Consider the following 72,089-nt stretch of genomic DNA (forward strand, 5'->3'; position numbering starts at 1 on the left):
TTAGCAAGAAGGTATTGACTACGGTGAGACCTTTGCCCCAGTGGCAAGGCTAGAGGCAATTAGAATTCTATGTGCATATGCATCTTACATGAACTTTAAATTATTCCAAATGGATGTCAAAAGTGCATTTCTTAATGGAGTTATAAACGAGGAGGTTTATGTAAATCAACCTCCAGGTTTTGAGGACCCTAAGTTCCCAAACCATGTTTACAAACTCAAAAAGGCTCTGTACGGCCTCAAGCAAGCACCACGTGCTTGGTATGAGAGGCAGACCAGTTTCCTACTGACTAGAAATTACGTCAGGGGCAAAGCTGATACAACCTTATTCATTAAGAAAAAGGGTAAAGATACCCTGCTGGCCCAAATTTATGTTGATGATATAATATTTGGTGCAACTAACGAATCAATGTGCAAGGAGTTTAGCAAACAAATGCAGACTGAGTTTGAAATGTCCATGATGGGAGAACTCAACTTCTTCCTCGGTCTTCAAATTAAACAAGGAAAGAATGGCATATTCATCAGTCAAGCCAAATATGCCAAGGAGATATTAAAGAAATATGACTTGGAGAATTGCAAGCCAATATCCACTCCTATGGGCACTGACACTGTCCTCTGCACTGAAAAGAATGGTAAGTCAGTAGACAGCAAATTATATCGAGGTATGATAGGCTCTCTACTTTACTTAACAGCCAGTAGACCGGACATTCAGTTTTCAGTATGCTACTGTGCTAGATATCAATCTAACCCTAAGGAATCTCATTACATTGCTGTAAAAAGAATCCTTAGATATTTGCAAAGCTCAGTGAACGCAGGTTTATGGTATCCAAATACTCATGATTTTACACTCATCGGATACACTGACGCTGACTATGGACGGGATAAGCTAGAACGTAAAAGCACCTCTGGAGGATGTCACTTCTTAGGAAGCTGTCTTGTATCCTGGTTCAGCAAAAAGCAGGCGTCAGTAGCCTTGTCTACCACTGAAGCTGAGTACATTGCTGCTGGTCATTGTGTTGCTCAAGTCCTATGGATTAAGCAACAGCTTGAAGACTATGGTGTTCAAACAAAGACAATTGAAGTCAAATGTGACAACAAAAGTGCAATTGATCTTTCAAAGAACCCAATCCAACACAGCAGAATGAAGCATGTCAGCATCAGACATCACTTCATTAGAGACCATGTACTCAAGGGTGAGATCAAGCTGACCTTTGTCCCAACGGACGAACAGCTTGCGGATATCTTCACGAAGCCACTGGCCCGTGGGCAGTTTAGCATACTGAGAGAAGCTATTGGTATGTTTAATCCTCTTGAGTAAATTCTTGAACTAAATGAATATGCATGCTGAGTGAATTATTATGCTGAATGATTAAATGTTTGCTGAGTAACTCATCGAAACTGACTGAACATCAAATACTGAGTAAACTTGCACACTGAGTAAATTAGTGTAAACTTAAACTTAAAAAATCATCTCTTTATGCAATACTGACCACTCAGAATATCAAACGATTAGTATTCTAAACGCTGAGTGTTATATCCGTTAGAATAAATGCAATAGCACGCGTATAGCCCTAGGATGACGTATACGCCGTATGTGTCATAAATGCCAGGATCTTTGTCGGTTCAAAATCCCAAGGCAAAACTGACACATGGATTCGACTAAATCCACACCACACATCACCTCTATAAATAATGGGTATTTCCCCATTTTTTATTCTTTACGCTTATCGAACTCTAAGGCAAAGAAATTCCTTCTCTCTAAAAATCCGTCGAAGCTTTCCCATCCTAAAACTATGACTAAGGTTTCCTACAACACCTCTGGTGCCGGCCACCAAAAGTCCAACTCCGATGAACCTACAAGGAATCCTCCAACACCCAGCAAAGGACAAGCTGGCCAAACCTCTGGTCAGGGAAAACCCGTAAAGGTCAAGACCTACTCCAAGGTCTTTGAGAATGTCCGCGAATGGAAAGTTGAGCCCTCAAGATGGGTCTCTAAAAACTTCGTGCAAAATGAACAACCGTTCTGCGAGTGGATTTCACATAATGGATGGACTGGGCTATTTTCAGTTAGGGATTATACTTACCCTGACCTTGTGAGGGAGTTTTACCACAACCTCAAAGTTGCAAATGACAACACTGACTACATGTGCACTGTGGTGAAAGAGAAAACCATCTTCATCAACCCTCTCTACATAGGAAATCTTCTAAAGCTAAAAACTGAGGGATCAAGGCTGAGAAGATCGGGAGATCAGGATGGCACTGGGTATGAACAAAACTTCTGCAAACCTGAGGGCCACTCAGGAGAAGTCTCAGCCTCATCAATGGGTCAGCACTAGAAGATGGCTCATTATTTGCTGACCTATTTTATCTACCCAAAGATCAACTGCACTACATCAGCAACAAATTTCGAGCAGTGCTTTATATGGCACATGCTGACGTACACTCCCATCAACATGCCGGTCTTTCTCGTTGCTGGTTTCCTTCGAAGCACTGGCACGATGCGGCTTGGATCACTCATCACCAGAATCCTCATCGACCATAAAATTGACCTCGAAGGTGAGGAGATGACTCGAGGAACTGAGATCACAGCTTCCTCGCTGAGAGCATTAAAGTTTGGACAACCTTTGAAGAAAGGTAAAGCTACTGCTGCTGCTGCTGGTGCTGGCCAAGCTGAGGGAACTGCTGAGCCAAAGAAAGGGCGAAGGACTAAGGCCCCAGCTTCCCGCAAAAGGAAAACTGCTGAGACTCCTTCCAAAAATATTGAGTCTCCAGCAAAAAGGCAGAAGTCAGCTGGAAAGTCAGCTGAGAAACGAAGTAGGCAAGGTGAGCCTGGAACTGAGGAAACTGATGAGCAACCTCAGAAGAAACAAAAATCTTCTACACTGACTCCCCTCAATGCCATGCCTACTGACTTCATTGTACCGGGTGACTCTCACTTCACCTAGTGTCAAGGTACTGTAGCTGAGCATGATGAGCACGATGTACAACTGGATGATAATTTTATCTCCCAAGTTGAAGAAGAACTTGATGGTGATAGCTCAGAGGAAGAGGAAGAAGAAGCCAGCGGTCAGGATGACGCTGAGGACTCTGAGGAAACAGCCAGTGAGACTGAGGTTGAGCATGCCGATACTGAGTTGGCTGCTGGAGTTGAGCAAGTACTCGACCAACACACTATTGATCCAGCTGAAGAGCAAGCTGACCAGCCTCATACTGAGCAACAAGAATCTTCCCCTTCTCACTCAGGAGAACCTGATCATACTGTCACTCCACCTAGTAGAAGGCGAAAGTTGGTTAAGGCCAGTGAGAAGCCTGTAAGTGAAGATTTTGTGCCACTACCAACTCTTCCTGACTTTGTCCTCTCAAAGACAACTAAGGACCCTTCTACCGTCAAACTCAAGTTTTTCAAATGCCAATCAACCTCCACTACATCGGCGCCATTAGAAAAGCAAGCCTCTGTTTCTTCTCAGCAGGAACATGCCGACCCCAATGCTTCTGCAACATCAACCAGTCAGGTTGAGCCGACTACTGTTCATACTATTTCCTCTAGCATGGTGCTGACTCCACACACTTCTGTCGTCAGCACAGACAGTATTCGCATTACAACTTCTCCAACTCAACTCTCTACCGATCAATCAACTATCCCACAAACACAATTGCAGATTGGTTCATCACTTCCAGTCACTGACCTGGTAACTCCTTTCACTCCTCTTCCTTTCGGTCACACTGATGTCCCTGAAGGATCATAAAGCTATCTGAATGCCACTGAGTCTGGTAAAAAGATCATTGACTCGGTGCAAGCATTAATCAGAGACTTTCAACACTCCACTCATCCTGCTGCTGGCTTTTCAATTCTTGAGACCACCCAGCTTTCCCAAGTCACTCAGCTTCTCAACGAAGTTAAGGGACTCAAGGATCTGCTGAACGTCGTCATATCCTTCCAAGCACAGCAAGCTAAACAGGATTCAATTGCCAAGCTGGCTGAGATCCAGCTGACAACCGTGTAACACTTGAACTCTCTCCACCAACAAGTTCAGCAATTGTCAGCTGTGAACACTGACTATGCCTCCTCATCTGAAGTAAAGATGCTTTTTGCTCAGCTTCACACCGAGCAACTTAAGACAAATGAGCAAATGGTCTCTTACAATCAGTGCTCAATCGAGCAAATAGGTGAGGCTATACGGTTGCTTAATCTGAATAAGCAAGAGATGGATACTGACGCAATGAAGCAGAATGAGATGCCGACTCTTGCACAACAAACTTTCAACCACATTCGTCATGACAACATTCAACGTCAGTATTACGACACAGCTCTTTTAAAGACTTTTCACCAAATCTTTGCTGGCCTTACTGAAGCTCTTATCTGGCAAGGCAAAGCTCAAGCGTTTAGCGTCAATATGCTCAGTGCGGCTGACCTCAACATACCCGCAGAGGTATCAACTGATGGAGTTGCAATTTTTGACGGCGTAAATGAAAGCGCTGACAAACTTAAGGAGCTGTCTAAAGAACGGACTCGAGCTGTCTTAACTGATGCTTTCAAACTTCCTCCTCCTGATATTGACAAAACGGGGGAGAGAGATAAAACAGCTAGAGCTCAGCATGAGCGAAGTCAGTCGCAACACAAGAAAAAGAAATAGATAGGCTAGCTTAGTATAGACTAAGTTAGATGAAATCCATATGCCTTATCTATAAGTTTTTCTGTGTAAACACCGACTTCCATCAATATATCATATCTGCATCTTTTATTCCTATTCATGAGTTATGATATATGTTAATACATGTTACTGTGTACTGAGTCATTACGTATCTTCAAATTAAATCAGCTTTTATACTTATAAATTTTATTGACTAAATCAAATGCTGATTACATGTTTGACATTGTCCTATGTGCTTATAAAACATTGTCTGTTAAGAATCCATTGAACAACAAATTACTCAGCGCACTCTATATGATCAAACCTTCCACTTAATACTGAGTAAATAAAATATGTTTAATAAGCTGACCTACATCTAAAAACTGACCTTAGACTTACTCGATTAAACCTTAAATGTTTAGAGTAAAACTAAGTCAGTAGCTCAACCCTTACGGGGGAGTTTGCCAAGTTATAAAAGGTCAACTATCATGGGGGAGCTCATACTGAGTTCCTTGCTGAATAGTTTTGCCAACATCAAAATGGGAGAGTTTGTTGAAACACCTTTCCACATAAATTTTGATTTGACAAAATTGTTTAAGTATAATTAAAATACATATTCTAAACACACTAAGTTTAAATGCTTTGATTTATTCTACTAATGTGTTTGTTCAATGTTGAGTTAAATTGTTTATAAGACACAAGAATTAGAAGGCCCAAGCCCAATACGGAAGTCAAGGCCCAAGTCAAACAACTCAGTACAACTCGGCCCGCGTTTGTCAAGACGTTGCCGTTTTGAACAAAATGCAACTCAGCAAAAGAAGGATCTAGAAGACCTTCGGGAACAACTTCAAGATGAAGCTGCTGAGTAGTCTCGACAAAGCGTACAAGACAGCAGCTGGCAAATGAAAACTTCCAGACAAAGTATTTCTACTTTGGGTAAAGTTCAGACGACACAGTATGCTGTCCAGTTGACTTTACCATAAAAGGAGAGACAGTCTGCTGAGCTGACCGAGGACAGAAGATACACAATTCTGATTGGCCGAGAGCTCTGAGCAAGTCAGGATGACAACGACATATAGCCGTTTCCATCCAACGGTTATTTCGAAATTCGAAATGACCGATGCCTAGACGTCTCTATAAATAGTGCCATCAGAAGCTTTACTCAACACAGAACTTGATCAAGCCATCACGCTGACCAAATTTCTACACAAGTTCTGCAAGCAAAGAAGCAAAGCAAAATCTTACACTACAATTCTTATATCTGTGTAAAAGTCTAGAGTGATTATTTCAATCGTCTAAAGTGTCTTAGCAAATCTTTGTATAGGACAAAACACTTATCATTTCTAGAGATAGAAAGGAGAGGCTGAGTACTCGTTTTTAGTACTCAGTGAGAGATTAGGATTGAGTAGAGGTATAGAGGAAGGTACTTTTGTCATACTCAGTTGCTAAGATTGTAAAAGGTTTGAGGCTCTACCTTTAAAGAGCTCAGTAGAGGATTCGAAATCTTGGAACGTGTTCCGGGGACAGGACGTAGGCTTAGAAGAAGCCGAACCTGGATAAATCTGCTGAGTAAAGTATTTCTTACCTTTAACTCCTTATTTATATTGCTTGCTTAAAATAACCAAAAACTGACCAAGTAAAGAGGTCAAGTTGAGTTGTGCGCGTTAAACGTCTGAGCTCAGGAATAGACTCTAAGTGCTATCTCCTGACTCAAGCTAAAAAACTGACCTAGTCACTAGTTGACTAAGCCAGTATCTTACTGTTTACTCTGCGCCGCATTAAAACCTTTTTCTTTAGAAAAAGAAGTCTGCCCTAATTGCGAAAAAGTTTAAATAGTTCCTAACCCCCCCTTGGAACTATACTTGCAACCTTACAAGGGACCAACAAGTGGTATCAGAGCTCTAAAAGCTCACTTTAAAAGGTCTAACAACCTTGAGCTGATCCCTACCATGGGCGAAAACAGCACTCGGTTTCTCCCTGGAAACCAAACAACTCAAATACTGCCTGAGGGGCTGTCCATTACTAGGCCTCCCCTATTCTTCGGGTCAAACTATACCTTCTGGAAGAATAGGATGAAAAACTTCATTCAGGCTACAAACATGAGTGCCTGGCTATCTATAGTCCAAGGCCCATTTGTACCTATCGAGGTTGTGGCTGGCCAAACAGTTGTAAAAGCTGAGGCCAAATGGACAGAGGATGATCTTAAGAAGCTTCAAAATCACGCTTCGGCTATCAATATGCTTCACTGTGCGCTCGATGCTGCAGAATATAATAAAATCTCAGGTTGTGAGTCGGCACAAGAGATCTAGAAAAAGCTGGAAGTCACCTACGAGGGAACCAATAAAGTAAAGGAGTCCAATGTGAATCAGCAGATGAGACTGTACGAGCTGTTCGAGATGAACAATGATGAGGGAATTTCAGACATGAATGCAAGGTTTACCAACATCATTAATGAGCTCAAGAGACTTGGGAAAATCTTCACTGAGGAAGAACAAGTCAAAAAGATACTCAGGAGTCTTCCTAAAGATTGGCAAGCAAAGAAGACAGCAGTTGAGAAAGCTCAGGATTTAACCACCTACAAATATGACGAACTCATCGGTTCATTGCTGACCCATGAGATATCCATGAAAAACTTTGATGTGAAGGAAAAATCTGAAGACAAGAAGCAGAAATCCCTTGTCATGAAAGCTGACTCCACTGACGGGAGTTCAACTGACGATGAGGAGATGGCTATGTTCACAAGGAAGATGAAAAGGCTATTCAGGAAGAGTGACAAATACTCTAAAAAGCCTTACAGAAAGTTTGATAAGTATAAGGCTGACTCAAGTGACAACAAATACAAAAAGGACAGCTCAAAGCCCATTACATGCTTTGAGTGCCATCAAACTGGCCATATTAAGTCAAACTGCCCCACGCTGAGGAAAGATAAGAAGAGTGGGAAGAAGGCAATGGTGGCTACTTGGAGCGACAGCGATGAGTCTTCATCTACAGAAACTGAGGCCACCGAGTCAGCGAAGATATGCTTCATGGCTGACGAACTTGCTGAGCCATGCGTCTCTGAGCATGCTGACCTATCAGATGACGAGGAGCAATCAAATGAGGTAATTTCTCTTCCCCAGCTCAGAAACGATATGGTTAATTCCCTGAGTGATCTCTATACACTTGTCAAGAAGTGTAATAAGAAAGTTAGAGCACTCAGCAGGCGCTGTGATGAAGTGGAAGAGGTCAAACTGAGTGACCTCAGATTCCTTCTTCAGGACAATACAACTCTGCATGATAACATGAAGATCATACATGAGTCTGTCTCTGAAGTCCAGTCAGTTTCAAAGAAACTGAGTAAGGACGTCACAGCTATCCAGAACCAACTAAAGGTTCCAAATAAAAGAAGCAGTCCTATGAGAACTCAGTACCAAGGTACTCAGCAGAGATGGAATCCCCAGCGAAAAGTCCAGTGTGACTTTTGTGGGAAGTTAGGACACACCACTAAGGTGTGCAGGCACGCTCAGCACTGGGGTGCTGACAAGTCAGTGAAACATCCTAAACAGAAGGTCAGTTGTGACTTCTGTGGAAAGAATGGCCATACTGTCCATGTATGTTGCCATAAAATAAAATATGATACTTTACCTGTTGCACCTAACAAGCAAGGACCCAAAAAGAATTGGGTACCTAAAAGTAACTAGTTACAATGCAGGTAAGCCTGAGATGTGCCGAGAAGTCAAAGATGTGGTATATTGACAGCGCATGCTCAAGACATATGACGGGTGATGAAACTCAGTTCATCACGTTTGAGCGTAAACGAGGAGGAAGTGTAAGTTTTGGAGACAACAAGAAGGGTAAGATAGTAGGGTCAGGAACCATCGGAGGTAATCCTACTATTGAATCTGTCTCCCTAGTCAGCGGACTCAAATATAACTTACTCAGCGTAGCTCAGCTATGTGACAATGGGAGAAAAGTTATATTTGATGCTACTGGATGTAAAATATACGAGGGTAAAACAAATGAGTTAATATTAACTGCCCCTCGAATAGATAATGTCTTTATGCTAGACTTAGAGAAAAAGTTTTCAAAAACTGTGTGCTTAGTATCAAAGGAAGAGAATTCCTGGCTATGGCACAAGAGACTTGGTCATGTAAGCATGGACCTCCTGGCCAAACTAGCAAGAAAGCAATTGGTTGAGGGACTGCCTGAACTTAAATTTGAAAAAGATAAATTATGCCACGCTTGCCAAGCTGGAAAACAAACCAAACAATCTTTTCACAGCAAAAATATTGTCTCAACTAAACGTCCGTTAGAGTTGCTACACTTGGATCTCTTTGGTCCAGTCCAGCCGCTGAGTCTGGGTGGAAGAAGATTTTCCTTGGTCATTGTAGATGACTTCTCTCGGTATACGTGGGTTATCTTGCTGACCAGCAAGGATGAGACCTTTGAGACATTTTCACATTTGGTTAGAAAAATTGAAAATGAAAAAGACCTAAAATTAGCTCACATCCGTAGTGATAATGGTGGAGAATTCAAAAACCAAAAGTTTGTTGAATTCTGTGAAGCCAGCGACATTGACCACAATTTTTCTGCTCCTAGAACACCTCAGCAAAATGGGGTTGTAGAAAGGAAGAACAAAACTCTGGTTGAAATAGCCAGGACAATGCTGGATGAGCATAGGCTTCCAAAGTATTTTTGGGGAGAGGCTGTTAACACAGCATGCTATATTCTTAATAGGGCTCTAGTTAGACCTATATTAAAGAAAACCCCCTATGAACTTTGGAAAGGACGAAAGCCCAATATTGGATACTTTCGTGCCTTTGGCTGTAGATGTTTTATTTTAAATACCAAAGATAGTTTAGCAAAGTTTGATTCAAAAGCTGATGAGGCTATCTTTTTGGGCTACTCAACAAACAGCAAAGCATACAGAGTTTTTAATAAGCGAACTCAAGTTTTAGAAGAGTCAGTACATGTAGAGTTCGACGAAACTGACCCTGCAGGTAGATACCAGCCGCTGACCGAAGATGATCCACACTCAGTAACCACCGCTGACCAAGATCTAGCTATTGAGTCATTCACCAAAAGGCTGACCAAGAGTAAGAGTGAACCTAAGATTACTTTTACTGACCCATCTACTTCTGCAGAGATTGTTGAAACAGAAACAGCACAAGACATGAATCTACCTAAAGAGATAAGGATCCCAAGAGGGCACTCAGAGAGTGCGATCCTTGATTCTGCTGGGAATACCCTGATGACGAGGAATCAACTCAGGAAGTACCTCAGCAATGTTGCTTTCGTCTCAGTTCAAGAACCGAAGAACTTCGCTGAAGCTGAGTACGATGAATTCTGGATGAACGCAATGCAAGAGGAGCTCGATCAATTCAGAAGAAACGATGTATGGGAGCTAGTGCCTCATCCAAAGAGTCAAAAGACCATTGGAACAAGATGGGTCTTCAGAAACAAGATGGATGAACAAGGGAATGTAGTCAGGAACAAAGCAAGGCTTGTAGCTCAGGGCTACAGTTAGCAAGAAGGTATTGACTACGGTGAGACCTTTGCCCCAGTGGCAAGGCTAGAGGCAACTAGAATTCTATGTGCATATGCATCTTACATGAACTTTAAATTATTCCAAATGGATGTCAAAAGTGCATTTCTTAATGGAGTTATAAACGAGGAGGTTTATATAAATCAACCTCCAGGTTTTGAGGACCCTAAGTTCCCAAACCATGTTTACAAACTCAAAAAGGCTCTGTACGGCCTCAAGCAAGCACCACGTGCTTGGTATGAGAGGCTGACCAGTTTCCTGCTGACTAGAAATTACGTCAGGGGCAAAGCTGATACAACCTTATTCATTAAGAAAAAGGGTAAAGATACCCTGCTGGCCCAAATTTATGTTGATGATATAATATTTGGTGCAACTAACGAATCAATGTGCAAGGAGTTTAGCAAACAAATGCAGACTGAGTTTGAAATGTCCATGATGGGAGAACTCAACTTCTTCCTCGGTCTTCAAATTAAACAAGGAAAGAATGGCATATTCATCAGTCAAGCCAAATATGCCAAGGAGATATTAAAGAAATATGACTTGGAGAATTGCAAGCCAATATCCACTCCTATGGGCACTGACACTGTCCTCTGCACTGACGAGAATGGTAAGTCAGTAGACAGCAAATTATATTGAGGTATGATAGGCTCTCTACTTTACTTAACAGCCAGTAGACCGGACATTCAGTTTTCAGTATGCTACTGTGCTAGATATCAATCTAACCCTAAGGAATCTCATTACATTGCTGTAAAAAGAATCCTTAGATATTTGCAAAGCTCAGTGAATGCAGGTTTATGGTATCCAAATACTCATGATTTTACACTCATCGGATACACTGACGCTGACTATGGACGGGATAAGCTAGAACGTAAAAGCACCTCTGGAGGATGTCACTTCTTAGGAAGCTGTCTTGTATCCTGGTTCAGCAAAAAGCAGGCGTCAGTAGCCTTGTCTACCACTGAAGCTGAGTACATTGCTGATGGTCATTGTGTTGCTCAAGTTCTATGGATTAAGCAACAGTTTGAAGACTATGGTGTTCAAACAAAGACAGTTGAAGTCAAATGTGACAACAAAAGTGCAATTGATCTTTCAAAGAACCCAATCCAACACAGCAGAATGAAGCATGTCAGCATCAGACATCACTTCATTAGAGACCATGTACTCAAGGGTGAGATCAAGCTGACCTTTGTCCCAACGGACGAATAGCTTGCGGATATCTTCACGAAGCCACTGGCCCGTCAGCAGTTCAGCATACTGAGAGAAGCTATTGGTATGTTTAATCCTCTTCAGTAAATTCTTGAACTAAATGAATATGCATGCTGAGTGAATTATTATGCTGAATGATTAAATGTTTGCTGAGTAACTCATCGAAACTGACTGAACATCAAATACTGAGTAAACTTGCACACTGAGTAAATTAGTGTAAACTTAAACTTAAAAAATCATCTTTTTATGCAATACTGACCACTCAGAATATCAAATGATTAGTATTCTAAACGCTGAGTGTTATATCCGTTAGAATAAATGCAATAGCACGCGTATAGCCCTAGGATGACGTATACGCCGTATGTGTCATAAATGCCAGGATCTTTGTCGGTTCAAAATCCCAAGGCAAAACTGACACATGGATTCGACTAAATCCACACCACACATCACCTCTATAAATAATGGGTATTTCCCCATTTTTTATTCTTTACGCTTATCGAACTCTAAGGCAAAGAAATTCCTTCTCTCTAAAAATCCATCGAAGCTTTCCCATCCTAAAACTATGACTAAGGTTTCCTACAGCACCTCCGGTGCCGGCCACCAAAAGTCCAGCTCCGATGAACCTACAAGGAATCCTCCAACACCCAGCAAAGGACAAGCTGGCCAAACCTCTGGTCAGGGAAAACCCGTAAAGGTCAAGACCTACTCCAAGGTCTTTGAGAATGTCCGCGAATGGAAAGTTGAGCCCTCAAGATGGGTCTCTGAAAACTTCGTGCAAAATGAACAACCGTTCTGCGAGTGGATTTCACAGAATGGATGGACTGGGCTATTTTCAGTTAGGGATTATACTTACCCTGACCTTGTGAGGGAGTTTGACCACAACCTCAAAGTTGAAAATGACAACACTGACTACCTGTGCACTGTGGTGAAAGAGAAAACCATCTTCATCAACCCTCTCTACATAGGAAATCTTCTAAAGCTAAAAACTGAGTGATCAAGGCTGAGAAGATCGGGAGATCAGGATGGCACTGGGTATGAACAAAACTTCTGCAAACCTGAGGGCCACTCAGGAGAAGTCTCAGCCTCATCAATGGGTCAGCACCAGAAGATGGCTCATTATTTGCTGACCTATTTTATCTACCCAAAGATCAACTGCACTACATCAGCAACAAATTTCAAGCAGTGCTTTATATGGCACATGCTGACGTACACTCCCATCAACATGCCGGTCTTTCTCGTTGCTGGTTTCCTTCGAAGCATTGGCACGATGCAGCTTGGATCACTCATCACCAGAATCCTCATCGACCATAAAATTGACCTCGAAGGTGAGGAGATGACTCGAGGAACTGAGATCACAGCTTCCTCACTGAGAGCATTAAAGTTTGGACAGCCTTTGAAGAAAGGTAAAGCTGCTGCTGGCCAAGCTGAGGGAACTGCTGAGCCAAAGAAAGGGCGAAGGACTAAGGCCCCAGCTTCCCGCAAAAGGAAAACTGCTGAGACTCCTTCCAAAAATGTTGAGTCTCCAGCAAAAAGGCAGAAGTCAGCTGGAAAGTCAGCTGAGAAACGAAGCAGGCAAGGTGAGCCTGGAACTGAGGAAACTGATGAGCAACCTCAGAAGAAGCAAAAATCTTCTACACTGACTCCCCTCAATGCCATGCCTACTGACTTCATTGTACCGGGTGACTCTCACTTCACCTAGTGTCAAGGTACTGTAGCTGAGCATGATGAGCACGATGTACAACTGGATGATAATTTTATCTCCCAAGTTGAAGAAGAACTTGATGGTGATAGCTCAGAGGAAGAGGAAGAAGAAGCCAGCGGTCAGGATGACGCTGAGGACTCTGAGGAAACAGCTAGTGAGACTGAGGTTGAGCATGCCGATACTGAGTTGGTTGCTGGAGTTGAGCAAGTACTCAACCAACACACTATTGATCCAGCTGAAGAGCAAGCTGACCAGCCTCATACTGAGCAACAAGAATCTTCCCCTTCTCACTCAGGAGAACCTGATCATACTGTCACTCCACCTCGTAGAAGGCGAAAGTTGGTTAAGGCCAGTGAGAAGCCTGTAAGTGAAGATTTTGTGCCACTACCAACTCTTCCTGACTTTGTCCTCTCAAAGACAACTAAGGACCCTTCTACCGTCAAACTCAAGTTTTTCAAACGCCAATCAACCTCCACTACATCGGCGCCATTAGAAAAGCAAGCCTCTGTTTCTTCTCAGCAGGAACATGCCGACCCCAATGCTTCTGCAACATCAACCAGTCAGGTTGAGCCGACTACTGTTCATGCTATTTCCTCTAGTATGGTGCTGACTCCACACACTTCTGCCGTCAGCACAGACAGTATTCGCATTACAACTTCTCCAACTCAACTCTCTGCCGATCAATCAACTATCCCACAAACACAAGTGCAGATTGGTTCATCACTTCCAATCACTGACCTGGTAACTCCTTTCACTCCTCTTCCTTCCGGTCACACTGATGTCCCTGAAGGATCACAAAGCTATCTGAATGCCACTGAGTCCGGCAAAAAGATCATTGACTCGGTGCAAGCATTAATCAGAGACCTTCAACACTCCACTCCTCCTACTGCTGGCTTTTCAATTCTTGAGACCACCCAGCTTTCCCAAGTCACTCAGCTTCTCAACGAAGTTAAGGGACTCAAGGATCTGCTGAACGTCGTCATATCCTTCCAAGCACAACAAGCTAAGCAGGATTCAATTGCCAAGTTGGCTGAGATCCAGCTGAAAACCGTGCAACACTTGAACTCTCTCCACCAACAAGTTCAGCAATTGTCAGCTGTGAACACTGACTATGCCTCCTCATCTGAAGTAAAGATGCTTTTTGCTCAGCTTCACACCGAGCAACTTAAGACAAATGAGCAAATGGTCTCTTACAATCAGTGCTCAATCGAGCAAATAGGTGAGGCTATACGGTTGCTTAATCTGAATAAGCAAGAGATGGATACTGACGCAATGAAGCAGAATGAGATGCCGACTCTTGCACAACAAACTTTCAACCACATTCGTCATGACAACATTCAACGTCAGTATTACGACACAGCTCTTTTAAAGACTTTTCACCAAATCTTTGCTGGCCTTACTGAAGCTCTTATCTGGCAAGGCAAAGCTCAAGCGTTTAGCGTCAATATGCTCAGTGCGGCTGACCTCAACATACCCGCAGAGGTATCAACTGATGGAGTTGCAATTTTTGACGGCGTAAATGAAAGCGCTGACAAACTTAAGGAGCTGTCTAAAGAACTGACTCGAGCTGTCTTAACTGATGCTTTCAAACTTCCTCCTCCTGATGCTGACAAAACTGGGGAGAAAGATAAAACAGCTAGAGCTCAGCATGAGCGAAGTCAGTCGCAACACAAGAAAAAGAAATAGATAGGCTAGCTTAGTATAGACTAAGTTAGATGAAATCCATATGCCTTATCTATAAGTTTTCCTGTGTAAACACCGACTTCCATCAATATATCATATCTGCATCTTTTATTCCTATTCATGAGTTATGATATATGTTAATACATGTTACTGTGTACTGAGTCATTATGTATCTTCAAATTAAATCAGCTTTTATACTTATAAATTTTATTGACTAAATCAAATGCTGATTACATGTTTGACATTGTCCTATGTGCTTATAAAACATTGTCTGTTAAGAATCCATTGAACAAAAAATTACTCAGCGCACTCTATATGATCAAACCTTCCGCTTAATACTGAGTAAATAAAATATGTTTAATAAGCTGACCTACATCTAAAAACTGACCTTAGACTTACTCGATTAAACCTTAAATGTTTAGAGTAAAACTAAGTCAGTAGCTCAACCCTTACGGGGGAGTTTGCCAAGTTATAAAAGGTCAACTATCATGGGGGAGCTCATACTGAGTTCCTTGCTGAATAGTTTTGCCAACATCAAAATGGGGGAGTTTGTTGAAACACCTTTCCACATAAATTTTGATTTGACAAAATTGTTTAAGTATAATTAAAATACATATTCTAAACACACTAAGTTTAAATGCTTTGATTTATTCTACTAATGTGTTTGTTCAATGTTGAGTTAAATTGTTTATAAGACACAAGAATTAGAAGGCCCAAGCCCAATACGGAAGTCAAGGCCCAAGTCAAACAACTCAGTACAACTCGGCCCGCGTTTGTCAAGACGTTGCCGTTTTGAACAAAACGCAACTCAGCAAAAGAAGGATCTAGAAGACCTTCGGGAACAACTTCAAGATGAAGCTGCTGAGTAGTCTCGACAAAGCGTACAAGACAGCAGCTGGCAAATGAAAACTTCCAGACAAAGTATTTCTACTTTGGGTAAAGTTCAGACGACACAGTATGCTGTCCAGTTGACTTTACCATAAAAGGAGAGACAGTCTGCTGAGCTGACCGAGGACAGAAGATACACAATTCTGATTGGCCGAGAGCTCTGAGCAAGTCAGGATGACAACGACATGTAGCCGTTTCCCTCCAACGGTTATTTCGAAATTCGAAATGACCGATGCCCAGACGTCTCTATAAATAGTGCCATCAGAAGCTTCACTCAACACAGAACTTGATCAAGCCATCACGCTGACCAAATTTCTACACAAGTTCTGCAAGCAAAGAAGTAAAGCAAAATCTTACACTACAATTCTTATATCTGTGTAAAAGTCTAGAGTGATTATTTCAATCGTCTAAAGTGTCTTAGCAAATCTTTGTATGGGACAAAACACTTATCATTTCTAGAGATAGAAAGGAGAGGCTGAGTACTCGGTTTTAGTACTCAGCGAGAGATTAGGATTGAGTAGAGGTATAGAGGAAGGTACTCTTGTCATACTCAGTTGCTAAGATTGTAAAAGGTTTGAGGCTCTACCTTTAAAGAGCTCAGTAGAGGAGTCGAAATCTCGGAACGTGTTCCGAGGACAGGACGTAGGCTTAGAAGAAGCCGAACCTGGATAAATCTGCTGAGTAAAGTATTTCTTACCTTTAACTCCTTATTTATATTGCTTGCTTAAAATAACCAAAAACTGACCAAGTAAAAAGGTCAAGTTGAGTGTGCGCGTTAAACGTCTGAGCTCAGGAATAGACTCTAAGTGCTATCTCCTGACTCAAGCTAAGAAACTGACCTAGTCAGTAGTTGACTAAGCCAATATCTTGATGTTTACTCAGCGCCGCTGTTAAAACCTTTTTCTTTAGAAAAAGAAGTCTGTCCTAATTGCGAAAAAGTTTAAATAGTTCCTAACCCCCCATTGGAACTATACTTGCAACCTTACAAGGGACCAACACTATAAACTTTATATAAATAATTCGAAAATCTTTTATGTAAAAATCTCTGTTTTTCAGTATTCATTTGTTTGTTATTGAGTTAAAATTGTTTATCAAAATGGTGTTTTTGAAATTGTTTCACACGTTTATTGCCTAGTTGCATATCTATATATGTTACTATATGGCACTCCCACTATATATGTTACTCTATTGACTTAGGATATTTTTAAGCTCACTTTAGCTATAACACTCACACTGCCAATATATTAGTGTGATCCCATGACTTAAAAGTTGGAAAAAACGTATAAATTGTTTTCGACAAAATACTCTTATAGTAATACAATTCTCCGGATCCTAATAAAACCCTAGAGGATTGTGTTAACTAAATATTAATGTCAATATTTAGTTAACACAATCATTCGGAAGGATTCTAGTGGATTGTATTGATATTTTTAAATATAATAAAAAAATATTTTTATTATATTTATATTTTTTTCTTAGAGTAATTAAATATTTTCTTTTTCCACTTCTATTTATCTTTGGTTCACGTTATTGTGAGTTAGGCCACTGATTGAAATGTTTTTACAACTTTAGGGATCTAAATGGTATTATTTATATTCATGGTATGCTAAGATTTTGTATAGAAATGTTTGGACTTTAATTTGTAAATGATTGAGACTTCTTAATCTGATGTATAGCTCATTTAAAACACTCAAGTAAAAATTCCTTATATGTTTCTATTTTATGATATTTTCTGCGCATATCTTCCCAAATTCAAAGTTGCTTTTTATACTTATTTTAAACAAATCTGTTGTAATTTTAGATTTGCTATACAAATAATTCAAAAATCTTTTATATAAAAATATGTTTTTCGGTATTCATTTGTTTGTTATTTATTTAAAATTGTTTATCAAATTGATGTATTTGAAATTGTTTCACACATTTGTTGCCTAGTTGCATCTTTATATATGTAACAAATATATTAATGTTTTTTCATGAAATAAAGGATGGAAAGAATATATAAAATATTTTTTGACAAAATACTAGTATAGTAACACAATTCTCTAGTTCCTAATAAAATATCAGAGGATTGTGTTAACTAAATATTAATAATAATATTTAGTTAACATAATCCTCCGGAGGGATTCCAGAGGATTGTATTGACATTTTTAAACATAATAAAAAAATATTTTTATTATATTTATAAATTATATTTTTTTCTTAGAGTAAATAAATATCTTCTTTTTCCACTTCTATTTTTATATTTTAAGCTGGGCCTTTCTCAAATCCAACCAACTTAAAAACTATCCCCAACCCTAATTAATTCTAGTTAATTCTCTGTTCCCCCTTTTTATGTTGATTTCTCTGCTACCTTCCTCTCTCCCAACCCTTCCATCTTCCCCATCCTCCCCATTTACTTCTTTCAACTCCAACAGATGACTCTCTATCTCGTTGTTTTTCCCACCTCTGGTGGCTCACTGCCTAACCGTCCATGAAGAGTAAGGAAAAACTGTGAAAATGGGGATGTCACTGCCTAACATGTCGGAAATCTATGATTGGACCTTAACTATCAGTTCGACAATGTTGTCTCCCTTTAATCCCACTCACGTTTCTTGCATTTGCTTCTACACTGAATCTTGGTCAGATTAATTCAGATATTATGAAAACTATGTTCTGTGGGAACTTCATCAACATTGTATGTGCTTCTTCACTTCATTACCAGTTCTATTTGTGGCCTATTATTTCATTGCAACATTTATTTTTACTTCTTCATGCCTTTCTTTGTTTTCATGATTTGTTTGTGCTATCCCATCTTTGTCAGTGAGGGTATATTCACTTTTTCTTTTAAAAAAATCCATGATATTGTGGTACAAGCTGGAGAGCATAATGATAATAGAGAAAGTGATACGATCAAAGACGGGTGATCAAACCCACACTCTTCAAGCGAGTGCTTGCTCCGGAAATTAGAAGCATCCGTTTCGACTTTTCATTTCCAGCCTGTTTCTTAGTGTAAGTATTTCAATCACATGTTTAGTTCCAAAATTTGTGAAAGATTCTTTCCCTTTTCCTACCATTCTCCTAAAACAGTAACTCAAATATTATAAAGTAGAAATAAAAATAACTAAATTCTGACATGTTTAAAGAAAAAAATTCAAAATTTATTTTTATTATAATTTCCTCTATTCTATTCGAGACAATTCATTTTTATACAGAAATAAGAGTTTGATATATATAAATAAAAAATCAAAATTGATTTTTATTATAATTTCCTTTATTCTATTCGAGACAATTCATTTTTATATTTTGGGCTTGGCTTTTCTCAAACCCAACCCACTTAAAAACTAGGATTACTTACATGAAACTCATATTTATTGAGAAAAAATACAAGTGTTTTTAGTGATGATATTTATTCTTTTTATGTCAAACATTCCAAAAATCAATTGCTCACTGTGTCATTAATGACACAACTCTTGAATTTAGATTTTTTTTTTTTTGAGAGAATTGGGTTTATCCACTAATAATTTTAGAAAAAAAATGTATATTCATAAAAATAAATTCACATACCATATATATCTCTAATTCTTCATTGATATGGGTGGAAAATAATATAATATAATTTAAATTTGAATAATCACATTTTTGTTTTACTTGGATAATCATATATTTTTTTGAGAATAGATACACATATGAATATACTGTTAGAGATAAAAAAGAAATTTTAAGAAAAAAGGACTAATATTGATATTTTTTTAATCATAGATATACAACATGGACTTACTATATTACAGACTCTCCACTTTCTTTCTTTTATTTTTTGCTACCCCAACACATACAATTACACAACTCTATATATAATATAGAGAGTTTCATCCATACATAATAAACAATATATAATAATATGTCTACATTTATTGTCAACCATACTTTAATTATTTAGGCAACTTTGACCAATTATTTTCTTCCAATTTCAAAGCATTCACGTGATGCATTTTGAAAGTTTTTTTAACTAAAATAATTAAGTTTATTAATTTTAACATGCCCCCTTAAACTTAATTTTTCGTGACTCCCAGTTGAGCTCTCAAATGGCTGAACGTATCGTACTTCAACGGCTTCGTGAAAATATCTGCAATTTGATCTTGAGTCTTCACGTAATTCAATTTTACCTCTTTTTGCTCAATACACTCCCGAATAAAATGATACCTCGTATCAATGTGTTTACTTCGATCATGAAACACAGGATTTTTCGCTAATGCCAGTGCAGACTTGTTATCGATAAAAATCTCCATTGGATCATTTTGACTCATCTGAAATTCTTTTAGCAATTTTCGGAGCCAAATTGCATGACAGACACATGAGGTTGCAGCAACATATTCAGCTTCACAGGTTGACAACGTCACAATTGCCTGCTTCTTCGAACTCCATGTAAATGCAGTATCACCCAGAAAAAATACAAAACCAGTTGTACTTTTTCGGTCATCCTTGTCACCGGCCCAATCACTATCACAATATCCAACTAATTTGAAATCGTCAGTTTTTGAATAATGTAATCCCAAATTAGTTGTACCTTTCACGTAACGGAGAATTCTCTTTGCTGCATTCCAATGTGATACTGTTGGGGCTTCCATGTATCGACTTACTAAGCCAACTGCATAAAAAATATCTGGTCTCGTACATGTCAAGTATCTGAGACTTCCGACCAAGCTTCAGAATAATGTCGGATTGACTCTGTCTCCACCTTCATCTTTTGTCAACTTGATTCCACATTCGACTGGCGTGCTGACGGAATTACAATTTTCCATCTTGAACTTCTTTAAGATCTCCTTTGCAAAACCACTTTGAGAAATAAAAATTCCGTCGTCATTCTGCTTCACTTCAATGCCAAGATAATATGACATTAGACCAATGTCAGTCATCTCGAACTCACGAGCCATTGTCTTCTTGAACTCTTCAAACATCTTAGGATTGTTCCCTGTAAAAATGAGATCATCCACATACAAACAAACAAGTAACATATCTCCATTTTTCACCTTTTTATACAGGGCATATTCATGTGGGCATTTGACAAAACCATTTTCTTGAAAATATTTATCAATGCGACTGTTCCAGGCTCGTGGTGCTTGCTTAAGTCCATAAAGTGCCTTTTTCAACCTTAGCACTTTATTTTCTTGACCTTTCACAACATACCCAGGTAGTTGCTGGATATAAATTTCCTCTTCCAGATATCCATTGAGAAATGCGGATTTCACGTCCATTTGATGGATTCTCCACCCGTGTTGAGCAGCTACAGAAATTACCAGTCTGATACTCTCCATTCTGGCAACAGGAGCAAAAACTTCATTATAGTCAATTCCGGGTCGTTGACTGAACCCTTTTGCCACCAATCTTGCTTTTATGTCGGACGATTTCACTGTTTGCATCTTTCTTTGCTTTGAACACCCATTTAACTCCAATGGGTTTTTGACCGGCCGGAAGTGATGTCAGCTCCCATGTTTTATTTTTATCGATCGAATGAATCTCCTCTTCCATGGCTTTTCTCCATTTTTCATCTTTTATTGCTTCTTCTGAATCTGTTGGTTCATCATTAACAAAATGACAATAAAGAGTTAATTCATCATCGAGATTTCTTGTTACATCATAGAGATCTTTAATTGGTATGAATTTTTTAGGCTTTCCGGGCGGATGTTCATCTGAATTATCTTCATTACTCGAGGACGAACTCGAACTGGATGAGCTTGCTGTGTCGAACTGGTTGCTGGTGTTGTGGCTGCGACTGTGGCTGGTTCTTCCTGATCATTGTCTTCATCCATGAAAGGATAAAAAACTGTAGCTATTTTCTTTTTCACCGGTCCAGTCCCAAACTGCTTCTTCATCAATGGTGACATCTCTACTGATGATGATTTTCTGAGTCTGAGGATCTAACATTTTGTACCCTTTAGAATGTTCTGAATAGCCCACAAACAAATATTTCTTGCTTTTATCATCTAGCTTCTTGCGTTCTTCATCCGGTACATGGACATGAGCAACACTGCCAAAAACACGCAAATGAGAAATACTGGGTTTTATTCCGCTCCATGCTTCTTGTGGAGTTTGATCCCAAACACTGACAGTTGGCGATCTGTTCAACAGGTAGACATCACAATCTACTGCTTCGGCCCATAACTCCTTCGGTAAATTTTTGCTTTTTAACATGCTCCTCACCATGTTTAGCACCGTTCTATTCTTTCTTTCTACTACGCCATTTTGTTGAGGTGATCTGGGGACTGAAAGGAAATGACGGATTCTATGCTCATCGTAAAATTTCTTGAAATGGATGGATATGTATTCACCGCCTCTGTTTGATCTGAGTGCCTTAATAAAATGACCACTTTCTTTCTCCACTTGGGCTTTGAATTTTTTAAATATCTCAAAACGTCTGATTTTTCCTTCAAAAAATACATCCAAGTTTTTCTACTATAATCATCAATGAAAAGTAGAAAATATTTATTTTTACCAAGAGACTGTGGAGTGATCGGTCCACACACGTCTGTGTGAACTAGCTCAAGTGGCGCCTTTGCTCTTGACATGGACTCCTTTGGAAAACTGGTTCTGAATTGTTTTCCAACAAGACATCCTTCACACAGTTGATGAGGTTGGTCAATTTGAGGCAATCCGTTTACCATATGCTTCTGTCCCAACAACTTCAGTTCCAAAATTGAGATGCCCGTACCGTAAATGCCAAAGCCAGGGGGGACTTTGCACACACGCTTTCAAACATTTGGCCATGTCCGTCTGAATGATAATTGTGAACATTCTGTTTTTCGTCATGGGTACTCATGCAATCAACTCTTTTTTCTCATTCAACAAGAGTAGTTTCCGATCCACCATGTGAACTTCGTAATTTTTCTCCAGTAACACTAGTACAGAAATGGCCTATGGCCACGGTCGTTTACCGTCATTGGTCACGGTTGTACGACCGTGACCAAAGGAGGCGTAGCAAATGCTTAACGTCATTAGCCACGGTTGCATGACCGTGGCCAAAGAAGGGCATTAGAGTCAGTTTTTACAAATAACCGACTCTAATGCCTTACGTTTTTGTCACAGTTCTTACAAACAACTGTGGCTAAAGGGGTCTTTAGCCACGGTTGTTTATAACAACCGACTCTAATACTCTGATCATTAGAGTCGGTTGTTTTAATAACCGTGGCTAATGTCCACTAGTACAAAAATGACTGAACATTAGCCACGGTTTCAAACTAGAAACCGTAGTTATTATTAGCATTTTCCACGGTTTAAAAAAAACCCGTGGCCAATGATATATTTTTATGTAAAAAAATAAAATAAAATATTTTGGATTGAATGGAGCTCTAATATTGAACTATAATCCCTTATCATAAGTACAAATATTACAACAATAAAACCCGACCTATATAATGCATCAAACTATAATCATAGTAGAGAAATATATACTCATCTGTGAAGAAGAAGAAACATGGATGATATACTTAAATGACACAGAAATCCACTACTAAGCTCTATTTCAACATCAATGAATAGAAGCTTCAAAAGGGCAACATGAATTTTCCCAAGTTAAAAATCCTAAAAGGAAAAGTTAGAAATATAAATCCATTACAAAGAGAAACAAGTACGTCTTGAATTCTGAACGAGCGGCGAAACAATAAACATAACTCTCCTCTTTCTCAGCTTCCTCTTCTTGAATTCTGAACTGCCGGAGTCGGCACCAGTATAGGCATCTCTCCACCAGATGCATAATCACTACCAGTCTCAGGTTCTATTGTCCTTATCTTCTCCATTGGAGACTCAGAGGCTTGCGAGGTTTCTTGGGAGGAGTCTCTTTTTTGTCTTTTAACCTTCTGTGACAAAACCACATCTGCAATTACTTATCAGAGAGATTCAACTTCTTTGATAATTCTGCCCGCATAGCCTCCGATGGATAAGTCTCCACTAATTAAACCATGAAAATAAGAACAGAAAAATCAATAAACTGACTCAGAAACAAGCGCAACAGAGACCTCATAAAAATTCAAAATTTATCCCAACAACTTACACATCCAAATATAACAACATAAACACATTTAAAAAACAGCAAATAACAAAAGCTAAGCACACTAATTTGCATAAACAAGTAAAGAATGTAAAAACATACAAGCATAAGCCGTTTCAAGAGCTTCAAGTTGATAAGGAGTCTTCATCTGGCGTTTAGGCTTGCTCTGGCCTTCATTACAATTCACAGGAACAGCCTTGCTACCCTTGCTCAGATTTTCCCTTTCCCTCTCCACATCGCGATCTCAGAATTAAGGAACATAACAAATTAAGGGTTCGAAAACCGAAAAAGATAGAGAGAGACAAAGGGAAAAAGGGAGGAAACAAAAAACAAAAGGAATCGTGAATTTGTGAGTCGTTTAACTTCCTCTCATCTCTATCTAAGAACTAAATATCGTGAGTCGTTCATATCAATTTGTGATTCGTTTACTTCCTCTCATCTCAAGTAAAGAAAGTGAGAGGCGGAGAGAAATTACATAAGAAATTCAGAAACAATAAAAGTAATAGATATGAACGAGCCGAGAAACAATAGAAGTAACTCTTCTCTCTCTCACCTGACTATGCTCAGAAACCTTCTCTTTGACAACCACCGTAGCAGCATGAGCATTTTGATTAGAGAGATCGACATTCCCACCAATACTCTTGTGAAACTCGAGTCTCCGGGCAACCATAAGGTGAGCTCTGTGTTAGATTTCAGCGACATGAGATAGTGAAGACGAGAAGGAGAACCGAAAAGAGAATGAGCTAGTCGGAGGAAAACGCATCCATGGAAAGAAGCTAGGTTTGGCTATTGTGAGAAGGAGAAGGCAAGATAGGAGGCGACTGCAATTGTTAAAAATTAGCCCTAAAATCCAAATTTATACTTAGACTTTTCATATTATTAAATTGCCCCCAATTAATTATAAAATAGGCTCCTCTTATTGTATTAGTTTTTAAATTTATACTAGGCTTAATACATAAATACACCCCTCAAACTTACATGTTTATTCTCTTGGCACCCTAAACTTTGATATAAACCTTTTACACACCTATACTTGACTAAATTGAACCTCATACACACTAATTTGCATAATTGATACCTTTAATAATTGACGTGGCATGGATGCGTAACACATAAAATTGAAGCGCGTGGTTGCTTACCATCAAGACTTCCTTTATTACCAATCCACCTTCTTCTTCTTCAACCGCACTAATCACATTATCCACCTTCTTCTTCTTCAATATTTTTTCTCCACCATCTCCATTTAGTCTGTTATTCGGCCTGCATCTTTGCAAGTGGTTTCACCCTTTTCCGATTATCCTTTTCATTTTGTTGATTTCTTACCAAATGTTAATGGCAAATGAGAGGAACTTAGGAAGAAGTTTTTCTGCTGCAATCCTCACAGGTTCAGTAAAAAGTTTCAAATTACCTATAAAATAAACACTCATTCCATATTGCTGCACAATGCTTTCAAGCATGAAGTCTCCAATACTTTTCTTCCACTTTCACTAAATAGTGAGATTTGTGATATTAATCGAAACTGTGTGGATGCTTCAAAAGATGAGTTCTTCAGGCTGACAACAATAGAAGGTAAATTGACTGAGCAGGACCCAGTTCAGATTCTTGATGCCATTTTTCCCTTCTATACAAGCATAAAGTAGTGGATTTTAGCATATTATAGTCATGCCTTCCTGATTTTTTATTCCTATTTATCTATTTGCATAAGTTCTCTTTTGCTGATCTGTTGTGGCTGTCGACCTGTGAAGAACAACGTGATAGAAAATCAATCAACAACTGATGAAGTTTTGAACGAAGAATTGATCGAATTAATTTGAAGAAAATCAGAGTGTTAGAGAGGATATGAAGAACAAAGGGATAGAGGATGAAACATAAATCCCTAAATACCATTTTTTGCTCGTTCAGTTTTAATAGATTTACAGTGATTAACCATGAGTTTTTCTATTATTTGTTTCTTTTTCAATTTTAATAACACCTGTCACTTTATTATTGGACACTCTACATATCAGTTGTGTGTGGAGAGCACGCACCAGCAATGTAAATATTTTACCACAATTCAGAATGTGAGAGGTTCAATTTAGCCAAGTTAAAGTGTGTAATAGGTTAATGTGAAAGTTTAGGGTGCCAAGGGAAAAAAGTTGCCAAGTTGAAGGGTGCATTAATGTATTAAGCCTTTATACTACCATTATTTACATCAAATCTCTTATAAAAGGATCCATTCAAATAATTCAATTGATACAAGGTTAAGGTGCAAAAATACCCCTAACGTTTTGGGTCAGGAGAAATTTTACCCCTAACGTTTAAAATGGTGCAATTTTACCCCTAACGTTGGAAGCCAAGAGCAATTTTACCCCTAACGTTAATAAATTGGGTCAATTTGAGAAATAATTCATCAAACTGTCTTTTCGGTCATGAATCTTGTCATCTACACTTCATACGTGTGTCATTTTATCAGTAACAAATCATAAACATACGTTGGGATGTGAAAAAATAAAAAAAAATATACTGTCTTTTTTGTACGAATTAGACAAAATAAATTCACCAAATTTATAAATATTAATCTCAAATTCTATTATTAAATTATAAAAAAACATGAAATCATTTTTTTCAGAACGAATTGTTATGCAATTAATGCTGAATAAGAAACAAAAATATCTGTGTTTTATAATAGTGTCTGAAATTGACCCAATTTATTAACGTTAGGGGTAAAATTGCTCTTGACTTCCAAAGTTAGGGGCAAAATTGCACCATTTTAAACGTCAGGGGTAAATTTGCTCCTGACCCAAAACGTTAAGGGTATTTTTGCATCTTAACCCAAAATCAATTGAATTATTTCTGTCCGTCATTTTCAAAGAATATGATATAATATTTAATTTTTATTTTTATTTTTCATCATTTATAAAGAAAAAAATAGTATTTAAAATTATATATTAATTGAAATATTCATGTTATTAATTCTAGAAATACAAAAATATGATTTATTATAAAAGTTATATACATAAAAAAAATTATAAAAAAAATTAAATATAATTTTGATTATATATATTTAAACTAAATTTTGAAAATTCTAGTTATAAAATTCACAAATTATTAAATAGATTAGGTAAATAAATAATTAGATTCGATAAATGAATATCTGATTGTATTTAATATTGATGTATAACATTATTTTCCACGGTTTCATAACAACCGTGGCAAATAAGTTACTTTTCCCATGATTGTATGAAACCGTGACAAATAATGTTATTTGGCATGGTTTCATAACAACCGTGGCAAATAAGGTACTTTTTGCCATGGTTGTACGAAACCGTGGCAAATAACACCTTATTTGCCACGGTCCCTGTAGGAACCGTGGTAAATAAGGTGTTATTCGCCACGGTTCCTTAAACGACTGTGACAAATAACATTATTTGCCACGGTTCCTTGTAGGACCGTGGCAAATAACATTATTTGCCACGGTTCCCTATAGGACCGTGGCAAATAAGTCGTGGCTATATGCCATTTCTGTACTAGTGTAACTGTCCCAAACTCAAAATATTGCTTTTCATGTTGGGAACATAATAAACATTATCAATAAACTGGTGAGCGCCATTTTTGAGCTGAATAAGAATTGTTCCTTTGCCTGTAATAGGAACCTTGGAGGAATCTCTAAATACAACATTGCTGCGAACGGATTCATAGAGCTCCACAAACATCTTCTTGTCACCACACATATGGTTACTTGCCGCATTGTCAAGATACCATATATTATTTTCGCGATTTTCTTCACCTTCGTAGGTAAGTAAGACAGTGCCAGTTACTTCCTCATCTTGAATATTATTGGCAGTCTCCTCTACCTCCTTAGGCAGACTCCAACATTCTACCACGTAGTGACCATACTTAGAGCAATTATAACACTGAATATTGGACTTGTCGCGTCCTTCATTCGGCCGCCAGTTTCCTCTTCCTTAATCGTGTCCTCGACCTCTTCCTCTACCTCTGGTGAATTGAGTGCTTCTCTTATTGTTGTTGTTGCCGTTTTCATTTCTGCCTTGACTTCTGCCACGTCCCCGTCCTCTACCATTTCCGCCTCGACCTCTTCCGCGTCCTCTGCCAGACTGACTACCTTCGCCATTTTTAAACACAGTCTTCGTTGCTAAGACTTGTTCTGCGGAATCTTCTCTTCGTTTCTCAAACCGTTCCTCGCGTGCTTGTAATGACCCTACAACTTCATCAACAGACATTTCACTGATGTCTCTGGACTCCTCCATAGCCACCACTACATAATCAAACTTTGGTAGTAGTGATCGCATAATTTTTTCAACAATTATGGACTCTTCAATTTTTTCTCCATATTGTCGCATCTGATTTACGACAGATTTTACTCGGGATGAGTAATCACTAATGGCCTCCGTCTCTTTCATCCTCATCGTCTTGAATTCTCCTCTCAGCATCTGCAAACGAACTTTTTTTAACTTTCTCCTCCCCTTGAAGAGAAACTCGTAAAATTTCCCACGCTTGTTTGGCGGTGGTAGTTTCGGCTACTTTCTTGAACATTAATTCATCCAAACCTTGATGGATGAGAGTAAGAGCCTTTTGATCACTTTTACGATTTTTCTGCAGAGTATCTTTTTCATCCATACATAATAAACAATATATAATAATGTGTCTATATTTATTGTCAACCATACTTTAATTATTTAGGCAACTTTGACCAGTTATTTTCTTCCAATTTCAAAGCATTCACGTGATGCATTTTGAAAGTTTTTTTTAACTAAAATAATTAAGTTTATTAATTTTAACATTATTTAGGCTTGTATATTTATATTAATACATAAAAGAGCTTTTTTTTCTTTTGCTAATATTTTATTTTTTTTTTCTAAAAAATTAATATTTTATTATTATTAATATTATTATTATTATGTCTTTAACATTTACTGATTTTCTTTAGATTTAACTAATAATAGACTGTTAAAAAAAACTAATAATAGACTGTTAAAAAAAACTAATAATAGACTTAGTTTTTTTTGGAGGAAAGGAAAAGAAAAACAAAGCAAAAACCGAAACAACAACTAACCTGGGATTAGCCTAGGGAAGCTAACCCCCACCCTATCTTCAAAAAGAAGAGAAGAAAGATAAACAGGAGGATAAGAAAGGATCGAGACGCCCAACATCCATTCATGACCAGCAGCCGCCAAACGATCAGCTACCCGGTTCTGCTCTCTGAAGATATGGCTGAACTTTATGAAATCCAAGGAAGAACAAAACCTTCTAATATCTTTGATAAGATTCTGGCTATTAAGATAAATAGCATTTGTATCGGAAATCATATTGATAGCCTCAAGGTTGTCAGATTCTACAATCAACTTCCTCAAACCTAGATGTATGGCAAGCTTCAGGCCAGAAAAAATCCCCCAAAGCTCAGCCGAAAAGGATGAACCCAAACCTAGATTATGAGTAAACGCATACAACCAGGCACCCCCCTCATCTCTCAGCACACCTCCTGCAGCAATCTTACCGTCCTTGAGGCAAGAGCCATCAGTGTTTAATTTCATCACCCCTTCCCTAGGTCTACACCAACCAAGGAGATGAACAGTCTTCTTCTGGGTCGCCCTCGCCAGAGAATCACCTTTGAAGCTATCAGAAATATTGAATAATTTTCCCGAGAAGAACTCAACTAAATTAGGAATAGACACAGATTTGCTTCCAAAGATTTCCTCATTCCTCCACTTCCAAATCTGGTGACAGACAATAGCAAAGAAGATATTACCATGCTCAAGGTTAGCCAATAACTTCCCACTAACTCCATCAATAAACCAATCATGATCAGAGTGAGCCAAGAAAGTAGAAAGTAAGTTGTGAGGAAGAACTTTCCTCCACACCTCTTTACTCTTAGCACAGTCCCTAAGAGCATGGCAAATAGTTTCAATATGCCCTCTGCACCTGCTACAAGCACCTGAATCCACCAGATGCCGTCTATTTCTATCCAAATTAGTGAGCAGCCTATCCTTAACACCAAGCCTTAGAAAGCTCCTAATACGGTAAGGAATTTTTAAAGTCCAAATGATTTTCCAAACTTCAGAGTGAGGACCCGTCCCATAATGGTTGAACGCCTCAAAGGCAGACTTACAGGTATAAGCTCCATTGTTAGTCAAAGCCCAACAATGACTATCCCTATCTTCCTCCATGTTACTTATCTTAACCCCCCTAATTCTCAGGAGCGTATCCAGACTAAAAAAGGATTCAAATTTAGCCCAAATCCAATCCCCCTCAGAATCCACCATATCAGCGATCATCCAATTGCGGATATTCCTGGGTGGCAGGGAGCTACAGACTTCTAGTAAGGGTTTACCTCCAATCCAGATGTCATTCTAGAAGCTGATGTTCTTCCCATTCCCCACCTCCTAGCCTATGCCAGAACAAAATTCTGAAAACACAGTACTGAGGCCTTTCCACACAAAAGAACAATTGACAAGTCTCTCATTGGGACCCCCAAAAATCTTATCTTTTCTATATTTTCCACAAAGGAGACGAACCCAAAGAGAAGATGGGAGTTGCCACATTCTCCACAGAAGTTTCATTAATAAAACTTCTATGGAGAATGTGGCAACTCCCATCTTCTCTTTGGGTTCGTCTCCTTTGTGAAAAATATAGAAAAGATAAGATTTTTGGGGGTCCCAAGGAGAGAGTTGTCAATTGTTCTTTTTTGTGGAAAGGTCTCAGTACTGTGTTTTCAGAAATTTGTTCTGGCATAGGCTAGGAGGTGGGGAATGGGAAGAACATCAGCTTCTGAAATGACATCTGGATTGAAGGTAAACCCTTACTAGAAGTGTGTAGCTCCCTGCCACCCAGGAATATCCGCAATTGGATGATCGCTGATATGGTGGATTCTGAGGGGGATTGGATTTGGGCTAAATTTGAATCCTTTTTTAGTCTGGATACGCTCCTGAGAATTAGGGGGTTAAGATAAGTAACATGGAGGAAGATAGGGATAGTCATTGTTAGGCTTTGACTAACAATGGAGCTTATACCTGTAAGTTTGCCTTTGAGGCATTCAACCATTATGGGACGGGTCCTCACTCTGAAGTTTGGAAAATCATTTGGACTTTAAAAATTCCTTACCGTATTAGGAGCTTTCTAAGGCTTGGTGTTAAGGATAGGCTTCTCACTAATTTGGATAGAAATAGACGGCATCTGGTGGATTCGGGTGCTTGTAGCAGGTGCATAGGGCATATTGAAACTATTTGCCATGCTCTTAGGGACTGTACTAAGAGTAAAGAGGTGTGGAGGAAAGTTCTTCCTCACAACTTACTTTCTACTTTCTTGGCTCACTCTGATCATGATTGGTTTATTGATGGAGTTAGTGGGAAGTTATTGGCTAACCTTGAGCATGGTACAATATCTTCTTTGCTATTGTCTGTCACCAGATTTGGAAGTGGAGGAATGAGGAAATCTTTGAAAGCAAATTTGTGTCTATTCCTAATTTAGTTGAGTTCTTCTCGGGAAAATTATTCAATATTTCTGATAGCTTCAAAGGTGATTCTCTGGCGAGGGCGACCCAGAAGAAGACTGTTCATCTCCTTGGTTGGTGTAGACCTAAGGAAGGGGTGATGAAATTAAACACTGATGGCTCTTGCCTCAAGGATGGTAAGATTGCTGCAGGAGGTGTGCTGAGAGATGAGGGGGTGCCTGGTTGTCTGGGTTTACTCATAATCTAGGTTTGGGTTCGTCCTTTTCGGCTGAGCTTTGGGGGATTTTTTCTGGCCTGAAGCTTGCCATACATCTGGGTTTGTGGAAGCTGATTGTAGAATCTGACAACCTTGAGGCTATCAATATGATTTCTGATACAAATGCTATTTGTCTTAATAGCCAAAATCTTATCAAAGGTATTAGAAGGTTTTGTTCTTCCTTTGATTTCATAAAGTTCAGCCATATCTTCAGAGAGCAGAACCGGGTAGCTGATCGTTTGGCGGCTGCTGGTCATGAAGGGATGTTGGGCGTCTCGGTCCTTTCTTATCCTCATGTTTATCTTTCTTCTCTTCTTTTTGAAGATAGGGTGGGGGTTAGCTTCCCTAGGCTAATCTCAGGCTAGTTATTGTTTCGGTTTTTGCTTTGTTTTTCTTTTCCTTTCCTACCAAAAAAAATTAATTAATTGTGTAAAACCCATCACCCAATCCATTAAAAAAAACGTGACAAGATAATGGGAAAAAATCTGTAAAAAGGAAATGGCATAACTGTTGTATTTGACAAAAACCCTAATAAATATTGGGGGTTTGTGATAAAATAATTAAAATAAAATTATATAATGATATAAGAAAGAATAAAAGCACATATCTAACTGTAAAATTAAACTATCCCTAACCCTAATTAATTCCAGATAATTCTATGTTCCGCTCTTTATGTCGATTTCCCTACTACCTCACTTTCTCTCAACCCTTCCATCTTCTTCATCCTTCCCCTTTCCTTCTTTCAACTTCGACAGGCGACTTTTTTTTTTTTATCTCGATGTTCCTCTCAAATTTGGCGGCTCTCTGCCTAACCGTCCATGAAGAGTGAGGAAAAATTGCGAAATGGGGATGGGCGACTCTCTATCTCGCTGTTACTCTCAGCTCTGGCGGCTCTCTACCTAATCGTCCATGAAGAATGAGGAAAAACTATGAAAATGGGGGTGGGCGACTCTCTATCTCACCATTCCTCTCAGCTCTGTCGGCTCCCTACCTAACCGTCCATGAAGAGTGAGGAAAAACTGCGAAAATGGGGATGACATTAATGCGATCGGTCATCGAAATGTTCTTGGCGGCGACTTTAGAATTTCTGCAGCTCCTAAGAGGTGCTTCTCTACCTCCAGTCATGGAAACATTAAATATAAGTTTGTACCATTTCTTTAAGCTCTAGAGTGTAGTTTGTGGTTTCAATCTAAGTTGCAATCTTAGAGTTAAGGTCGTTTGAGAGTTTAAGATTGGTTATTTTGTGGTTTTTCAATTACGTTTTTAAAATAATAAAGTTGCCTAATACTGCAGATTCATTTTACTCAATTATATAATAAAGTTGCCTAATACTGGCAGATTTAAAAATGGGCTAACGTTTTTAAAGATTTTATGGCTAATGTTAAAAGTATGTATTTATTTTAATATTTTCTTATATTAGCTCTGTTAACTTTAAATTTATTAATTCATGAACCCATTTTTGTATGAAAGCAAAGTCTCATTGCTGTTGCTAATACTTGCTGCATGCATATTGATTAGTTGTTTTATATATGGAATTGAGATGTAAAATCTAGATTACTTTTGAGAACAAAAATGATAATAAAAATGATGGTCTATTTTTTTTGTTGAAATACCTTTCCACGTGATTTTGATTTGACAAAATTATTTAAGTATAGTTAATTCACCATGATAAATATATTCTAACACATTAAATTTAAGTGTTTTGATTTATTAATACTAATGTGTTTGTTCAATGTTGAGTAAATTGGATTTATAAGAATCAAGACATTAAAAGTGTAAGGCCCAAAAGCCCACAAGAGAAAGTCAAGCCCAAGTCAACTGTTGAAAGCCACACGACCCAAGCAGACCAAAACGGGGCACAAACAGAACAAAACACAGCCCAACAGAGAGAAGGATCGAGAAGCCTTCTCAAAAGCTTCAAGACGAAGCTGCTGAGTCAAGCGACAAGGAAGTCAGGTCAACGGCTGGCCTGGACAACTTGGAGACAAAGTATTTCCACTTAAGGAAATGTTCAGACGAAGTAGAAAGCTGTCTGGAAGACTTTTCCCAAAATGTGGAGACACTCTGACCAACCTGGGCAAAAGCAACTGATCCCTGACGAAGACAGAAGATACAACATTCTTATTGGCCGAAGACGCTGAGCACTGACCGGATGAAAGCGACAGGAATCCGTTTCCCTCCAACAGTTATTTTGAAATTCAAAATGATCGGTGCCTCAAATGTCACTATAAATAGGTCTCTCAAACGCTTCACTCTATGCAGATCTTCATCAAGTCGAAACGTTGACCAAATCATAACTCGAAGTTCTGTATTGAAAAGCAAAGCAATTTCCTACACCAATTCATATCTTTGTGTAAAAGTCTGGAGTGATTAATTCATCTAAAGTATTCTTAGCTTTTGTTAGAACAAACACTTTATCATTTCTAGAAGTATAGAAAGGAGAAGCTGAGTTGCTCGGTTATAACACTCAGCGGTAGATATAGTATTGAGTAGAAGAATAGAGGAAGGTACTCTTGTATACTCAGTGACTATTTGTAAACAGTTTGTGCTCTACCTTTAAAGAGCTCAGTAGAGGATTCGAAAAGCTCGAAAGGAATTCCAGGGACTGGACGTAGGCGGAGAGGCCGAACCAGGATAAGTCTGCTGAGTAACTTCTAACCCTTTACTCCTTTATATATTGCTTGCTAAGTACTACCTAGTAAAACGTTAACGAACATACGTTGAGTTGAGTAATTTGAGAGTTGAGCTCAGGAATAGACTTAAGTGCTATCTCCTGACACACGGTAGAAACAATTTTAGTCAGCAGTTGACTAAACCTGCCTCTAACCTTACTCAACATTGTTGTGCTAAAAGACTTAGTAAAAGTCTTAGTTCTAAATATAAGTCAGCCTTACATGAAATTTTTTAAATAGTTCCTAACTCCCCTTGGAACTAATCTTGTCACGTTACACGGGACCAACATTTTTAAGTTTTGGTATTTGAGAGTTGTATCCACTAAGCACGGGTTTGGTGTATCAGAATGTAGTGGCTCATTCTTATAGAATCTCAAGGCAAACTGTGAGTTGTGGTTATTTATGTTTTTAAGAGTGTGGCATGAAGTTCTTTGTGATGTTGTCTCCCTTTAATCGCACTCATGTTTCTTGTATCATCTTCTACACTAAATCTTGGTCAGATTGATTCAGATGTTATGACAACTATATGTTGTGGAAACTTCATCAGCATTATATATGCTCGTTCACTACAATACCAGCTCTATTCATGGTTTGTTCTTTCATTGCAACATTTTTTTTTTTGCTTATTCATGTCTTTCTCTGTTTTCATGCTTTGTTTGTGTTATCTCATCTTTGCTAGAGAGGGTATGTCCACTTTTTCTTAAAGAAAATTTCCATGATACAGTGGCACAAGCTGGAAAGCATAATGATAATGTAGAAAGTTATGGTGAAACGTTAACAAATTGATCTTTAGGGAACAATAGTTGGTCAATCGCCAGGTGAGGGATATTATCTCTTCTTAACCTTGTAAAGGAAATGCTTTCCTTTCGAATACAAAATTGTAAAATAAGAATTTAACTCTTTAGATGAAATGTCTATCTGTTTCAAATGAGCCAAAAATGATATGCAGACTATTGAAATGTTTTTTTCTCAATTAATCTATTTAATAAAGAATTAATCTTACTCAATTAATTCATGTTAATGAAAATTAAATGAGTTCATAATCAATATTAATTTAATTTAATTATATGAATGAGATTTAATTCCTTAATAACCATATGACTTTAAAGCTGTAAGTTGAAGATTAATTAATAAAATTAACTTTAAAGTAGCTTTTAGAATAAAACGAAAAAAAGTTATGGAAAATCTATAATAGCTGAAACAAATTTTATATTTAAGATTACAATGTAGACATTGCGATCTTCACGGAAGAAAACAGGTATGGTGCATGATTGTAATCTGAGGTAGTCGTGGGGAATTAAAGGGTTGTCTCAACATAGTTTCCTCTAGATGTGCTAAAGCATCACTGGTAGAGGCGTTGGCACTTTGGGAAGCTATGCACTAGGTAAGTTCCCTTGACTACCAGTATGCCTGTTTTAAATCTGATGCAAAAGTGAATTATGGATCGAATCTCGTCCAAATCTCGTGAAGTGTCTTTTAAAATGTCTTTTAAAATGTTTCCAGAATGATATTTACTTCTAGGAAAGGAAACGGTTAGGTGAAGTGTGTGTGACTTTGTGTAAAATCTGGAAACAGCGCGCTCTCGCAGTTTTGCATACTCGCGCAATCTAGAATTTCATCTTTCTTCATAAGCTTGGTTCCTTTATTTTTTATGGGCAAGTTTATCCTAAATTATTCTTAAGTACTTGAAAAGAAGAATAAAACACGTAATAGATTTAATACCTAAATCTATTAATGAACTCTTAATTTATTTAATAAAAGAAGACATTAAGGTACTTAAAATATGAACTTTTTGGGTTCATATCACATCCACACACTTGAACTTTTGCTTGTTCCCAAGCAAAGATTCTCTACAAAGAAAAAATACAACCTAAAAACAAATGTTGAGTAATTTACTTTTCTTTTGATCCATTAAAGAATAGTAGATTTTCAATCAATCGACAATATGAGCTTGAAAATTACTACACAAGATATGACATTTTCAAGCTTCTATCAAAATACCTATTAAAGTAAGATATAATATCGAAAATCTAAAGAAGAAACAAACTAATTATCATTTTCATTCCAACAAACGAGCAATGTAATGCATCTCCGAAGGATGTAGAATTTAGTCCTTTGTTGCTTCACAAAACGACTACATTTCACGTTCTGCATGTGAAAGCATGAGCATCTTTCTTTGTCAGCCAATGAGGGAAAAGCTTCAAACTTTGACTCCTAGCAAATATGAAATAGCAGTAAATATGAAAAGGTTAGAGATGAGATAGTATCTATATATAGATAAAAGAGGAAGAAAACTCTTATAGATAGATGAACGCCTTATATTAAGAAACAATGCTAAGAGATAGGAAGGAAGACAGTGACACAATTTAGATGAAATAAAGATGAAATAATGTTTTCTTTTTTGCATATTTTTTTTAAATAAGGATGAAGTAAAGGTTGGAAAAAATATATACAATATTTTTGGCAAAATACTCTTATAGTAACACAATTCTCCGAATCCTAATAAAATCCTCGAGGATTGTGTTAACTACATATTAATGTTAATATTTAGTATTATATTAGATAAATCTTGTAAAGGTAATTAGTTTATATATATACAAAGAATAGAAAATGTGGTTTTCTCTCTTTAAAGTTCTTGATTCATGAAATTTGCAATTTCAATTTGGAATATATCATGTGACAAGGATTTAGAGCAAGTCTCTCACAAAAAGTGGCATATTTATCTCTCTTAATCCGAGAGTGATGCATGTTCAATCTATCATTCAACTACCTTGCAACTGCTTCATGCAACACCCAATCACACCCATGAGCAAACCCTATTTACAGAGCGTCGTGATGAAAGCCAAAGTATTACCATTATAGTTCAAAATTACAATGATGATTATTTGAGTCTAGGGATTAGTTATACCTAAACACTATGAGATTAGTATAGTGTAAATCTCCTTGGCTAGAATCTCCTCCCTATGAGGTGTCGTTGGGATTAGCAGGGGACACTCCGATTATTTGAGAATAATAAGAATAATTGACAAGAGTTTTTAGAAGAATAAGTAGGCATACCTAGAGTACCTCAGAGTGGAGGTTTTTATATAGGTTTTTGTAACCTTTGACATTAATGATGTTGTATTCGAACAATAATGTCATTACTCCCCTTAATGACTATTTTTTTAAACCTCCCCTTAATGACTATTAATTGCCATTTAAATGTATTTATTCTCATTTATGGATGGTTATAAAGTAGGAACGGATCCAAGATTTATAGATAATGGGACAAACTATACATACGATTAAAAAAATTGTTAAGTTTGTTAAATTGTTTCAAACTCTGTTAAATTGGTTCCAACTTTTATTAAATTGAAATGCTAAATTGCTATATTGGATAGCAAAATTGCTATATTAAAAATGCTAAATAACTAAGTTACAATATATTACAATTTGCAGCAAACAACTCAAACCATAATTCAATCAAGTAAAGCAAACAACTCAGGAACATAAATAAAAACTCAAATTTGGTCCTAATTTGAAAATATTTTCTGCTTTTTTAAACTTAATATTTTCTGTAAGATCAAACTCCACTACAAAAAAAGAGGCTTTTAATGAGAAGAAAAATTATTATTAAAAGTCCAAATATTCTCATGAAAGGCTTTTTAATGAGAATTATTACTCTCATGGCTCCCTTCATTACAGGGGTCCCTTACTAAAAGTAATTATGAGAATAAAATACATTCTCATTATCACAATATATAATGAGATTAATTGTCCTCATCAGAATTTTTTATAATAATAAAAACTTTTCTCGTTAAATTGTTTATAATAATTAGAAATATTCTCATTAATTTTTTATATAATAATTAAAAATCTTCTCATTAAATCTTTTATAATGATTCAAAAACCCCTCATTAAAGATTTTATCATGATAAAAAAAAATATTTACGGTATATAATAATATTCTGCTTATTAATTATAAGAATACAATTCAACAATAAATTATAAAACAAAGTTCCATTTCAATTCACTAAGAGAAAAAAGCCACAACATGGAGAAACAAAATGCATTACATGAGCAATAGAATAGCTTGGATTTACATATTGGTAAACAATCAGCATCAACATCCTATATAAAAGCTCTACCGGGATGCCCGACTCCAACAAACATGGCATAGCCAAGCATTCTAACCGCTGTAGGACAAACAACAACCTACACAACCTACACAATGCAAGCCCTATAATTAATATACCTAATTAGCAGTACCAAAAAAAATGAAAAATGTGTCTGAGGCAAAAATCTTCCATGTTCTAATTAAAAGACCATAGGGCCAAGAGGGAGAAAAATCTTCCAGCTTTATTCAACCTCTGTTTCTTCAACCTCTTTTCAACCTCTAGTATATATCATTTCATTAAATTTCACACTGTTGTGCCATTCCCAATCATAACATAAAGGGCACAGTTCCATCTTTATAACAACAAATTTCTAACACTCCTGAGACTGATTGCTAACCACATGAAAGCATTAATTGTCATCAATTTGTAATAAACGCACAAATAAAACCATGAAATCCATCAGATCAATGGGTACGAAAGAAACCACATGAATTTCAGAAAATTAATAAGGTTATAGAAATCTCATATAACTTACCCCGTTAGGAGAGTTCCCAAGAGGCGCCTCCACTGCTAGCCTTACCACTCCATAAGTTAAGCAAGTGAGAAGCAGCAATATCACCCAACTTTTTATTTTGATCTGCTAATCCAAATTCTGCAAACACAGAGTTAGTAAAAAAGAATATCTTCACCTGCCTACATCCAACCACTCCGTTAACCAGAATATCTTCAGGTACCTGCAGAAGGTGCACATAAGAAAGGTCAAATTTCACGTTGACAATCTATGAATCTAATTAACATGAAGGATATGTCAGAAAAGTAAAAGATTCCAAATATAGTGTAAAGTGTAAACATGTGGAAAATGCAACTGGCTAGAATTGGATGTCAGTATTGAATTAACATTTTGCTATCTTAGAAAAAGATAGAGCTTATCTCATAGAAAAGGCTTAAATCTGGGAGAATAAAAAGACCGGGTTTGCAGTCAAATTCCATGAGTTGTTACTTGTGAAAAGCTCTTTGTGAGGAAAATCAAAGAATATTTTTCATTCAAAAACTAGAAAAGGAAAAAAGCCACATCCCTACCATGACTACAATTTCATTTGGCATCAGCTGCCTTTTCTGCCTCTGCGAATCTCCGTACAACAATACCAATGTTTTTTGGAGAGTTGACATAAGAGACATTAGCTGCTGCAAGATTGTACCTTTAATCAATTGTTTGCTTTATGAATCACATATGTTCTTTGCACAGACGCAGAGCTTCATATTTCTCTGCTTTCAAGTTCACTAAACCCATTCTACAGAATACATATGAGGACCAAATTCTTCAGACGAACTCCATGTTTGAGTATCAAAATTACACAACAGAAAAATAAAAAAGCTTTGTACTTTAAAAATCAAACTTTGGGTTAAAACGGAGCACCAAAGACCAACCTTTTTCAATAACACTTACAGATGCATTGTGCAAGAAATATTAAACCCATACCTTGTTAGCAAAACTCAAAATCCCATGCTTAATTAGAACAGGCACATTTCAACCCAAAAAAATAAAGAAGTTTCTGAAGTAGCGGATTGTGCAATTTTATCCATTCATAAGCAATCAATAGAATATACCTTAGGTGTTGAAATATTTTCTCGCTTCAAGTCTCTATAAATTATACCTGCAGCAAACATGTCAAATTTCGTTAATTAATATGTAGAGAAAACCATACATTTACCTTAATTTCTACCTTGAAAGTGAAGATACTCCAATGGAAGGACTACCTAGAAATCCTGCTAAGTGAAACAGTTCCATCCTCATTCAGCCCATTAGGATCAATTAAGACCTCTGATTCTCCATCCAAACTATCATGTATTAATTCCAACAAATTGAACACTATTTTAAAAGAAACACAAATATAATTAAGCTCTTCTATATAAAATTGAAATTGTAGATTCCATTCAGCAAACTGCTAATCTGCACCTTAATAACATAATTAAGCTCTTCAACACGCTATCGGTCAATTTCACCTACTTCTACATGACTATCAGATAGCGTGGTAATTGGCGGCAGTAATCGCAACACAAGATTTGAGAATACTCTAAAATAACATTATCGAAAAAGAGCACACACAGTGAACGACAAAGAAAACCAATGCAAGTGGTATCAAGAAATAACCATGACTTTTAGTTTTTAAATTTTAACATTAGCCATAAACAACAATTTGAAAGTCTTGCTATCTTTCATATATTTTTAGAATCACCCTAGAACAATTGAAAACCTAATGTCAAAAAACAACTTCCCCTGAATCAAATGTCTTGTACTATATATGTGTATAGGAAGTAAATATGTAAAAATCATTGGAAAGAAAAGGAATAAGAGCTTTTTCAACACTGAAGTATAAACCATTAGAGTTTTATTTTCAACCTTCAGCATAAATAATTGTATTAACCATGAATTCATTTAACATAGACTTAGTATAAGATTGAGAAATCATGTGGATTTTCACAAGCGAATATTCATAAGCAATTTATAAAAAAACAATAACAAGCAGATTCTTACTCTTTCTGTCACCCTTCATTCTCTTTTTTTGCAAATGAAAGAGTATTTCCACTGTGACATTTTCCTAAATCTAGAGCAGACCTATCAATTGACGCGGTAGGCTTAATTGCACATCTTTTTTGCTGCTAGATCTTTTGCTAACATGACCCCTTGATGATGAATTTCTGAGCTTACTACTGTTTGCTGGAGTGATATTTGTCAATGAAGATCCAGTAGACATTTGATGGAGGAGTGGTTTTGATTATTGTCTCTCAAGCTCCTTTCATGAAAAAGAATGACAGATATTGTGGAGGGAGTTTGGTTACCTTTGTAGAGAGTTAACCTCATAACTATGACGAACATGAAGTTTCTTCAGATTCGTACAACCTTTAGCTATGCTGCAAATAGTATCATCACCAACACTCAAACAATCTACCAGTTGAAGAGACTACAAGAACTTACAGCCCTTTCCCATTTCTAGAAGATCATGATTTCTAATTCTTTGGCAGTATAATAAAGCCAACTCAGCAAGGTGCCTACAAACAGTCAAAAGTTTCAGTCATGACAACACACGAACAGGAGAAGGCTGCCAAACAAACAGTCTAAAGATGGTAACTACACATAAATCAATAGAACAATTTTCGATATTGAAAGGGTGAAAAGGAGAAGGCTTCCAAACAAACAAAGCAAAAAAAAAATAGAGACAGAGAAATTACAACCAAAATTGTCCAATCTCCTCAAGTAGCAATCACTAGTGGCAATTGCTTCTAAACCCCTGTCACTAAGGAAGTGGCAATCACTTAACAGTAAGATTTTTCAACTTCTTACACCTATCCCCATGGCACACAAACAGCTGAAGAGTACAATGAAGAAACTTTAATCATCATGAATTGCCAGAGTTATTTGAAATCCCCAAGATGATATAATACAGTTCAAATTTTATACAAAATAAAGAAAAATCGAAATTAGAAGATAACAGTAATGTAAAACGAGCACACTTCCTCTCAAAAGATTCTTTCCTTGATATAGCACATCCTCAAGGATAGGAAAACAAAGAAACTAAAGTTCATCCATATTTTAGCCTTTGTGAAAAGCAGATTAATGTAAGGAGAAATTCAGAGCCCATGACATATATTTCAATAGCTCAGCTCAGCTAGAATATCTAACCTATCAGTAAGTTGCGGGAAACTATATAGAGCCAACAATTCCAATGACAAACAACGAGTTCCTATAGCCATCAAAGCCTCATATGTAACATTAATACTTTGTAACTTCAAAACATTAATAGAAGGGCATCCTTGGGCAATCAAAAGAACAACACTAGTTTCGATAATTTCTGAATCTAGTGAAAAGGTTTCAACAGATTTGCAATAAGAACCCACTACTTCCATCGATATATCAGTTGTTTTTACACAGGCTGCAATACCAAGAGACTTCAGTGATTTTCCAACCACAGCCTTGGGCTAATTCAACCACAACCACAGCCTTGGGCTAATTCAACCAAGCTAGAGTCTATCAAACCCTCACAAAAACGAAGTTCAAATCTTCAATCAAATATATTGATATACAAAAAGAAATGGCAAAACAGGAATCAATTGGCAAATGTCCTTCATGCTTAAGTGAAATAACCCAAAATGGCTGGTTCTTGTCGAAATGGCTTCACATTTACATGTAAGAGCTTTATTAATTCATCCTTGTTAAAGCACTGTGACTTAATGAATTGAATGAGCAAAAATAGAAACCAAAAAACAGAGACAAAGTTGACTCACTCACAAGTGCTTAACATGTTTAAGGAGGTCCAAGCCCAGTTGAAACAAACACAAACTGCATTACAAACTATAAACATCAGCAATATTACAAATGAGATAATGAACAACTAAGTAAAAAATTGTACTTTCAGTTCTCCATCCCGTTGCAAGCAGAGAAGAGAGAAGAGAGTTTCTACCTCACTCTTGTTTCCAATCTTTAAATCTAAAATGCCCTAGTCAATTAAACCCCTTAACAGAACTAAGCATTTGCAGAATATACCCGAAAGGGATATGCCATAGGTACAGAGGAATAATCTAGAAGGCAAAGCAAAACTTACATTGGAGAGAATTGAAACAATTAGGTATGGACGCAGGAAAACGTTGATTAGAGTAGCCATTGAACTGAAGCAAGTCGCGCGTGGATGGAAAATGGTTTGGTACCATCAGAGACTAGGTTGCAGACTAATTGCGGGTGGTTGGAGAGTCGCAAACGACACATACAAGGTCGCAGACTTGCGCGTAGTGATTCCGTAAGAGGTTCTAAGCCGTGAATTTCAACTGCATTGAGGTTTGACGCTATGTGCGAAATCGAAAATAAGGAATGAATTTGAGAATACTAAATTTGTCTAAGTTTTTGCTGAAAGGAATGGAGCGAACCCTAAAAGTATGGAGGGAAGCTGAAAAATTAGGGGGGAATGGGTGGCGGTAAAGTGAAATAATTTGGGGAAAAATTATTTAGAAAGCTCAGTACGAATAAAGATTCTTATTAAAATTACACTGAAATAATATAATGAGAATAACAAAAGGTGGGATTTAGTAAATTAGTAAAATAGAGATATTAATGAGAATAAAATAAAATAAAATTTAATAAATAAATTATTTTGTTATTTATATTAAAATATATAGGTTATTCTCACTAAAATTATAAAGATTATGTATTTAACGAGAATGTTTTATTATTCTCGTTATTTTTTTCTCACAAATACCTTGTTTTCTTGTAGTGCTTTAAGACTTAATTTTTTAGAAAGAAAATAAAAACTAATATGGTGACCTTGGCTCCCTATTTAATTTTAAACCCAAAAATATATTGTATCATGAAGATAATAATCATATCTCAACACATTTTAGAAATAAATAGAACACGGAAAACAAAAAAAAACCATGGCTTTTAACAGGAACAGAACATAAAGAACAACAAAATTACAATCAACAAACCATAATTCAAGATAATTAAGAATTAAAGAAACAATTAACAACAAACAAATACAAAAAGCAAATGAAACCAGACTTCAATTCAAATCATTTCGTGCCTCCTGGTTCAAGATAGAAGAATTTATTAATTCTTGAAGCCTTCAACTTGAAGGAGGGAGACAAATGGAGCCTCCCTTGGTATTCCTAAAACTGTCAAGACGTATGTATGCTCTCTTTGAGAACAATGATGAGTCTCTTTTACTCGCTCTCATCGGGGCGTATCTTCTTATGGTGTATCTTTCACGGTTCGATCCATATGGTGTGGCATAGTGTTTGAAGGCTCCATCTTTTTCTTTATTATTGCATATTTACCCTGCATTAATTATCATTAATTCTACGTTAATCATGCATTAATCGTAGAAGGAATAAAGGTTTGTCATTATTTCTATTAATTTTCCATTATTTTTATTAATTTGTCATTATTCCTCACTCTAGAAAGAATAATTTGGAATGTTATCAAATGGCATTTAGGATTCTTTATCCATCTAAAATCTCATGTAGGGTCTCTAATGCCTAAACGCATTCATAAACATTCATGTAACTGCCTAGGTATCTATATACTTACAACTTGTGAGATCAGTTGTATATTCAAAATATAAAACATATTACATACAAGTCTTTAAAGCCTCATACTAGTTCTATCATATATAATGCATCGACTTGTATGAACACTTTGTGTAATGTGATAAAAGACTAGTCTTGCAATTCTAATCACAACTATGTTAAATCAAAATAATATTTATTAAATAGAAATATCCTAAAACAGCTTGCCTATAGGACACATTCCCCAACATATAGAAGAACGCGGTGTCATCGATGAGTGAATAAATTAAGAAGAAAAGAGGAGAGACTTACGCTAGATGAATCTACCATAAGAGAGAAATTTCCGCTTAAAAGAAACATTGATGTCATTGAGGAGGTAACCGCCCGCTAGCGAGTGTTTAGGGTTCACTAAACAGAGAAGGAGGAGGAAGATTGGGGAGGTAACGGTCAAAAGTGAAGAAAGATTAGGTTTAAGGTGTTATTAGTTTGTTTTTATATGAATAGATCATAGCCATTGATTGTCAAAACATCCAACGATTATGATTTTTTCTAGAATATAGTTTGAGTTTTATTTTGGTTTTGCGCGTGAAGTTTAAATTATTTGTCTTTTTCATTTACAACAATGATAGTTACAATATAACATTTCATCTGAATAAGATGTACATTTTAGTTAGAAATCACATATTTTAAAGGCATATCTAATTTCAGGTTGTTTGAAATGATGATTTCATACAATATAAATTTAAAAAGTTGTCCCTAAAAACATTCAAATGAAAGTAAACGTAATATATGTCATGTATATTGTGTCATCTGAAGAGAAAAATGACGCAGTAACACGACACATAAGTCTATAAAGCATTGCATCATAGACAGACGAGATTAAGATTATTCGTAAATAAGGGATATAGTGCCTGTTTGTTTCTATTTTTCAGAACTGCTTTTTTTCCTTTTTAAGTCTAAACAAGAGACCAAAAACGTTTGGTAAAAATTCGAAACAGCTGCTTTTTAGACATACAACGGCTAACAGCAACAACAAACAGAAATAGCTGAAACAAACGGACACCATAATAAAACTCTCCATGCCCATTGCTTTTGCTTTTCAATTTAACATAAAATCATACAAACTAATCTTTCACACAAACAAACAAAAAAATTAAGCTAATCCTACACATTAACAGGTGATGAAAGTGCCGAAACGACACGTCGTCCTCTCTCCGATCGACTATTCTCAGCAAACTTCAAACTTCCTTTATCCAACCCTTTTTCCTTCTCATCTTCATTCCACTCCATACCATAATAATACTCTTCACTACTCTTCACGGCGGTCTCCGTCGCCGGAAAAAACATACTCCCCCACTGCGGAAAATGCACTAGACTCACCGGCAAAGTGCAAGCAACAATCATAATCCCCATCAAAGACAATCCGGTAGCAGTATTGTGTTTCGAATTCGTGAAAAAGAGAAATTGAGTCAATCCAGATCCGAAATTACCGCCGGCGCCGGTGAGTCCGGAAATTATACCTAAAGAACGGCGAGAGATGAAGGGAATTACACCGAAGGTTGCGCCGCAGGCGGCCTGAGCACCGAGGGAGAAGAGGATCATGAAGAGGACGGAGATCGGAAGAGAATTTGCTCGGCCAAGGCAGATGCAGAAAATGCCGCCAAGTGTTTGGAGGATGTATAGGTTCCAGAGACGGCCGCGCATGCCGAAACGACGGGCGGCTATGTCGGACATTAGGCCGCCTAGTGGACGGGCGAAGAGGTTCGCCATTCCGAATGTTGCTGCTATGGTGCCGGCTGTTCTGAGCTTTAGGTCAAACCTGTTGAAAAGTACAGAAGACAAAGTTCAATTTATAAAACACTGAATTTTAATTTTTTTAAGCATCTAACGCGCCAAAACGACGAAACTTTAACTTTAACGACGAAAATTTAGTGTGTTGGAGGTAAAAAAAATTTGCCCGACTCTGCAAATTGGACTTTAGAAAATTATCTGCCTAAATATAAATTTTTGACTCCGCCACTAATCGAAATCAACTATTACACACTGGGAGGACGGAAGCCACCCTACCCTATGATTCTACCACTATTAAAAGGTCATTTGTCCCTCTTTCTAGGTGTTTCGTTAGTCAATAAATTTAGGGTTAAGGTGTAAAAATACCTTTAATGTTTTGAGTAAGGAGCAATTTACCCTTAACGTCTAAAATTGTGCAATTTCACCCCTAACGTTAGAAGTTAAGAACAATTTTACTCATAACATTGATAAATTGAGTCAATTTGAGACATAATTCATCAGTCCTTTCGGTCATGAATCTTGTTATCTACACTTCACATTTGCATCATTTTATCAGTAATAAATCACAAACATATGTTAGGATTAAAAAAAAAATGTCTTTTGTACGAATTAGATAAAAAAAATTAAATTTTTTTTACCGAATTTATAAATATAATCTACAATTCTATTATTAAATTATAAAAAATATGATTTTTTTTAGAACCAATTGATATGCAATTGGTGCAGAATAAGGAACAAAAATATATGTATTTTATAATAGTGTATAAAATTAACCAAATTATCAATATTAGGTGTAAAATTACTCTTGGATACCAATATTAGAAGTAAAATTGCATCATTTTAGATGTTATGGGTAAAATTATTCCTAACCCAAAACGTTAGGAGTAATTTTGTACCTTAACCCTTAAAAGTGATATATTAATCACTTGAATTTATTTAAAATGCCATATTAAATTCTTAAATTTGTTTAAAGTGAAATATTTGTTTCTAAAATTTACAAAAATTCTATTCTATGTAAAAAAAAAAATTATCTTCTATCTGCTCATCACGTATTAATAATATTTAATTGAATAGATCTCAATATAAATTAATGGTTTTGGTATGAGGAAGAAGATGAAACCTGTCAAAAAAATACTCAGCTATAATGTTGTCAGTAGTGAGTTCCACCCCTAACGACATGCCGTATAGAAGGAAAAATATCCATGTTCTGTAATTTGTCACAGCATACCACAACACCTGAATATAATTAAATTATATAGAAATATTAATTTTCTATATCAATTACATGATTTAAAGAAATAATTTGTTTGACATGATTATCATTATATCTATCTACAATACAAAAGATTCTACAACAACATCTGAATCTTTTAGAAGGTGACACACTAATTCCACTACTAACATGTAGACCTGAATATGGGTCGAGTTAGACCAGACTCAGACCGGATCTGTCGGGCTTTTAATAAAGCCTGACCAGTCCAAACCCAACCCAACCCGTAAGAAATTTAGTCGGACTCAGACTTGGACTCGAGCTTAAGATATGAATTCCATATCTACCCGTCCAAGCCCATCTATGTATTAAAAAAAATCCAATGAAAATATATTATAATTTATTAATTAAAAAAATATATATTATAATTTATTATACTTAAAGTTTGCTGTGCTGAAACACAACACAACAAACTTTAAGTATTTATATTTATAAAAATATATTATAATTTATATTTCTATAATATAATTTATAATTTATATAAGGGTTAATTACAAAAAAACTACCTTGTGGTTTGGCCGATTTGCGATGTGGTACCTGTGGTATTTTTTGTTACAAACAGGTACTCGTGGTTGTCACTGTTAGAAAAATCAAGGAAACGGCAGTTTGACTGTTAAATTGCAGAGGTATTTTCGGAAACAATTTTTTTTGACTTTTTTTTTGACTTTTTTGTTGACTTTACTCTCTCTCTTCCACTCCTTTTCTTCTTCATCAGTATAGATTTTCTCTCTCTCTTCTTTTCCTCTTCTCTCCTCAATATCCATTTCACCATCCACTTCTCCTTCATCTTCCTTCATCTTCTTCTTCCTTTCTTTTCTTCTTCCTCATTTCTTTTTCTTTTTCTTCTTCTTCTTCCCCATTTCTTCTTCTTCCTTTCTTCTCTTTTTCCCCATTTCTTTTTCTTTTTCTTCTTTTTCTTCCTCATTTCTTCTTCTTCCTTTCTTCTCTTCTTCCCCATCTTCTTCTTCTTCTTTTTTTTTTAATTTCTGGTAAATTCCAGAATTCTGAAATTTTCTGGAATTTCCAGAATTCTGGAAATTCTGGAATTCCAGAAAATTCTAGAATTCTGGAATTCTTGGAATTCCAGAATTTCCAGAATTCTGGAATTTACCAGAAATTAAAAAAAAAAGAGGAGAAGAAGAAGAAGAGAGGAGGAAGAAGAAGAAGAAAAGAAAAGAGAGGAGAAGAAGAAGAAGAAAGGAGAAGATGGAGAAGACGAAGAACATCGATGGAGAAGAGAGAAGGGGTGAGAGAGAGAGAAAGAAAAAATTAAAAAAAAAGTAAAAAATTAAATTTCCGAAATTACCCCTGTGCCACGTCAGCTTTTTAACAGAATTCTGACCGTCTCCTTGATTTTGCTAACGGTGACAACCACGAGTACCTGTTTGTAACAAAAAATACCACAGGTACCACATCGCAAATCGGCCAAACCACAGGGTAGTTTTTTGTAATTAACCCTTTATATAAATATATATAATATATATATATATATCGGGCGGGTCGTGCCGGTCCGATGTAAAATTCGTAAAGCCCAAACCCGTCCAGTTTTTGGTGGATTTATACGGGCTTGGGCCGGACCGGGCCTAACAGCATTTTCATATGTCCAAGTCCGGTTAAATGGGCATGGGCCGGGCGGACTCGCCGGCCCATGCCCAGATCTACTAACATATCATCTCATATATAGTTAATTCAGAAACAATTGATTATGTCCCATTATATAAAATCTCCAAAAATACATTACACTAACCTTATTGAATTTATCCTTAGGAACATCACCTTTCTTTTGCAAAGCACTAAGATTTCCATCCGGCAAATCTTGCCCCATACTCAAAACAAGAATCCCCATTATCACATGTAACCAACCCGGGACAAAAAACGCGATCCTCCAAGCCGTAAATGGCGTCACACCACTCTTTCGAATCAACTCGTAAAGTAAAGGCATAATCAACTGAGTCGCTCCACCACCCATATTCCCCCAACCTGCCGCTGTACCATTCACAAGCCCAATTATCTTCCCGTTAAACATCGTACTCATCCAATACTGACATGACACAAATGTCGCCAAAGAAAACCCGATCATGAATCGGACGGCGACATACCCTCCCGCCGATGAAACCAATGACATGCAAAAGACCGTTGGAGCACAAAGCATGATTAAGAAAGCGCAAGCGTAGCGAGGGCCTAAAAGATCACACGCTGCACCTGTTAGAAAATTATAGTCAATATCAAATCAAAATTAAAAAAATATATATTCAATTGAATCGAAAAATAATAATTGAACATACCAAAATATTTAAGTATAACAACAATAATAATAACAAATAGAGACGTATAAATTTAGCATCCACGTATAAAATATTGCAATATTAATCCTAAACTTTACCCGTTTATCGGTTGGTATAATTTTAAGTCTAATAGAAGAACGATGGGTTTCTTTCATCATCATAAAATGTACAATTTCAAGCCTTTTTCAGTGACTAGAACGCTGAAAGTTGGAGGGTGGCTAGACTATAAATTACACACGAACAAAATACATTTTTCTTCAATTAGATTTGAAATTGCCCCTAGTGGTAAACGTTAGGTTTAAAATTACACTGTGTTTTACATGGAGGCTAATTCCGCTCCCTCAATAACCATAAAGCTAAATTTATAGTTTAACCCAAACAAATAATAATTAAATCAAAAATAATTTCAGAATAGCATGTAATTTTATGGATTGAAGCACGCTAATTTGCATCATTAACTGACTCGTATGCACCGAATAACAATTAACCATGTCTACTGAAATTCTTATATGCAGTTAAGAATTTCCCAAACCGACTATCCACTCAAAACTCAAATAATAATAATGAATTTTAATCACAAAAATGTTAACAGCACCCATTACTAGCCGTGAAAATATGCTGCCGGAAACGGAGGCGATTCCGGCATTGCCGATGTCTTTTTTGGTGAGATTGAGGTTGTCTCGGATGATCGGGACTAATGGGGCGGCCGCGAAAGTGGAGACGAAGCAAGTGAAGAAAGAGAGCCACGAGAGGTGGAAAGTTGTCATGTGGGGATAAGCAAAAGAAAAGAGATTGAATACTTTAGCTTTGTGTTCCGAATCGACGGGGATGGAGAATTTAGAAGACGGGTCTGTCGGGATTTTTTCTTCGTTTGTGACGGAGAATGCAAAGGTTTGTTCTTTGGCTGAAACTCCATGCATTGAGCTTCCTGGAGAGAGATCTGTGTTCGCCATTGTTGCTTCTCTCATCAAGTTTCTCCAAGTTTTGTGGAAATTTATACTGTTTTTTTAATGGAATTTTATATTCATTTATTAAATATTTGTTTTTTTTTTTTATAAATTCGTGTTATAAATAATAATTTATAACATATTTTATTGAAATTATCCAGTTCAAACTATATAATTTGATTTGTTAACTATCTCTAAAAAAAATTTAGATAAAGAATTACTCGCTTGAGCACCTACCGGTAATCATAAACATCGGTAAATTTTATAAAAGTTGTGTACCGAACTTCAAATTTTTCGACAAAAAAATCCAAATCCGCTGTTAGTCAATCATAAATATGTCACTGCTCTAAGGAGTAAATTGCACCGATAATCATTGAAGTTTGTATTAAATTTCAAAAATGTCACTAAACTTCACTAAAATTATTGAACTTTGATTTTTATATTAATAAGTCAAATTCAAATAGTAAAACTGACTGAAATAGTGACTTGATAACCACATTGGAAAGAATTTATTGTTATGTATATTATGACAGTCGTGTGTCAACCACGTATATATCACGTGACAACAACAAAAAAATGAAAAAAATACACTTTTAGTTTTCACATGACAGTTTTAAGAAGTTGAATTATAAAACAACAACAACAAAGCCTTAGTCCCGAAATGATTCGGGGTCGGCTAACATGAACCATCATATAAAACCGTGAAAATCAAGTCGTGTCAGCGACACAGATTCGCTCCCTCCACTCCGTCCTATCCACTACCATATTTTCCTCAATTCCCAGTAAACTCATATCACTCTCGATCACCCTCCTCCAAGTTTGCTTAGGTCTTCCCCTACCCCTCACCACTACATCCCTTTGCCACTCTTCGGTTCTCCTAACCGGCGCATCAATCGCTCTACGTCTCACATGGCCAAACCACCTTAGTCGGTTTTCTCTCATTTTATTCTCAATAGATGTGACCCCTACTTTTGTCCTAATTATTTCATTACGCACCCGATCCTTTCTCGTATGACCACACATCCATCTCAACATACGCATCTCCGCCACCGACATCTTATGGATGTGGCAGTGTTTCACTGCCCAACACTCCGTACCATATAACAATGCTGGTCTAATTGCTGTCCGGTAGATTTTTCCCTTCAATCTATTAGGCATGCCGGGATCACAAAGGAAACCCGAAGCACCCTTCCACTTCGACCAACCAGCTTTAATCCTATGAGCAACATCTCCATCTACTTCTCCATCCGTTTGGATAATAGATCCTAAATAACGGAAGCAATCCGAGGCCTGAACAACTCTCCCATCTAGGGTGATTGTCCCTGCCTCCCTACTCCTATGGCCGCTAAACTTACACTCCAAATATTCTGTCTTACTTCGACTCAACTTAAAGCCTCTAGATTCTAAAGTTTGTCTCCATAGTTCCAACTTCCTCTCCACTCCTTCTAATATCGTATGGTTGTCATGTCATATGTAAAAATCAATGATTTCCAATGTGACTATCATGTTACTATTTAGGTGATTTTTTGAGTGTGAAATAACTGAAATGACTTGAAACAAAACGAAATTCAGTGACATTTTTGAAACTGACCCAAATGTTAATAATCGTTCATAAAATTTATCCATGCTCTAAGTGAAGAAGGTCATTTATTTCTTTTCCATAATCACATTGAATTAAGAGTGTAAAAAAAAAGAATTATCGAACCATAATCGTGTTATGTACATCTATATATATGACAAACAGATTTTTTATATATATATAAAATGTAAATGATACTATCGTGTCTGAAACTATCAGTCCTAAAACGACTTTACCATTAGTTTACACAGGAATCCATCCAAATCACAAATTCAACAATCTGAACAGTCACCTAACCCTAATTACCCTATAAATAATAATTTTTTCATAATCACGTAAAATATTTATTCAAGTTCATGTTAAGAGGATGTCAAAATGAATCATCGTATCATGTTCGTAATGTACATCTATATATTCTACATAACAAACAGAAATCGTATTGTCGTGTCATAAATTAACAGCTCTAAACCCACCTTCTCATTAGAGTTTACACGAGAACCGTCCAAATCACAGATTCAGCAATCGGAACAGTCACCTAACCCTAATTACCCTATAAAATAATAAATTTTCTCTTAATCTTTATTAGTTAACTAATATGTTAAACATTGGTTAAAAAAAAAAAAAAAACTAATATGTTAAACATCAAGTAGTAATCCATCCGAAAATGTCACAACATTCTTACATATGTATAAACGATCATATTGGTCTATAATTAATTTATTGAATTGAAATAAGACAAAAATTAACTTTCATAAATATAATATAAAAATGTGGGTTTTACCCTTTGGGTTAGTCTAAGAGATTTCAAAGTGTTTGTTCATAATCGATTTGATTGTCTTATTCAATTTCATAGATACTCTGCCGGACTAAATGCAACAAAAATTTAAAATTAATTTAGTTTTCTATTTCTGTTTAATTGTGTGAAATTAAAATGTAAAATACTAAACATATTCCAAATATTCTCTAAGCATAGTTTATAACTTGCTAAGCACAACAATGTCACTAATGAAATTTTTTTTTAAATAATATTTAACTCGTTGGTGCATGTTGTGTGCAGATGATATTGTATTGGTTGATGAGACGAAAGAAGGCGTGGAGAGGAAGTTGGAACTATGGACACAAACTTTGGAATCTAGAGGCTTTAAGTTGAGCCGAAGTAAGACAGAATATTTGGAGTGTAAGTTTAGCGGCGATAGGAGTAGGGAGGCAGGGACAATTACCCTAGATGGGAGAGTTGTTCAGGCCTCAGATTACTTCCGGTATTTAGGGTCTATTATCCAAACGGATGGAAAAGTAGATGGAGATGTTGTTCATATGATTAAATCTGGTTGGTCGAAGTGGAAGAGTGCTACGGATTTCCTTTGTGATCCCGGCATGCCTTACAGATTGAAGGAAAAATTCTACCGTAGGGCAATCAGACCAACATTGTTATATGGTACGGAATGTTGGGCAGTAAAACACTGTCCCATTCATAAGATGTCGGTGTCGGAGATGCGTATGTTGAGATGAATGTATTGTCATATGAGAAAGGATTGGGTGAGTAATGAAATAATTAGGAAAAAAGTAGGGGTTACATCTATTGAGAATAAAATGAGGGAAAATCGACTAAGGTGGTTTGGCTATGTAAAACGAAGAGCGCTTGATGCGCCGGTTAGGAGGACTGAAGAGTGGTAAAGGGATGTAGGGGTGAGAGGTAGGGGAAGACCTAAACAAACTTGGAAGAGAGTGATCGAGAGTGATATGGGTTTATTGTGGATTGAGGAAAATATGGTGGTGGATAGGACATAGTGGAAGGAGAGAATTTGTGTCGCTGACACGACTTGATTTCACAGTTTTATATGATGATTCATGTTAGCTGACCTCGAATCATTTCGGGACTAAGGCTTTGTTGTTGTTGTAATATTTAACTCCTTGATTTTCTCATTTATCTTTCAATTTGAGAGATATCTGATCAATTATAATCGCATATATTAAGTCATTGTTTATCAAATTTATAATTAGTTTTAAATGCATCATTCAATTAGTGATATGGATTATGTCGATATGAAGGTTTTAATCGTAAACCAAAGATTACAATATTTTCAAGCTAAAACTTGAAGGGTGAATAACCCAAATAGGATAAATCACAAGCTCTCAAGGAGCCTAAAAAGTTAAGTATTTTAAAAGTTGTTCTTCATTACAAAATATGAGGTATTTATACCTACCTCTAATTGAAGAGTAAAGACCAAAAAGGATAGACTAGGGTTACAATAAAAAAAAGGCAACCCTAGGGGTAAATTAGGGATAAAATAAAGTAGTGGTAGTAGGGTAAATAGGACACAGTGGCAAAACAGTAAATAGAGGGAGTTCAAATCTTATCCCCTTCCTCGAAGAACTTGGAAAGGAAGTCTTCTTAAAGGGGCACACGCTTTGCGTATTCTATTCCACACTCCTCATTGTCAAATGTTGGCCTTCCCCCTTCCCTTTGATCAGCACTCACACTCCTCGTGTTTTAACTCACGCCCCGCGTGGTTGATGCCCTGAACTTGATGCTCCTTGAGTGGCTCTCTTCCTCCTTTACGAACAATGAGCCCACACTCCGCGTAAATTGACTCCTAACCCTTTGAACTAGAGATGTCCTCATCAGTTTAAAATAATGTTACTCATTTTATGTGTTTGCAATTGTATTTTTTACGATTCAAAATAAGTTTCTACAAATTTTCTATATATATGATTCTATTAATAAGTTAAAAATTAAAAATGTATGCATGATTCTTTTTTAAAGAAATTTGTATGCAACGCGTTTATATTAAAAAAGAAAGAAAAATCTTTAATCCCATGTGATTCGAAGTCATGACATGCCCTAGTCATAATCATTTCACAATTGTAACATGCATGATTATAATTAAAGCCATTTCAAAAGGTATTGCTATATACCGCACTCAAAATTGCTAGCACCGCCCCCATTTGACAATTTTGCCCTTGCCATAAAAATGTTGTCAAAATTGAGAAAAAAAAAATTTGAGAGAAAATTTTGAATTTAGCCTAAACGGATGAGGGATACCGTCCGACCCATCGTCGGAACGGATGCGGCGCCCGTTCCACCATGGGTTGGGTGGTACGCCGCATCCATTCCCGCCATAGGTCGGACGGTATGCGGCACCCGTTCCGGCCATGGTTGGAACGGATGCGGCATCCGTTCCACCATGGGTCGGGTGGTACGCCGCATCCGTTCCCACCATGGGTCGGGTTGTATGATGCATCCGTTTAGGCCAAATTTTGAAATATATAAAATCGTAAAATTTTTAGTGACGAAAAATACTAAATCATTCAATTTTTTGTGACGAAAAATTAAAAATTCTTCTATTTTTTGTGACGAAAAATGCAAAATCGTCATGAAAAATATGTATTATTTTCATGAGTTCTTTGATAAAAAAATATAAATCTTAATGTTTCCGACTCGTAATCATCCATTTTCGAGGTTCCAATTGTCACATATCAATTATTTTCATAATTTTAATTATTGTTGTTCCGGTTTATGATTTTGGAGAGAAAATGCAAGGAAGGTAGAGAGGATTTGAGCAAATTCCATTTTCTTGTTCCAAAAAGTGAGGAGGGCAAATATGTCCAAAATGGGCGGTGGACCGGAATTTGGGTGCGGTATATAGCAGCTCACTTTCAAAATTGTACTACTAATCTTCTAATTAATTTTTATTTTAAGAATGGTTATCTTTTAAAATTTCAGAATTTGAATAGTTATTATTATTATTACAAGTAGCTAGATAGAGAAGAGAAAAACCATGATTGAGTGACTTTTTATTGGCATCTACCTGTTGGCCTCCTCCATTTGTCCAAATATCAACATTCATTTATTTATTTATTTTTATTATAAATAATTATTCTTTTTTTTTTAGTTTTTTGTTAAAGGGTGTTTGGCTTTTGTGAGAATTGTTGTATTTATTGCCAAATTTCCAGCAATTAAAGGTGAGCTCATTTTGGACTAATTCCCCACTTTCACATTAATAATATATTCATTTTATTTTCTATCTAAAAAATAGTTAATTCCATAGTTGGGAATTCATCCATAACTTGTTTGTGTTAACTTTTTGTTTACTTTATTAGTAACTACACCTAATTTTTCTAGTCCGTAGGCCCACTCAACCCGTCCAAGCCCACCCTTCATAAATTAACTTCGATATGCATATGTAATGTTTGGTCTGATCGGATCCGTCATAAATTGGGCTTAATTTTCTCAAACATCTGAAGCCAAAACGTCACGACCCGTCTTCATATTATATATGTACTTTTGATTTTTGATTTTTTTAATGTTTTTATATAAAATTATATTCGTTGAGTTTTATTGAATTAATTAGCTAAATTTTAATTTTAAGTTGCTAAATTTTAGGGTAATTAATTTATTAGTCCCTATATTTTGACAAAACACACTGTTTAGTCCCTGTATTTTCAAAAACACATACTAAAGTCCCTAACGTTTTTCTCGGTGAACTGTTTAGTCCCTAATGTTTTTCTTGGTGAACTGTTTAGTCCCTGCCGTTAGACTCTCATGAAGATTCTGTTAGTCAATTTGGATTTGTGTTCTTCTTTTCCTTTATTTTGCTTTCCTTTAAACTCTAATGCATCTGAAATCAACTTTGAGTGTTCTTGTTCTTAATTTTCTTCTTAATCGTTCAAATTCGTAAGCGTTGAGTCTGTTCTTTTTATTGTTCTCCATGCAAATAGCTTCTTCTTCTAAATTGGATTACTCTTCTGAAGTTTGAAGGTAAATAGTAAAGGGTAATTTAGTCATTTCCGAAGTCATAAACGGTAAAAAATGTAACAAACAGACGGAATGACTAAACAGTTCACAGAGAAAAAGGTTAGGGACTTTACCATGTGTTTTTGAAAATACAGGGACTAAACAGTGTGTTTTGTCAAAATATAGGGACTAATAAATTAATTACCCTAAATTTTAATTTGTAAGTTGTTAATAATTATAGTTTAATATTAATATTAGTTAATTTTTTAATATAAATATACTAGTTAGACGAATTGGACTGGACTTGGAAATCAGTTCTCTTAATCCAACCTAATCCAATGGTTGGACTTGGACAATATAGTTATTTATTATAATTCAATTTCATATCTAAAGCATGAATTTTTTTTTGTCCTTTTGAATGAGAATTATATATGCATGAGAATTGAGTTGTTATGAAAGAGATTCTTTAGTCTATTGAAATGAAATGTGAATGAATAAGTTTTCATGGACTAAAATGAATAATTTTAGATTTCTGTTGGTTAAATTTCTCTAGTTTAAATAAAACATATGTGTTTTTACTAAAAAAAAAATTAGATTGAATATTTGTTTTTTAGAATACAATTTGATTTATTGGTAGATAAAAAAAATACTTATATTTCAGTGGCTTCGCCCGGACTCGAACCGGAGACCTTCAGTGTGTTAGACTGACGTGATAACCAACTACACCACAAAACCATTTTATACATTTTTTCTTTATTCTTAAGTTTACTAACGAAAAGGAAAAACGAATTTTACTAATACAGTTTGATACATCATTTAATCAACATGTCACGTCATCAAATCAGTATAACATATTATTATATCAACGTTTCATAGTGCCATATCTGTAAAGTCAACATGTAAATTATTAGTAAAAAAATATAACCAACATTCTGTTTTTTTGCCAAAAAAAAAAAAATACAACAATTTAGAAAAACAAAAAGATTAAATTAACTTATTCTGTCAAATACGTGGCCAAATTATGTATTTCTAATAAAAGTAAATAAAAATACATTTTTTTCAAATTTTTTTTATTGTGATATACCATTTTTATACTAATATGGTACTTCAAAAACCGATATATCAAAATTATATCAGAATTAACTAATAAGGTTTGGTCAAATATATCCACATACGGATTCAGAAGGTTGGAGGGCTTGAGTATCCACTGGTCACCGAAAAATGCCAAAATCTCTATGGAAACTGTGTAGGGGTTTTTTTATATATAAAAATATCGATTTAGCACATGTAAATCACGAGAAACCACCACAAGAACCCCTGCTAGGGAATTTTGGATCCATCACCACACATCCTTATGAAAATGTGATTTTTTTTAACTGTGAGTACATCTATTAGTGGGCCTGATTAGACCAAACCTCGTGTTTTTATATATAACACCACTTAGTTCAGTCTACTGTCAATTTATTATATAATATTAATAGGTTGGTCGGTCCTATTTTTATAAAATTTTAGTGAGATTAGATTAGGTCTAAAGTTATTTTTTCTATTCAAATCCGACTCATTGAATGTCCACCTAAACGGACCATGCACCGTATCTATAATTGAGCTCTATCTCAACAAAAATAGCATGTTATTTACAACAAAATATATCACCTAAATTGCTCTCAAATAACTCATGAAAATACTAATGACAAATTGAAATGTTACAAGCATGACTTTTCCCTATATAATTATAATTAGATTTAAACCCCCAAAACAATTTTATTATTTTAGAAAAAATGGTGCATTTGAAGATCACTTTGCTCGGAGTAACTAACCCATTTGTTTTTCACTTGGAAATGGCATCAAAATCCCAAATTATTGACTTGAAAATCAAAATCAGAACCTTTTATCCCAATTGTGAAGGCAAGAGGCAAGTTCTCTACTTCAATGACCGAAATTTATCCGATAAGTTTCGTACTCTCCAATCTTACGGTATTCAAGGTGATCAAGCAAATCTCGACCTCTTTCTTCTACCTCCTCGTCCAAATACCAAGTTTCCCGTGCATATCATCGGCATCCACAGTTTTATACTGGAGGTGGAAGGAGATATGAAAGTTGCTTTTTTGAAGCAATTGATTGCTCACCATTCGGGATTTTCATCGAGTGATGAAATAACTTTGTCTCATAAACATCATAAGAAGGGTATAAACGAAGAAATGGATAACGATGAGATTCTTCATCATTATAATATGGATGGAAACTCCATTATCGATGCTCGGGTCTAATGTACTCGTGTAGGCTCATTTATACCCTTAACGTTTTTTGCACTCGTTTTTATTCTGATTTAGTATTGTCATTTTTCTTCGGTAATGTCTGTATTATCCATTGAAAATGGGCAAAATTGAGTTGGGGTAGTACTAATAATTGAGTCTCTTGAGATACATTAAGGGTATTTATGTCATTAATAATCCTATTATATTAGTAGTAAGAATTAGTAATAATCATAGATATAGCAGTAGTATTAAGACGGGGATTTCATTTTTAAAAGTTCGGGTGTAACAATTCTTCATGTTAAGTTGTACTTTTAACGTTCTATAATGAAATCTTATTCTTGCTGTTTTTATTCTAATTTTGTTTTATCGTTTTTCATCTATAAATCTTTTTGAAACATCAACGAATTATAATTCATCCGTATTTTATGTTGGTGTATTCATAATAGACATAATTGAGGTAGGATAATAATAATGAGTTTTTTTTTTTTTTTAATTTACGCAATGCACTTATATTAAATAACAAAGAAATTTTTTTACCGTACTCAATGTCATTTGAACCCATGACTTCTCTAATCAGCAATAGTAAAATACGAACCGATTACACGACACATAACTTAATAGGTAATATATTATTTTTGGATTGACGTGAAATTGACATGGAAATTTTTGAAGTTGCGTTAGGATTGACATTCTAACCCAAAAATGTTACGAAATAAACGAATATTTAAAATTATTATAAACATGAATCAAACCTTCTATATTATTATAAACATATTACATGACTTCCAATATGATATTAACGAACTTTTGGATGATTACTATCGTATTAATCCAAAAGTATATTATTGTTTCCTGAATCCAAAACTTTACAAGATTGAAGACAAACTGATTGAATTTTTTTTTTTCCTTTAGGTAATTTATTGTTTTGATTTTAGTCCTTCAATTTAACATATCTAGTCCTTCTATTACACTTTTTCAAAAAAATATAGTCCTTGCTAAAATTAAAGTTACTCAATTACGTCATACTTAGTGTTAACTAAACTCTTCAGTTTTGAATCACGTTATCTGTAATCTAATGGTATGTAGATCGGTTCACATTTTCGAATATCTGTCCAATTCGTCCACATTCGCATCCAACGGGTCATGCTTGGACAATAGAACTTAATTAGGCTCAGTCCAGACCCGTTAAAACACATATATTTCTAAACTGATTTGAGATTTCAAAAAAGTCGCCCCAATCCGATCAGCTATATTAATGTTAATTATTATATTTATATAATTATATATTAATTACTTGTTTTAAAATTCGAATTGGCATTAATTTTATTTTTTTTAGCCCGAGTCCGATCTAGTCTGATCTCACCTAAATTAGCAACTACTTGAGCTTGACTTGATTATTTTTAGGTGAAATCCCTCTATGTTAGCGGTCCATGAATAGATTTATTTATACGTTCCATTATCACTCTGAATAACCAATCAAAAGATACATTTAAAAACACATAATAATATAATATATAAATTTAATCTTATCCTTATTCTTATATCATATGCTTTGTACGTATTTGATATAAAAAGAAAATTCAAATATACTATGAATTGAGCTTAAAAACATTATAATCTCTAAATTTATTATGATTTTTTTTTGCAAAACCTTTGTTTTTTTTTAATAAATATATATGTAACCGGTGTAAAATATATAGTTTTTTTTTTCTTTTAATAAGGTTGAAATCGTCTCAGTTTACACTCATTTATAATATTAGAGTAAAATTTCTTTTGGCTCAAATGATAAAGATATTTTTTTATTTTTTTATGGTTCTAATTAATTATTAAAACCTCTACAAAAAAAATTAATTATTAAAAATCAAATATTACGAAAAATTAAAGGGCAAACTAAAAATATTAGAAATGAAAAGAATAGATGAACAAAATATATCAATTAGAGATAAATTTCTTGTGTTTGTACTTGGTAGAAATGCAAATAAAATGAGTTGCTCTTTTGTTAGCTCACACATCTTTTACTTCAACTACCACAAAAAATTATTTTAATAGATCCGTTTTATTTTTATCATTAGATATAATTATATCTTTTTAAATGTTACGAGCAAAATTGCTCGTAATTATTAACATTAGAAATATTTTACAATTTATCCCAAAAAGAGTACGGTTCGAACAAGGTTTATGATAAAAGAATAAATGTATTTGTGATCCCTGTGTTTGGCTAAAAATATCGATTAACCCTCTGAGTTTTAAAAATTTCATATTAGCCTCATTAACTTACGTAATGTGATATGATTAACCTTTTATTATTATGTGACAGCATAAAAGAAGATTTATGCAAATTAAAGAACGTACCAAACCAATACGTTTACTTTAAGTAAATTCAAAAAGATAAAAATACTTTAAGTAAATAGGTCACTTTAAGTAACATCGGTGAACTAACGAGACGTCTTTAAAATTCAGTGGACCTGTCAGTTTTTCGGACCCACTGTATTTTGCCTACATAAAAACATCATGAAAAATCAATCTCAATCATCTTCAAACCATGACTTCTCCATATATATTAAACCCCTACAATTCACAACCAAATTACATTGTTTTGATCTATCATTAGATTAAATTAAATTAATATTAGTATGGTGCATTTGAAGGTGAATTTCATCCGTTCTTATGATCCACGATCTCCATGTCTAGTTCATATCGATATGCCATCCGAATCCACAATTTTCGATCTCAAACAAAGAATCGACAACCTCTATTCCTTCAACAATATCCAAGCACAAAACCTCATATTCAATGAAGAAACGTTACAAGATTCTCGTTCAATCGAATCCTATGAAATCAAAGATCATTCTGTTCTTGATCTTCGTGTCACTACTCTCCGACCTTCTTCTTCCAAGTTCCGTGTTCAAATTCTTAGCTTCCGTAATTTCAATATAGAGGTTGAAGCAACAATGACGATTCAATTGCTCAGGAAATCAATTGCTCAGCAATTAGGAGTTTCCAGTGATAGCTTGAGTTTGGACCATAAAAATGATGCAAAGGGTATATGTGACCAAACACTTCGCGACGAAAATATAGTTGGTTATTATAATCTTGATGAGAACTCCGCCATTGAAGCTTGGAAGGTCTAGGGGTTTCAAGTTCAGTCTCAATCTTATGGTGAAAGCAGTTATTAGAAGAGTTTTTACTTTTCTTAGACTTATATTAAATAAAATTTTATTGTTCGGAAATCATTAGTAGTATGGTCCGGTCTAGTGTTCGTGTCACAAATACGTACCACTAGTTATTAAGAGAGTTTTTACATTTTGATGTGGTAATTCATATTAAATAAAAAAAATTAATGTGTGTTTCAGTTTTGTGATTTTATAATTTCCAATATATCTTTACATTTTGATTACAATAAAAATAAATAAAACAATTGATATTCTCAAAATATTTATAAAGTTTAGAAAAATAATATTATAATTGAGATAATTTAATAAAAAAAAATTATTTCATGTACCAAAACCTTAAACGACATCGTTTTAAAAACAAAAAGACTACTAAACTAATGTGTATCCTAAATTTGATTCGAAATAACTCAAATGACTTAAGGGTATTATTACTCAAACCAATTTTATTTGGTCATCATTTTAATTTAATGTCATCATTTAGTAGTTGTTTTTTAAATAAACAAACTTTTATTAAGAATATCAATAATGAAAGGTGGTGGACATGCCCACCCTTCATAAATTAATTCGATATGAATATGTGATGTTTGACCTGATCGATTAGGCTTAATTGTCTCAAACATCTAAACTCAACACATCATGACCCGTCTTTATATTATATATGTACTTTTGATTTTTTATTTTTTTCAATGTTTTTATTTAAAATTATATTCGTTGAGTTTTATTAAATTAATTAGCTAAATTTTAATTTTAAGTTGCTAAATTTTAATTTGTAAGTCGCTAATAATTATAGTTTAATATTAATATTAGTTAATTTTTAATATAAATATATTAGTTAGACAAATTGGACTGGATTTAGAAATCAATTTTCTTAATCCAATCTTTTCCAATATAAATATAATTCGGTTGGGTTTGGACAATGTAGTTATTTATTATAATTCAATTTCATATCTAAAGCATGAATTTTTTTTTTCTTTTGAATGAGAATTATATATACATGAGAATTGAGTTGTTATGAAAGAGTCCATTGAAATGAAATAAGTTTTCATGGACTAAAATTAATGATTTTAGTGGCTTCGCTCGGACTCGAACCGGAAACCTTCAGTGTGTTAGACTGACGTGATAACCAACTACACCACGAAATCATTTTATACATTTTTTCTTTATTCTTAAGTTTAGTAAAAAAAGAAAAAGAAAAATGAATTTTACTAATACAGTTTGATACATCATTTAATCAACATGTCACGCCATCAAATTAGAATAACACATCATTATATCAACGTTTCATAGTGCCACATCTGTAAAGTCAACAAGTCAACTTATAAATCATTATTAAAAAATTAAAAATTCTAACCAACATTCTCTTTTTTTTTGCAAAAAAAAAAGAAAAATAAATAACAAGATCAAATTAACTTATTCTGTCAAATACATGGCCAAATTATGTATTTCCAGTAAAAGTAAATAAAAATACATTTTTTTTCAAATTTTTATTGTGATATAGCATTTTTATACTAATAATACTTCAAAAACCGATATACCAAAATAATATCAGAATCAATTAATAATGTTATCAATTAATAATGTTTGATAAAACTTACGCACTATTGGATTTACAAGGTTTGTGAGTTTGAGTATCCACTTATTATCGAAAAATCCCAAAATTTCTATGAAAACTCTGTAGAGGCTTTAGTTTCATGGAAAAATACCCAATATTTTTTTTTAATTTAGCACACACAAATCACAAGAAACTATCAGAAAAACTTCTATCAGTGAATTCTGGATCTGTCACTACACATCCATAAGAAAATGTGATTTTTTAACTGTTACTACACCTATTAATGGGTCCGGATAAAATCAAACCTCGTGTATTTATTTATAAAAGTTAAAATCCGATACAAAATGAGGTACTTTTAGTAAGATAGGATAAGGACAAAGGTTATTTTTCTCTGTTCAAATTCGACTCATTGATTGTCACCTAAACCGACCATGCACCATACCCGAAAACATATAGAATTATAATTATCTCAATAAAAAAAATAACATGTTATTCACAACAACAAAAATACCACCAAAACTCATGAAAATATTATTTACAAATTAAAATGTTCCAAGCATGATTTTCCCCAAAATGTATACAAAAAAAAAAAAAAAACTTTAGTATTTCTAAATTAGACATTTTGATTTCCATTTTTAGAAAAATGGTGCATTTGAAGATCAATTTCCTAGGAGAAACTAACCCATTTGTTATTCACTTGGAAATGCCATCAAAATCCCAAATTATTGACTTGAAAATCAAAATCAGAACATTTTATCCCAATTGTGAAGGCAAGAGGCAAGTTCTCTACTTCAATGACCGAAATTTATCCGATAAATTTCGTACTCTCCAATCTTACGGTATTCAAGGTGATCAAGCAAATCTCGACCTCTTTCTTCTACCTCCTCGTCCAAATACCAAGTTTCCCGTGCATATCATCGGCATCCACAGTTTTATACTGGAGGTGGAAGGAGATATGAAAGTTGCTTTTTTGAAGAAATTGATTGCTCACCATTCGGGATTTTCATCGAGTGATGAAATAACTTTGTCTCATAAACATCATAAGAAGGGTATAGACGAAGAAATGGATAACGATGAGATTCTTCATCATTATAATATGGATGGAAACTCCATTATCGATGCTCGGGTCTAATGTACTCGTATAGGCTCATTTATACCCTTAACGCTTTTTGCACTCGTTTTTATTCTGATTTAGTATTGTCATTTTTCGTCGGTAATTTATGTATTATCCATTGAAAATGGGTAAAATTGAGTTAGGGTAGTACTAATAATTGGGTCTGTTGAAATACATTAAGGGTATTTATGTCATTAATAATCCTATTATATTCGTAGTAAGAATTAGTAATAATTATAGATATAGCAGTAGTATTACGACGGGGATTTCATTTTTAAAAGTTCGGGTGTAACAATTCTTCATGTTAACTTGTACTTTTAAGGTTCTATAATGAAATCTTACTCGTGCGTTTTTATTCTTTTTTTTTTTAGAAACTCTTGCGTTTTTATTCTAATTTTGTTTTATCGTTTTTCATCTATAAATCTTTCTGAAATATCAACGAATTATAATTCATCCGTATTTTAAATTTACACAATGCACTTACATTAAATAACAAAGAAAATTGTTGACCGTACCCAAATTTGAACCCATCAATCAACAAAAGTACAACACGAACCGATTACACGACACACAATTTTAGTGTTTGAATTTCACTTAATAGGTAATATGTCATTTTTGGATTGACACGGAAATTTTTGGGTTGCCTTAGGATTGACATGCTAACCCAAAAATGACACGAAATAAAACGAATATTTAAAATTATTATTATATTTTCTCACATTTATGAATAAAGATAATAAAATTACAATTATTACTCGTAAACATGACTCAAACCTCGTATATTATTATAAACATATTACATGACTTCCAACATGATATTAACGGACTTTAAGATGATTATTGTCGTATTAATCCAAAAGTATATTATTGTTTCCAGAATCCAAAACCTTACAAGATTGAAGGCAAACTGATTGAAATTTTTGTTCCTTTACAAAAATTTATTGTTTTGATTTTAGTCCTTCAATTTAACATATTTAGTCCTTCTATTACACTTTTTCAAAAAAATACAGTCCTTGATAAAATTAAAGTTACTCAATTACGTCATACTTAGTGTTAATTAAACGGTTTGTGATCAACTTCCTTACTCTAATTAGACCAATAAATATCAGTTTTACTCCTAAAGTCTACATTGTGATGAGGACATCTTATCACTAGACCCGAGTCCGGAACAACGAGGAGCCACCCGGGAGAACCCACTCAAGGAGAGCAAGGAACAACCCAAGCCAGAGGGCACGCGGGGCGTGCCCAACCGAACGCAAGGCGTGGGAATAGTGGTCTTGGATGAAAAGTCATACCAGTTAGTGACGCGGGGCGCATCCCTCATCACGCGGGGCGTAGTGAACCACATCAAGCAAGAAAACGTCCAAGAGAGCAAACACGCGGGGCGCAACCCTTGGGCGCCTCGCGTAGGTTCCAGTCCGGAGATCCACCAAGTTCAGGAGCCCCAAGACGCGAGGCGTAATCCGCAGGACGCCTCGCGTACTGAGCTCGAGCCAGCCTCCTTAAGTTCAGGAGCACATCTACGCGGGGCGTAACCCCGAGACGCGGGGCATGTTTTGACCTGGAGAATACTTCCCCTCCAAGTTCTCACCTTGAGGGGACCATTTCTGTGACACTCTATTTACTGTTTTGCCATTGTGACTTAATTACTAAACTTCTCCTTCCCTATTATACCCTTATGGCCATGTGTTAACCAAAACCCTATTCATAGGCTTTTGGGTCTTTTGCTTTATTTTGTGGGAGAGTATTTAAACCCCCATATTTTGTAATGTTCTCAACTTTTGATGAATTAAACTTATAGCCTCCTTTGAGAGCTTGGATTTCATATCCATTGGGTTAACTCAACCTTCAAGTTTAGCTTGAGAAGATTGAATTCTTTGTGGATTTACGATTAAAATCCTCAGTCGATGTTTTGTGGGAGAGTATTTAAACCCCCATGTTTTGTAATGTTCTCAACTTTTGATGAATTAAACTTATAGCCTCCTTTGAGAGCTTGGATTTTATATCCATTGGGTTAACTCAACCTTCAAGTTTAGCTTGAGAAGATTGAATTCTTTGTGGATTTACGATTAAAATCCTCAATCGATTTCACCCTACATCAGTTGGTATCAGAGCCGAATCGTTTTCCTTGACCGGAGACTTCTTCTCGGAGATGGTTCAACCACGTATCACCACCGAAGCCATTGGAACCCAAGAACAAAGGTTTAAGGCACTAGAATCAAGCTTGAAGGCCATAAATGACAAGATGAGTGAGTTGGAAGAAAGACAAGAAACGGAACGAAGAGAAAGGCGTATTGATACGGAAAGGCTTATTCTTGAGTTTCGTAATAGCCACATCCAACCCGCCGGAGAACCTCACCGGAGACAAGAGGAGCAAACCCGCCATCTACTTGAAAGGCAACCAACACACCACGGATCACCTATGCACCCCAAGCAATGGACCCTCGGGTTCAAGAGGTAAGGCGGACTAATCCTGTAACCATTAGAAACGTGGATAGTGATAGTGATGGGGATTTCTTTGATGATTATGACATGCCTAGGATTGCTAGGAATATGGGGATTATGATTGATGATAATGCCATGAATGGTAGGCCTAGACATGAGGTGCATGTGAATGATGTTGTTGGTCCCGCGCATGTGCGTGCCAGGAATATGGATATTGTGCATAATGATGTTGTAGGTGGTTACGAAAAGGGGAATGTGGGTTTGAATGACCCGTATGAGGGCCGAGGTAATGAGAGGGGCGGATATGGAGGTGGACCAAATGTGAGAATGGGGTATGGAGGAAATTTTGATAGAGATGATGCCTTCAAGTTGAAAGTGGACTTACCGTCATTCGGGGGAGAACTTGATATAGAGGGTTTCCTCGATTGGTTGCTTGAGGTAGAACGGTTCTTTGACTATGCGGGAATACCGGAAGACCGGAAGGTTCGGTTAGTAGCTTACCGGTTGAAAGGAGGAGCTTCAGTTTGGTGGGATAACATGAAGGAGGGAAGAAGAAGAGGAGGAAGGGAACCGATTAGGTCTTGATTAAGGATGAAGTCGATGTTGCGGGAGAGGTTTCTACCACCCGACTATGAACAGTACATCTACAGTTCCTACCGGAATTGTTCTCAAGGTGCTAGAAGTGTGCACGAGTACACCTCGGAGTTCTTGCGGCTGTCGGCAAGGGCTAATTTGTCGGAAACCGAGAGCCAAAAGACTTCAAGGTATCTTGAAGGGTTAAGGTACAACATCCAAGATCGGATTGGAACGCAAATGGTGATTCGGGTGCAAGATGCCCGTAATTTAGCATTGAAGGCCGAGGCACAGTTGAGCTTGAGGGGTCGAGAAGGTTATAGGAGGACCGGGGTCGAGAGTACCTATGGAGGGAGAGGAGCTCCCAAGGGGATCGATAAGGGTAAAGGAATCGCAAGTTCAAGCGATTCCAAGGCGCCAAGTACGGGAAAGGCACCAAGTGGAGATGTGAGGCCTTTTAAGGCGACACAACCCCCTAGGGGCAACAACCCTTATGCTAAGCCGGCTCCATTCAAGTGTTTCCGATGCAACGAGCAGGGCCACCGTTCCAACGAGTGCCCCAAGAGAAGAAGTGCTAACATGGTTGAGCGGTATGAGGACGACGAGGACTATGATGACGAGGGGGATGTTTGTTGTGTTCCCGTTGAGGATGAGTATGGGGAAGAGTATGATGGGGACCACGCCATACACGTAGTGAGGAGGCTCCTAGTCTCAAGTCGAGTAGCTTCGGATCAACGACACCAATTGTTCCGAACCCGATGTCTAGTGCAAGGAGTGAAGTGCAATGTGATCATCGATAGTGGGAGTCAAAAGAACATTATTAGTGATACCGCAGCCAAGAGATTTGGATTGGAGCTTGAGGCGCACCCTAGTCCGTATAGTGTGGGGTGGATCAAGGATGTCGGAGCAATGAAAGTCACTCAAAGATGTAAGGTCCCTCTTGAGATAGGGGAGTACCGGGATGAGGTTTATTGTGATGTGGTGGAGATGGATGCTTGTCACTTACTGTTGGGGCGTCCGTGGCAATTTGATAGAGACGCCACCCACGCCGGGAGAAAGAACACTTATCGTTTTATGAAGGACGGCATCAGATATGTACTAACACCTCTATCGGGGGAGCCCAAAGACAAAGGGAAGTCTACCTTGATCGTCTGCCCAACTCACAAGGCGTTTATTAACGAGTGTGGGGAAAGCCAAACGGTTTATATAGTGATGGTGAAGACGAGCACACCGGCAGGAAGGATGGGAAGTGAAAATGAAGAGGTTCCGGAGGAAGTGGGGAGATTACTTAATGAATTCCGAGATGTCTTCCCGGATGAATTACCGGATGGGTTACCACCCCTACGGAACATCCAACACCACATTGATCTAGTGCCGGGAGCTAGCTTGCCTAGTCTTCCCCACTACCGGATGAGTCCCAAGGAGAGTGAGGTAATGAAGGAAAAGGTGGACGAATTGATTAAAATGGGGTATGTTAGGAAAAGCATGAGCCCATGTGCGGTGCCGGCCTTGTTGACACCCAAAAAGGATGGGTCGTGGAGGATGTGTGTGGACAGTCGAGCCATCAACAAGATTACCATTCGGTACAAATTCCCGATTCCCCGACTTGATGATATGCTCGATCAGTTGAGTGGTTCTAAGGTCTTTTCGAAGATCGACTTGAGGAGCGGGTATCACCAAATCCGAATCAAGGTGGGAGATGAGTGGAAGACGACGTTTAAGACGCGTGACGGGCTATATGAGTGGTTAGTGATGCTATTCGGGATGACCAATGCACCGAGTACTTTCATGAGATTGATGAACCAAGTGTTGCGTCCGGTGATTGGGAAGTTTGTGGTGGTTTACTTTGATGATATCCTCATCCATAGTAAGACACTAGAAGAGCATATGGAGCACTTGAGGACCGTATTAACCTTGCTTCGGGAAAACCAACTCTTTGCCAACACTAAGAAGTGTGACTTTGTGATGGAGAGCTTGGTTTTCCTTGGGTATGTGGTCAGTGGGAGTGGGATTCGAGTGGATGAAGAGAAGGTGAGGGCTGTCCGGGAATGGCCGACTCCGAAGACAGTTGGGGATATTAGGTTTTTCCATGGGTTGGCTACGTTCTATAGGCGGTTCATCCGAAATTTCAGCGCTATCGTGGCTCCTATGACCGAATGCTTGAAGAAGGGTAGAGGTTTCAAGTGGAAAGATGAGCAAGAGAACAATTTTGCTTTGATTAAGGAGAAGCTAAGTACCGCTCCGGTGTTAGCTTTTCCGGACTTCGAGAAGCTCTTCGAGGTTGAGTGTGATGCTAGTGGAGTTGGAGTTGGGGGAGTGTTAATGCAAGAAAAGAGGCCCATAGCGTATTTCAGCGAGAAGTTATGTGACTCAAGGCAGAAATGGGCCACTTATGATAAGGAGTTCTATGCGGTAGTGCGGGCTCTCAAGACGTGGGAGCACTACCTTATTGGGAAGGAGTTCATGTTGTACACCGACCACCGAGCCCTTAAGTACTTGGGGAGTCAAAAGCAAATCCGGAGCTCCATGCATGCTAGGTGGTCCGCATTTGTGGATAAGTTTCCTTATCGACTTCTCCACAAATCGGGTCAACAGAATAAGGTGGCGGATGCTTTGAGCCAGAGGATTGCACTTATGAAGACCGTGGCCTTGGAGTTAACAGATTTTGAGCACATCAAGGGAGAATACGAAGATGACGCAGACTTTGGTATTGAGTGGGAGAAGTGTAGAAGGGGCACCGAAGAGGGAGGATATCAGCTTGTGGACGGATTTCTCATGAAGGGTAGCCAGCTGTGCCTTCCAAACACGTCTATACGAGAAAGAGTGATCCGAGAGCTACATGGGGGAGTGTTGGGCGGCCACTTTGGTAGGGATAAGACCTTGGAGGCGGTTAGCTCCCGATACTTTTGGCCTAAGATGAGGAAAGATGTGGCATATATCGTCGAGCGATGTGAGAATTGTCAATCCTCCAAGGGGCATACCACCAATGCCGGATTACGTATGCACTTGCCGATTCCGGAAACTATTTGGGAGGATCTCTCGATGGATTTCGTGTTGGGACTGCCAAGGACTCAACGGGGCATGGACTCTATCTTCGTGGTGGTGGATAGGTTTTCAAAGATGGCACATTTCATCCCATGTCGAAAGACTAATGACGCCACCGCCATTGCTAAGCTTTTCTTCCGTGAGGTAGTGAGATTACATGGGGTTCCAAAGAGTATAGTGTCGGATCGGGACACGAAGTTTGTTAGCCACTTTTGGCGAACTCTTTGGGCTATTCTAGGAACTACCTTGAAGTTTAGCACCACAGCTCACCCCCAAACGGATGGGCAAACCGAAGTAGTGAATCGGACTTTGGGAAATCTGTTACGGAGCAAGTTCCGGGATAAGCCCAAGATGTGGGATTATGTGATCGCCCAAGCCGAGTTTGCCTATAACTCCGCCGTAAGTTCGACCACCGGGAAGTCACCCTTCGAAGTTGTGTACACCAAGGCCCCGAACCATTTGCTTGATTTAGGGGAGATTCCGAAGGTAGAAGGGAAGAGTGTGGCGGCCCAGAATTTGGCCAATAACTACCACCAAATGCACCAAAAAGTGTGGGATAGTATTGAGAAGAAGAATAGTAGGGACAAGGCCAAAGTTGACGAGCACCGAAGGGATGTGCAATTTGAGGTGGGGGATGAAGTAATGGTGTACTTGGGTAAGGAGCGACTCATGCACGCCCCTAGTAGTAAATTGAGACCGAGGAAGTACGGCCCGTTCCCAATCACCAAGAAAATGAGCGCCAATGCCTACCAACTAACCCTTCATAATTGGCTTGGGAAGATGTCTTCTTCTTTTAATGTGCAGGATCTTAGCTTGTGGAAACCGGAGGGGACGTTGCCAACCAAAGTCACCGAGGGGGGACCCGACTCTTTCGAAGAAGGGGAGAATGATGAGGACATCTTATCACTAGACCCGAGTCCGGAACAACGAGGAGCCACTCGGGAGAACCCACTCAAGGAGAGCAAGGAACAACCCAAGCCAGAGGGCACGCGGGGCGTGCCCAACCGAACGCAAGGCGTGGGAATGGTGGTCTTGGATGAAAAGCCATACCAGTTAGTGACGCGGGGCGCATCCCTCACCACGCGGGGCATAGTGAACCACATCAAGCAAGAAAACGTCCAGGAGAGCAAACACGCGGGGCGCAA

The 72,089-nt window shown here is 36.6% G+C and overlaps 2 protein-coding genes, 1 non-coding gene and 1 pseudogene across 19 annotated transcripts; all 4 read right to left on the reverse strand.

The window, feature by feature from the left end:
* Nucleotides 1-19,659: 19,659 nt before the first annotated feature.
* On the reverse strand, nt 19,660-21,492 carry LOC136208150 (uncharacterized mitochondrial protein AtMg00810-like; annotated as a pseudogene).
* A 14,486-nt stretch (nt 21,493-35,978) lies between these two features.
* On the reverse strand, nt 35,979-43,101 carry LOC136209303 (uncharacterized). Of its 17 annotated transcripts, none has more exons than XM_066000738.1 (7): nt 42,725-43,101; nt 42,412-42,462; nt 39,882-41,174; nt 39,732-39,778; nt 39,204-39,308; nt 38,659-38,857; nt 35,979-36,240 (listed from the first exon to the last, which is right to left on the reverse strand). In XM_066000738.1, the coding sequence occupies exons 3-6, from the start codon at nt 39,916-39,918 to the stop codon at nt 38,663-38,665; spliced, it is 384 nt and encodes a 127-aa protein (XP_065856810.1). In that variant the 5' UTR covers nt 39,919-41,174; nt 42,412-42,462; nt 42,725-43,101; the 3' UTR covers nt 35,979-36,240; nt 38,659-38,662. The 17 variants fall into 17 exon arrangements, 10 of the variants coding, with proteins under 10 accessions (XP_065856810.1, XP_065856812.1, XP_065856808.1 ...); XM_066000740.1 differs by lacking the exon at nt 35,979-36,240 and adding an exon at nt 37,938-38,220; XM_066000736.1 differs by lacking the exon at nt 35,979-36,240 and adding an exon at nt 37,938-38,229.
* Nucleotides 43,102-45,223: 2,122 nt separating this feature from the next.
* LOC136209266 (high affinity nitrate transporter 2.4-like) lies at nt 45,224-50,479 on the reverse strand. The gene is made up of 4 exons (XM_066000692.1): nt 50,122-50,479; nt 48,989-49,443; nt 47,092-47,207; nt 45,224-45,999 (listed from the first exon to the last, which is right to left on the reverse strand). Exons 1-4 carry the CDS (start codon nt 50,477-50,479, stop codon nt 45,345-45,347), a joined length of 1,584 nt encoding a protein of 527 aa, XP_065856764.1. The 3' UTR covers nt 45,224-45,344.
* A 6,969-nt stretch (nt 50,480-57,448) lies between these two features.
* On the reverse strand, nt 57,449-57,522 carry TRNAV-AAC (transfer RNA valine (anticodon AAC)). The gene has a single exon. It is a non-coding gene; the product is annotated as a tRNA-Val (tRNA).
* Nucleotides 57,523-72,089: the final 14,567 nt, after the last annotated feature.

Source organism: Euphorbia lathyris, chromosome 10, assembly GCF_963576675.1.
Source record: "Euphorbia lathyris chromosome 10, ddEupLath1.1, whole genome shotgun sequence".
Classification (NCBI taxonomy): domain Eukaryota; kingdom Viridiplantae; phylum Streptophyta; class Magnoliopsida; order Malpighiales; family Euphorbiaceae; genus Euphorbia; species Euphorbia lathyris.

Coding starts and splice junctions, on each gene's coding strand:
- LOC136209266 (XM_066000692.1), bottom strand. CDS start 50,479: ATGGCGAACACAGATCTCTCTCCAGGAAGCTCAATGCATGGAGTTTCA. Junction 49,444..50,121: donor ATTTTCACGGCTAGTAATGG/GTGCTGTTAACA, acceptor ATTTTCTAACAG/GTGCAGCGTGTGATCTTTTA. Junction 46,000..47,091: donor GCTGAGTATTTTTTTGACAG/GTTTCATCTTCT, acceptor ACTTTTCAACAG/GTTTGACCTAAAGCTCAGAA.
- LOC136209303 (XM_066000738.1), bottom strand. CDS start 39,918: ATGAGGATGGAACTGTTTCACTTAGCAGGATTTCTAG. Junction 39,309..39,731: donor AAAATATTTCAACACCTAAG/GTATATTCTATT, acceptor ACAATCTTGCAG/CAGCTAATGTCTCTTATGTC. Junction 38,858..39,203: donor CAAATGAAATTGTAGTCATG/GTAGGGATGTGG, acceptor CACCTTCTGCAG/GTACCTGAAGATATTCTGGT.